This window comes from Eubalaena glacialis, chromosome 12 (genome assembly GCF_028564815.1).
Source record: "Eubalaena glacialis isolate mEubGla1 chromosome 12, mEubGla1.1.hap2.+ XY, whole genome shotgun sequence".
In the NCBI taxonomy this organism is placed as follows: Eukaryota; Metazoa; Chordata; class Mammalia; order Artiodactyla; family Balaenidae; genus Eubalaena; species Eubalaena glacialis.
This window is the reverse complement of record NC_083727.1, coordinates 70649104-70721192: the sequence shown is the minus strand read 5'-3', so window position 1 is coordinate 70721192 and position 72089 is coordinate 70649104. Positions and strand designations below refer to the sequence as shown.

The following is a 72089-nucleotide window of genomic DNA, read 5'->3' as shown; positions in this document are numbered from 1 at the left end:
ATTATATGAGTTTAATTTGCCCAAGCTTGGGATCAAATTTCATTACTCTTTTCCTGAACATCTAGTTATTCTAATTAATTTTCTCCTCCATATCAGCAAATTTAATGATTCACTTCCATGCCCTTCTTTTGCCAAGTGTGTCAGAGCGGTGTTGTTGGCCAGAGGTGTATCCATGGTTGTTAAGAAGGTCTGACTCTGGGAGAAGAGCCAGGAGCAGGGCGCTGAGCAGGAGAGGAGGGATGAGGTCATTCCATTGAGCAGTGACTATCACCTTCATTTTGCCTGTGGGCTTTGTAATGTCCACGTGTGCACATGCAAATGGACATGGGCACACAGAGATATGCATCGTTGCATGTATCCTGATATCAGAAATGGGTGGCAAGTGAAGATGAGGGCATATTCCACATTTTTTAACCTAGGGACGTCCCTGGCAGTCTAGTGGTTAAGACTCTGCGCTTCCAATGCAGGGGGTGCGGGTTCGATCCCTGGTCGGGGAACTAAGATCCCACATGCCGTGCAGTGCTGCCAAAAAAAAAAAAAACCTAGTCTAAATTCAAGTCCTTTGCAGAGCTCATCTGAATAAGCCCTTTTAAATCTGAGCCCTTTAATTACTCCAGATTCCCTTAACACGTGGCTACTTCTGTACCTTGACTGTCATAGCAAAGTCACAGGTTGACATGCACAGCAGGGAAGATCAGTAACAAATGCATGAACTTGTGGCACGACATCAGGCTCCAGGCATCCATGCTCAAGACTGGCATTGAGAGGAATGTCAGACCTGCTAAATAGTTAAGAATGTGATGTGAGTGCCTGGAATTAAGAGTGGAGACAAATTAAATCTGAAATGGTATGTGTGGCCCCATCCATGGAAGGTGTGAAAATGTCCCTGGTCTACCGCAGCCCTCGGTAGGTTTATTAACTCCTTCCCGAAGGGAACACGGCTCAGCTCCAGACTCTGAGCATCTGCAAACACTGAACAATGTGCAGGGAAACAGATGCATGAACATGAATACATCCATGGGGAAGAGTAGTATCAGCACCAAAGACTACTGAGGCTGACGTCAGTCACACAGAAACAATAAATCGACAATCCATGCCTTGTGCTTCTGTTTCGCCTTTAATTCCCAAGGCTAATCTTCAAGGTAAGAACTGCCTTCCTGAGAGCATGTTTTCATGTACCTTTTACTAGTTCACAGAGTGGGCAAAGAAGATGTGAACACAAAGCAGGTGAGATTTTGTTTGCACATGAAGGAGAATTTCTTGGTGATGAAAAATTGGAACAGTTTATAAAATGTGGCGTGTGGTTTTCCAACCCTGGAGCAGGTTAAAGAAAAAAATCAAAAACCATTTGCCTGAAGTTGCTTGGGTCCGAAATGGCAGGGATTGAACGTACATCATTTTAAGCAGCTGTGAAACTGGTCAGACATAGATATAGAGACATTAATATCATCATTTGTCCTGTAAATACTTGCCGAGTACCTAGTATACACCAAACACTATGTCTGGCTTTGGAAATACAATGAACAAACTCTCTTTCCAAGGCCTTCACAGTCTTAGGGGTAGGACAAATAGACAAGTAAAAATTGCTGTACAAATCAGGACATAATTCTAGAAAACTCTAGAAGAGGAGTTGCACTGGGTGCTATGGAGTACAGAAGAAAGGCACCTTACCTGGGGCAATGCATGCTAAGGAAGGCTTCCTGACAATAACCAGTCCTCCAGTTCTGAAAACTAAATCACGTGATTATAGAGAAAGCTCATCTGTAGGAATAACATAATATGCATTGGAATCGTATCATGTGGTGTGGGGTGGTTGTATTATTAGCCCGCAAGACAAAAATCAAGTATATTTACAATTATTCGCAAACTTCCTGCATGTTGCCCCTAAAGTACAGTGTACATAAATATTTGCAGTTTTATGTTATAACTGTATTCAGTAATAAATATGCATAAATATGTGGTCTAAGCAATAAACACAAAGATCACAATCAGCATAGCAAGATGCTCTCAATGTGAGAGACACGAGAAAATGCGATACACTCATTTAGTAATAGAGCAGAATCGTTTGCAGTATTTAAATTGTTTCTTCCTTCCTCTGCCTTTGTATTTTTCTTCAAGCATGGGTAGTCAGATTTGACTAAGTTAAATGAGGACATGGTGGGATTACACTGTATTACTTTGACTTCTCTTTACAACAGTGATAAATTACAGTTGGAACAAAAGGCTTCAAAGTGTCTTAAATTCTCTTAAAATAATGATTCACAGTACTGAAGAACTAAATGAAAACTTCAGCAAAAGAAACCTTTACAAATAATAAATATTTATTAATTTTGGTATCCCTATATTTTTTAATGCTCTGTGATTAGGAAGAATTATTTCATTTATAAGAATGACGACTTTCTCATTAAAATTATAACTGATCATTTAAAATTAACAAATGAAACAATATAGTACCATTAAAAGAAATGAAAAGGAACATCATTAGAAACATATTCTCCAGATTTACTGTGTTCCATCCACCCCTGGACTGTGTTGCCCCGGCTGTTGCTTCAGAGCCAAATCTGCTCAATTAATATCACCTTCTGCCTCATTTCCATTGCATCTGTAAGTCAAGTTCCCCATCACTGCCCCGCTCCGTGCCCCATATGAAGCCCTCCAGACCAGTCTTGCCTTGAGGGACTCAGCATCCTGGGCTTCCTACCTCTGTCAGGGGAGCTGTCCGAGGTGCTCCTCCTTCAATCCTGGGACATGCTCACTGCTGCTCTGGCCCAGCGTGGGACCAGAGCTGGCTGACCTGTGATGCTAGGCAGTTCTGAGTCTCCTCACCTTCTACGTAAAGCTCCCTGTCTGATAATGAGGCTCTCATTCCTGGCATGGAGTCTATCCCACTCCTCCATCTTCTATGAGTCCCACTCCAGGGAGTCTCAATGATACGCAACTGAAAGCATTTGAATTCCTTAGTGCAGTAGTTCTCAAACTTGACTGCATATTTTATTCATCTGGGAAATTTTTTTTTTTTAATATCAGTGTCTGGCCCTACCCCCATAGATTCTGACTTAGGAGTTCTGGGATGGGTTATAGTCATTAGCATTTTGTACAAGTTTCCCAGATGGTTCTAATGTACATGCAGCCAGAGTTGAGGACCACTGGCCTAGCAGGCATCACGCTTAATCCCAGGCTCACCTTCCCAGGCAATGCCAACAGCCAGGTCAGTCCATCTAGGGGTCCCTAGCGTGTGTACACACACACACACACACATACAAACCAGGCTAGGTATAAGTAAATAATTCAAGGAATGATTACAAATAGGAGCAGAGACAAAGTACACCCAGCATGCTGTGTCTGAATTCTTGACCCACAGAATCCAGGAGCGTGATAAAACAGTTGTTGTTATATACCATTCTGTTTGGGAGGTTTTGTTACACAGCAATAGATAATTGGAACAGCAAGTTACATAACTTTTCCAAGGTTTGGTTTGATCGTTTTCTAAGGTTTTGAAAAGTGTTGAAAATTAAAATTAATGTATATAATTTACCTGGCACAAAATAAGTGCTCAATAAATGATATCCATTCATGACAGTGATTATCATTTATTTTCATTAACTGTTGTCTCTTTGAGACCTGGCTGCTGCCACTGCTTCATAGGTGCCCTTCACATTTGAAGATGCATAAAAATGTGAACAAAAAATTCTATATAACGAATGCTCTTTCAAAGCTAACCATGCAAAAGGACCAGCCCCTTGGTTTGAGGTGACACCAGTCATTTGCCCAACAATTTAATCATGTTACTTTTTCGATTCATGTTTTTCTGAGCAATTTAACAAATATTTATGAAACAGTGTGCTATGTACAGTGACACAGAAGATAGAATCCCTGCCCAAAGGAGTTAATAGTCTTAATAATAATTAAGAAAACAAAATCATCAAATAGGCCTAAGAGAGCTTCTAAAATATCCCTTCATTTTATACTTGAGGAAATCGAAGTCTGGAAAAGTTAATCAAGCTGCTCAGGACCACACATTATTGGCAGCAGACCTGAGACTAGAACCCAGGACTTATTACTTCCAATAATTTATTCATTCCTTCTTTCAAGATACATTTGTTGAGCACTTCCTATGCTCCAGTCACTGGGGACTCCAAGATGAATAGGAAACACTCTTGCTGACAAGGAGTCCACAGTCTGATGGGAGGTACAGGCACAAAAGCAGATAAGTACAGAGCTCAAGAGAAGAGCTGCAGCGTTGAAAGGTGGCCTGGGAGCAGAGAGGGGGCTGCCCATCTTTGCTGGGGAAAGATTCAGAAAGGAGATGACATTTGGGCTGAGTTTTGAAGGTTGAGTAGGAGTTTGCCAGGCAGAGAAAAGGCATGCTAGGTAAGAATGACCAATTTTGTGATGCCTTAGAGATATGACTATGCATTTTTATTAAACCAGAGTTTCAGAAACTCAGCTCCATGGACATATTCTTAAAGGACCTAGAGAATTTTTATCCTTTTAAAGGGTTAATATTTTATTCAAGTTTATTAAACGGACATAATTCTTCGCAAACAAAAACAATACAAGACACATAAAATATACATCTTTTCTAAAGGAACATGTAGTGTCTGAATTGAAGAGACCTTCAGAGATCATTTATCTCAGCCCCCATGGACTCATGGGCCATAGCAGAGGAGGGATATAGCTTAATGAGCAGGAAGACTGTGAAACCAGAGACATAGTTAAACAGCAAGGACAATTAAAGGTTAAAATTAGATTATTATTCCCTTTGATGCCCTTCCCCCATGGCATATCACAAAATATAAAAGCAAAGGGGAGGAAAAAAAAACAGCAACTGAGAAGATTACCCTTGAGCCAGCCTATCACAATTATAATATGGTATTTGATAAAAGAAAAGACATTTCCAAAGGCCACCATTATTAATGCCACCAAGAAAGAATTGGAAAGTTGCAGTTTAAATCATTGGTTCTGTGCCAGTTCTCTTTTTTATATAAATACCAATTCTCACTGTGAGTTATTGCACCTTAATTTAGTTAGGAATACATTTTAAAAATGGCTTGCTAGAAGGTGTGACTCAATGGAGGGAAAGGATTATCAGGTAGGGCAATGATCCATAAATAGCTGTTATTATTATTTAACATTTGTTAAACACCCACAGTGAGCTAAGCACCGTACTAAACCTCGGGAAGTTGTGGTTCTTTCTCTGACAAGGAAAGGCTAAATACACAGAAGAGAGGAACGCTTAAATCTACTTAAGATCAGGGAAATATATTTTTCTACTCCAACTTTTCCTTGCTTTGCTTGTCAATTTAATACAATTCAAGATATTAGACTAGTATTGATAATAGTTATTCCTTACCCGTATTCAGTGTTTTATACTTTACAAAGGGTCTTATATAAAGATCTCATTAGATAACAGGGCACATAGTCTTTGGAAGATGTGAGCATTAAGGAGAGATAGTTTCATTTCAGGAGAAGACGAAAAAAGTAAGAGGGGTCAGCTGACCTTCAGAGCATCACAGGGCAGTTGTACTTGGGGAAGGAGAGAGATTTTTAGGATGGGTAATATATGCACAAAGCAACTGTCCCTCCCACCTCTGTCTTTCAGCCACCAGTTTCTCTCCCTAGAGGCAGTCAACAAAATCAATTTCTTGTGTATTCTACCAGAGCTATCAAATGCATGTCCTAGCATAAAGTTTACACGTGTGGTATCATACTGTATGCACTGTTCTACACCCCACTTCTTTCTCCTATATTTTGGAGATTATTTCATGCTGCATTATTATTTGTAATGGCTGCATCATATTTCAGGTATACATGTGCCATAATTTATTTAATTAGTGTGGTAATAAAGGATATTTAGGAGGGTTGCGTTTTTTGTTTGTTTCTGCAAACTTCTGCTGTTACAATGATTCAATACATATCCTTGTAGAAACAACTTTCCTATAAGTGGATTTGCTGGTCAAAAGTGTACATGAATTGGTAATTTTGATAGCTGTTGCCAGATTCTTCTCTGGAACATCTTGAAATTCTCAACAGCAGTGTATAGGAGTGCCTATTTTCCCCACTGTCACAGGCACAGTGTGTTATCAAAATTGATGATTTTTGATAATCAGATAAGTAAAAAATAGAATCTCATGGTAGTTTCATTTGCCTTCCTTCCAATTATAAGACTTTTTTTTTCACAGTTTAAAAAACATTAGCATTCCTTTCTGTGAACTCTGTTTATATTCTCTGTAAGATTTTCCTTTTGGGGTGGTTCTCTTTTTTCTGATTGATTTTGGGAACTCTTTTAATACTAATGAAATACATAATCTGAATAGCATATATTTTTTGTAGTATGGCACTTCTCTTTTGACTTTAAGGATAATTTTTGCCTTACAGAATTGTCTCATTTTAATAAATTAGTGAATTAATCAATCTTAGGTTTTGTTTCATATTTATAAGTCACTATTAATACAAGATTGTTTTTAAAAGAAACTCCCTAGTTTTCATCTAGTATTATGATTTTTGTATGTAAGTGATTAATCCATTTGGTATTTATTTGGTGTGAGGTAAGGATCTAATATTTTGTTTTTCTCGATGGCTACTAAGTGGTCCCAACTTCTTTCATGAATAAATCACCTTTAAATTTAAATGACACTTCTGTCAAATATTAAATTCCTCCATAGACAGTAATGTTTTGTTAAGACCATTATTCAGTTTAGGAATCTAGAAATTCCCCTGGGTCAATTCACCAGAGTTTATGCTAGAATGACCTCCTGAATCCAAGTAGATGTGTGTGGCAAGGAAAAAGTGATATGTAGGAAACAGAGTGCCAGCTGGCATTAAGATAGCAAATAGGAACAGAGAAAAGTTAAGATAAAAATATGAAGAAAAAGTAGGGAATATTCCAAAACAAATGCTTATGATGCAGAAGGTGATCTGCATTCCAGGTGCCCTACTGATAAAATAGGCAATCATCTATTCCAATTGCCCTCATGATAAAGTTTAAATTCCATCACGTGAACTCCAAGACCTGTCTGATCTGGCCTCTGCCTACCTCTCTAGCCCAGGATAGGTTGTTACCCCTACTTGTCTTTCAGGTTTCAGCTTAAGCACTATTTCCCCAGGTCTACTTCCCTGACCTGGCCAGTACTGAATCAGGTATTCCTCTTATGTGTCTCTGCAGGATCCTGTGCATTGTAGAGTCTGTCTAGTCTCTTAATGCTTTCACCTCTGTTGTAGACTTTTCCCCCACCCCCCAGCTTTTATAGACCTTTCTCCTGGCAAATAAATTTCTCTCTGGGAGACTGCCCTTTCTCTTACAATAAGCTCAGTGTTTCTGAGGGCGTTGACTCCGCCCAACACAGAGATCCCACACGCGATTTAGAGCAGAGCCATTTTAGCGCCAATCATGCTCCAAGCCCCAGTGCTTGGTTCAGGGATGGGCGTGTGCCCAAGGAGAGCTAATAGGACACAGTGAAACTTAGACTGGGGAGCCTGAATACAGACTCATACCAGAAGTCATCGCAAAACAGGAGGCTGAAGAATGAACCAAAAATAAAGTGGGACTAAGAAATGGGAAGACAGAGAACATCACTTGAAGCCCTAGGTCAATCTGAAACCAGTCTTGTCCCTGGACTGTTTAATGATATGTGAGTTAATACATTTCCTATTTGTCCTCAAGTCACATTGAGTTGGGTTTTTTGTCACTCCCAACTGCAACTTCTTAACCTAAAGGTTAAGCTTCTTAAGGGCAAAAACTGTCTTAATGCTATTGTATTCCTAGCACCATGCCGGGAGCACAGCAGCCTTCAATACAGATACAGGGGAAAAGTTGTCTGATAAAGTTCTTTCAAATTCTAAAGTGACAATTGCTTCCATGTATTGATATTCTACTTGCAAAAGATCACTGAGCCCGGGTTATATGGCAGAGCCTGGATTCTTTGCAGGGCTCCCTGGGTCAAAGTCCTTGGTTTTCTCATCTATAAAATGGCAACAGTAATACCTAAATTTGAGGCTTGACGTAAAAATGATGATAAAATAGGACCTGGGAGCGCGCCCCACTGCTGCTCCCGGCGAGCGGCCACAAGACCCGCCACACGCCCCGCAGGCCAAGTCCAAGGTCAGGTGCGTGGGGACCCATCCACGGTGGATCCTGTGGAGTTCTCCATGTGGACCCAGCATTACTCTCAGTACTGCCAGACCGTGTGGGTCCTCAGGCTGAAATTAGTGCCCACAGTGCAGAAGAAGGCAGACCAAGCCTGGGCTGGGTCCTGGCAGAGTGCAAGGTGCTGCAGGCCATCAGTGAGTGCCGGGAGCTGACGGCCTGGGAGTAGGCCAAGAACCAGGAGCAGGGGCAGCAGCAGGCCAAGGACAGGGCCGCCCAGGCTGGAGAGGCGCAGGCCTGGACATGACTCTAGGAGCTGGAAGTGCTACAGCTGCAGGAGAAGATGAAAAACTTCCTCACCCAAGAGAACCTGGAGATGCAGGTGCAAGACGCATTGGACTCCTGGAAGAGCTACAACTGGGCCATTTCTAGCACAGGGCTCCTAGGGGCCCAGCAAGGACAATGCCCACCCAGGGCCCAGAAACCATGTGTGCGTGTGTGGGGGGCGGGGGGGATTAGGAGAGTTGAGCCTGATCTGGAATAAAGCATCTGGTGCTTCTTATTAGGAAAGCTCAGCCTACTCCAGCACAGCCCTCACCTTCTGGCCTCTGCACCCACCACTTGGTTAGAAACTCTCCAACACAGTGCCCTGTGCCACCCACGTGCATAGCTCTAAGCACAGCACCAGCCCCTGGGACAGGTTCCATCTCACAGAGGAGCAGACCGGGCCACAGTCCCCTCAGGCAGCCAGGTCATCTCTGAGTATCTTTAAGGTTAGCAGTTAGCAAATTACAACCCATGGGTCACATCTGGGCTGCTGCCTACTTTTGTTAGTAAAGTCTTATCGGAATACAGGCACGCACACACGCACACACACACGATGATAATAACAGCACACATAAATACTTATTCTTAAACTGATTATTTCACCCTTTTTCTCCTGTAGGCTTAATCCTCTTCAGAATCTTTACAGATTATAAAAACCACGTAGGAACTCTCTAAACTCGGAAAGGAAGGTATCATGGCTATCTATGAGAGGTTACCCTGATTTTGCAAATAAAATTGTTTTCACTCAGCTTCCAGTTGTCTCTGCTGATGAGAGAATGCAAAGTAGTGGATAATCAAAAGTCATTTATACATGTTTGGGGACCTTGTTGTCTGATGAGTTCAGCAGTAAATTTTCCTTCCTAATTGCATTTTGCCTACAGTGGCACCAAAGTGAGTCTGGATTGTGTGAGCGTATGTTGACCGGGTGATAAAGAAGCTAATCATTGTGTCGGACAGGAACAGAAACAGAAACCATTTTTAAATGTTTTTAAATTTTACTTCATGGAATCCTCAAAGCAGATAATCCACACAGCAGAGCGATAATGTCAACGAAGTGTAAGAAATTTTTTTGTTCGACGCCATCATTATGATTTTTAACATAGCATTATAATTTTTTTATTTTGCAATAATTAAAGAAACATTTTACCTACTGTAGTTAGAGGAACTTTTATTAACTGTAAAATTTTACACTACTTGAATAATCTCAATGTTTCAATTATCATCTTCTTAAAATAGCACAAGTAATGGTTGAAGCATTATTCATTCTATTCATAAGTTAATGCTGTTTTAATTCTGTGAGTGAAATGGATTAAAAATTCTCTATGGAGTGCTGCTGATCCACAGATCACATATGAGCAGCTGGGCTTTGGAGAACAAAATGATTCCTCTGCGCATGTATGACTGGGGAGCCAGGATAGGAGGTATAAGAGCATGAATTGGTTTGCAGAGAAAATGTAGCAGTCTCAGCTGGACTGGGAACTATCGTCTTAGGTATGCCTCGTGAGATGTGCAGGTACAAGGCATTGCTAGAGGATTCCTTTCTTAAACGTCTGTAAAGAAACTTATTCCTGTAGTGACATCAGCATCATGGCTTCATGAGATGCTCCCATTGCCTCTCCCTTTCAATCTACAATTAAAATAAAACATCCATAACTCAACAAAGGCTCCTCTGCCCAACACACCAGGACGCCAGAGAGATCCACACGGCTGTAGATCTAAAGGTGAGTGGGTTGGAACATACACAGGAGACAGAACCGGGGGAACAATGGAGGTGGTGCCCACCATCCCCGCCGCAGCCCCAGAGAATGCAGAAGCAGCAGCAGAGGTGACACACACGACTCTGGCCGCCCAACACAGTAGCACCTGCAGCCACAGGGAACCAGGTGCAGTGGAGGTGGCACTCGCAAACCTGACAATCCCAGATGTGGCAGAGGCACCTGAAGCCCTGGCTCACCCACCTCCCCTCACCACAGCGGGGGTGCCCGCGACTCAGGCAACCCCAGACATGGCAGAGGCATCGACCATCCCCATGCCCCCGATGACAACACCAGCAACAGCAAGGACACTGGAAGCAACAAGGCTCCGGCGGCCCCAGAGGCACAGGCAATGATGACAAGGACACCGCAATACCTCTGGCAGAGGCAGTAGAGGATGCGAAGTGCCAATTCTCAAATACAGCCTGAGGAAGCGCAGGTAAGAGAAACCAAAAACTTGTGCTATAGCGCCACCTACTGAAAAACGAAAGAAAGGCCTCTAATTACCAACCTGTTGACTTGATAGAATCAAGTTCGCAAAAAAAGCTTTACCTAAAGAAGAAAGGCGTTTGCTACTTCACATGCACTGGCAAAGGAATAACTCATCAAGCACCACGAAAAACCTTGGTCACACAGAACCACAAGAAGAAAATGACAATTCTCCAGAAACCAAACTTAAAGTCATGAAAGACTGTGATCTAACTGATAGAGAATTCAAAATAGCTGTCGTGAAGAAACTTAACAAGTTACAAGAAAACTCAGAGAGGCAGATCAGTGGGCTCAGGAATAACACTAACAAACAGAAATAATATTTTACCAAAGAGATTGAAACTCTAAAAAAGAACGCAACTGAAATTCTGCAGCTTAAGAACTCAATAAATTAGATGAAGAATGCATTAGAAATCATTGGAAATAGAGCAGACTATATGGGAGAGAGAACTAGCGAACTCAAAGATAGAAATCTAGAAATGATTCAGGTAGAAGAGGAGAGAGAACTAAGTTTTTTTAATGAAGAAACTCTATGAGAACTACCTGACTCCATTAGAAAAGGCAACATAAAGATAAGCGTATCCCAGGGGCTTCCCTAGTGGTGCAGTGGTTAAGAATCCACCTGCCAGTGCAGGGGACACCGGTTCGAGCCCTGGTCCGGGAAGATCCCACATGCCACGGAGCAACTAAGCCCGTGCACCACAGCTGTGCCACAACTACTGAAGCTGGCGTGCCTGGAGCCCGTCTCTGTGACAAGAGAAGCCGCCACAATGAGAACCCCTTGCACCACACCGAAGAGTAGCCCCTGCTCGCTGCAGCTAGAGAAAGCCTGCGTGCAGCAATGAAGACCCAACACAGCCAAAAATTAAAATTAATTAATTAATTAATTTTTTTAAAAAAGATAAGCATATCCCAGAAGGAGGGAGCAGAGAGCTTATTAAAAGAAATAACAGCTGAGAACTTCCCAAACCTGGGGGAGGAACTGGATATACAAGTCCACAAGGCTAATAGAACACTTAATTATCTCAATGCAAACAAAGACCTTCTCCAAGACACATTATATTAAAACTATCAAAAGTCAATGATTAAAAAAAAGAATTTTAAAGGCAGCCAGGGGATAAAAAGACAGTAACCTACAAAGGAACTTCCATTAGGCTATCGGTATATTTCTCAGCAGAAACTCTACAGGCCAGGAGAGAGTGGAATGGTGTACTCAAAATATTGAAAGATAAAAACTGTCTGACAAGAATACTCTATCCAGCAAAGTTACCATTCAAATATGAAGGAGAAATAAAGACTTTCCAGACAAACAAAATCTGAGGGAGTTCATTACCACTAGACTTACCTTACAAGAGATGTTGAAAGGAACTCTTCTACCTGAAACACAAGGCAAAAGTAAATAAAACTTTGAGTAAGGTGATAAATAGACAATCAGAAAATTGCAACTCTATATCTGAATAGGTTGTTAAACACAATTATAGTATAAAGGTTAAAGGGGGGGAAATCATTGAAAATAACTATAGCTACTTCAATTTGAAATGAACCCACAAATAAAAAGGGATAATTTGTGGCAATAAAAACATAAAAAAGGAAGAGGAAAAGAATGGAACTTATATAGGCAAATGAAGATAAGATGCTATCAGCAGAAAACTGACATTTTATCTATGAGGCATGTATACAAACCTTAGGGTAACCACAAAACAAAAATCTAGAGCAGAGACACAAAATATAAAAAAGATGAAACTGACAAAAACATCATAGAAAACCATCAAACTAAAATAGAAGACAGAAACACAAAGAAAAAGAAATAATGAAGACATAGAGCAGCCAGAAAACAAAAGATAAAATGGTAGTACTAAGTCCTCATTTATCAATATTCACCCTAAATATAAATGGATTGAATTCACTGATCAAAAGACACAGAGTGGGTGGCTGGAATAAAAAACAAGACCCAACTATATGCTGCCTCCAGGACACTCATCTCAGCTCTAAAGACAAACATAGGCTCAAAGTGAAGGGTTGGGACATGATACTCCAAGCAAATGACAGCTAAAAGAAAGTGGGTGTAGCCATACTGATATCAGACAAAACAGACTTCAAGCTAAAAAAGTAACAAGAGATCAAAATTATCAGCATATAATAATAAAGGGGACAATCCATCAAGAAACAAATTTATTAATATATATGCACCTAATTTAGGAGCACCAAAATATATAAAACAATTACTAACACACCTAAAGGGAGAAATTGACAGCAACACAACAATAGCAGGGAAATTTTACACTGCACTTACATCAATGCATAGATCATCCAGACAGAAGCCAACAAGGAAACATTGGCCTTAAATGAAACATTAGAACAGATAGACTTAACAGATATATACAGACCATTCCATTCAAAAGCAGCAGAATACAAGTGCTCATGGAACATTCTCAGGGTTAGACCGTATGATGGGAAACAAAACAAGTCTCAATAAATTTTAAAAGATTAAAATAACAAGCATCTTTTCCAACCACAAAAATATAAAGCTAGAAATTGACTATAAGAAGCAAGCTGGGAAAATCACAAATATGTGGAGGCTAAACAACATGCTATCAAAGAACTATTGGGCCAATGAAGAAATCAAAAGAGAAATGTTTAAATACTTGAATACAAATGAAAATAAAAATACAACATACCAAAATCTATGGGATATAGCAAAAATAATACTAAGTGGAAATTTCACAGCAATACAGGTCTACTTCAAAAAACAAGGAAAAATTCAAAAACAATCTAAACTTACACCTAAAGTAAGTAGGAAACAAAGACTAAACAAAGATCAAAGTGGTAGAAGGAGGAAATAATATGGATTAGAGCAGAAATAAATGAAATACAAACTAAAAAGACAATAGAAAAGATCAATGAAACTAGGAGCTGGTTCTTTGAAAAAATGAACAAAATTGACAAATTTTTAGCTATACTCACTAAGAAAAAAAGAGAAAAGGCTCAGATAAATAAAATCAAAAATGAAAGAGGAGAAATTACAACAGCTACCACATAAATACAAAGGATTATTAGTAAGAGAATACTTTGAATAGCTATACAGCAACAATTTGGACAGTCTAGAAGAAATGGATTAATTATTCAGATCAATCATACAACTTTCCAAGATTGAATCATGAAGAAAGAGAAAATCTGAATAGACCAATCACTAGTAAAGAGGTTTGAAACAGTAATAAAAATCTCTCAAAAAGCAGATGTCCTGAACAGATGGCTTCACAGGTGAATTTTACCAAACATTCAAAGAAAACTTAATACTGATCCTTCTCAAACTCTTCAAAAAAATTAAAGAGATGAGAATGATTTCTAACTCATTTTACAAGACTAACATTACCCTGATACCAAAACCAGAAAAGGACAACACAAAAAAGAAATAAAAGGAATTCAAATTGGAAAGGAAGAAGTAAACTGTCACTATTTGCAGATGAGATGACTTTATATATAGACTCCACCAAAAAAACTATTATATTATAAATATATGCTCCACCAAAAAAAAAAAACTGTTAGAAATAATAAATGAACACAGAAAAGTTTCAGGGTACAAAATAAATATACGAAATAAATATATGAAAATCTGTTGCATTTCTATACACTAATAATGAACAAGCACAAAGAGAAATTAAGAAAGCACCCTTCATATTCTTAGTTATGCAGGGTTTAAAGACCAAGCAGGATATTTGAAGATATGCTTTGGGCATTCTTTAAAAAAAAAAAAAATAACCTAAACTCAGTGAAATAACCCACTTTTACAAGGAAGTCTCTGGTACCTTTCCCATTATGGCCGGTAGCTGTGTACATTGATATATTATTTCTGTAGTACAGTTTTCCAATTTGTATAAAAGGCCCTGAAATATTTAGCATTTGATTCAATTACACTTTGAGGAGCTATCTTAAGAAAATAATTAAAGACACAAAAAACATGTCATTGCAGCCCTATTGATTATAGGGTGAAAGGTCTAAATTTCTAACTATAATGACATATCTGTAATTTTAAAAATCATGTTTTCAAAGATTATTTCATAGCCAGATAAGATAATTACAATACAATTATTAAGCAAAATACACACACAGAGAAAATTATCCTGGATATCTCTATGAGTGTATAGGGGGAGTAGGGGAGTGTGGTAGAAAATTTGCCAGGTACTACTAGGGTTGTGCGATGATGGATAATTTTTACTTCTCATTTTCAACTTGCTGTCTCATCACAAATGTCCGTGATAAACATATACAGCTTTTATAAGTATGAGATCTGTGTGCTCCTTGTCTGGAGGCAGGAAGACCTGTTAGGAGGCTGTTGCAATCGTCTGGGTCAGAAATGATAAATATGAGCCAAGGCAGTAGCAATTGGGGGGGGGTGGCTAAGTGGGAGATTCAGTTAGCCCACCCAGCCCACGTGTATCCTCAGCCTAGAATGATCTTTATCTTTGCTCAGCCAGATCCTCTCATTCTTCATGCTTCCATTCAAATGCCTCCTGCATAAAATCCTTCATATTTTGTACTTTGAAACAATCACACTTACAGAAAAGTTGCAGGTACAGTACAAAGAGCTTTTTCTTAAACCATTTGAGAGTTAAGTTGCCAAGCTAATGCTCCATTACCCCTGAATACTTATGTGTGTATTTCCTACCAAAAAAAAAGATGTTCTCTACATTAGCACATTACAACCATCAAAATCAAAAAATTAATATTGAAACACTAATGGCGTCTATTTCTCACTCCAGTCATGTTTTTTCATAGCAAAAGGATCCTCTTCAGAATCAATGTCTCTTTAATTTCATTCAATCTGGAACACTGTCTGTCTTAACTTTCATGACCTTTACACTGTAGAAAATCACAGGCCAGTAGAATATCCATCAATTTGGGTTTGTCTGGTATTTCCTTATGACTAGATCCAGGTTATACATCTTAGTAAAAATAGCACAGAAGCTATACTGTAGTCCTATTAAATGGCACATGATTGCAATTTGTTCTATTATTGGTTATGTTCACTTTGGTCACTTGATTAGGATGATTTCTGCCAGTCTTCTCAACTCTGAAGTTAATCTATCCCCCTATGTAATTAATAATATTTTATAAGATGTACTTTCAAACTTTTAATTTATTCATTCATTTATTTCTTATCAGTGTGGACTCACCATTCATTTTATTCTATAGGCTATAATCCATTACTATCATAATTTATTTTGAAGCTCAAATTGACACAGATTTGGCCAATGGGAGCCCCTTCAAGGTGGCTTCTCTGTCCTTTAACATGTCCTCATTATTCTTTGAGCATTTCCTTGCTTTGTGGTATGTTCCAAGCTCATTTGTACCTTCCTTGTTCCAGACCTGTAATCATCCATTTCTATTGGGTTGGCCAAAAAGTTCATTCCGGTTTTTCCATGCAATCTTACGGAGACCCAACCCAATACAAAGATGCCTGGTTCCCTTAAGAATGGTATTTAGAAACCAAAGTCTGAATCCTAGGAGTGCTTATAGCTTTCAGAGTGTAACTGCTCCCAGGGCCACTCAGCGGACAGAGATTAGTAATCTTGGGAATACATGTATATGCAATGTGTATAAATCCACACACATTTACATCTACAGCTATTAAGACGTCTGTCTGTATATACTGAAAACCATGAGTTCACACTTAAATCTTTTAATTCCACTGAGTTTATTCAAGCTTTCTCCTTTTCCGTATTTGCAATTCCTTTTTCCAACAGTGAGAAATCTGGCTTCCATTAACCTTATTATAGTTACTTATTTAAACACTTCCCCTATATGTAACCAGTTTCCCATCTTCGAAACTACTACTTCTCTCCTGCATAGATGTCCTCCTTAATCCACGAAGGCTTTATATGACCACACATGGATGTCCTCTGTACCGTGTTCAGTCACTGAAACCCCACTCCATATGTATACCCTCTTCAACCAGTTCGTTCTGATACTTCCATGCCAGGCCACTGGCCCCATGTGGATGCCCCTGTCACCCTGCTTATGCTCTGATACCCCACTCCAGGCTATCCTACATGTGTGCCCTCCTCACTCCACCAGGCCACCTGATACATGGGCCTCCTCTTCACTCTGCTTACAAATAATAAAATCTTCAAGTTAAGAGAAAAGAGATACTGGTAGAATTTTTACTCTAGGGACACCCTTGACCAAACCCTGAAATTATTAAATACTTGAAACACACTCAAGGAAAAGTGATTCCTTCTTTTCTACCCCACAGGCCATTCATCAACATAATGATTGTTTAAAAGAGAAAATATATCAGTTTTTCCTTATTCAATATCACACACACTCACTCACTCACCGTGAGAGTCTCCTTCACTTTCACTCATTCCTCTGTGGATTGAAAGTTGGCAAAGGAAAATCAAATTATTAATATTTTTCATGGAAAGCACTGCTTATTACATTCTGTTGCTGGAAAGAGGCTCCTCTTGCAGATTCCTTCTGTTTAGACAACTTTAAAACTTCAATGTGAATTCATAATCCTTTCTTTTCTGGCATAGAGAAAATCAATAATACCAGCTTGGCCAAGGTTAAACTCATTGATTTGGGGACAAAGGAAATAACGCTATATAAATTCAACCCAAAAGAATCTTGGAAAATTTTGATGTTCTTTGACAACAACCCACCATTGAGTCACAGTTTTTAGCACCAGCTGCCATCAAAATAAAAATATCAAAATCAATTTAGTGCCCAAGATAACTTTCACATTGCTATGTCAACCTCTTTTTCAAGTTTAATATCAGAAGTCTTAATTTGGACAGAGTTAATGTTTACTTTTTAGGAGGGGTGGTTTTTTGGGGTTTTTTTCCACAAATTAGATTTATTTCAATTTTTCCAGAAAGGCACTATTAGGTTTTACATGATTTTGTCCATGAATAAATTATTCTGGTCAAAATCAATTTCCAGTTGAGTAAAATAAATTATACGCGAATTTGTTATATATATGTTTTAGGTACTATTCTTGGGAGAAAAATTATGTTTTCATCTGGTTTGCAAATGAATCATGACTCAAGAAAGTTACAACTATTGCTGGAGAATGAATAATAATTGTAGGTGGTCAGAAAAATTACCATGACAGGGGAAAAGACAAGAAGGAATAAAATAAGATGTATTTAAAGAGTTTTGACATGAACAGATATAAGAAAACTACCTCCTGGACATGGCAAAGTGGTTGCATATGTATTCAAATTTGTTACGGTGTAGTTGGGAAACTCAGCACGTACATAGAAGCCACTGGAGCCTTTAAGATATTTAATGACGATACACTGCAGTGCATGTATAAATTAGGTGCATGCCTATATCAGTGAAAGTTCCAGCAGGAAACTTAAGGCACAAACTAAAAGGGTATTTGAAGAGATTTTAATGAAGGGAATATTTACAAAAGAGTGGACAGGATTAAGGGAAGCCACAGGGGTGATGGAGGAGCCTAGGACTGACAGCAGTGAAAAACTATTACCACTCATTCCTAAGCCCAAAGAGGCGAGGAGGGAATTTTCTCAGAAGCTAGCCTGTCAGAGTCAACGCTAGGGGACCAGGATGCCTGGCAGGAACTTTGACCTTAGGAAGAGGGGTGCAGAAACTGCCAAACTGCAACCCAACAAGGAAGGAGCCAGGATCATACATGCACCAACCTCACTCTCTCCCCATCCTCCGACCTCTCACTGACCAAATCCACACAAAAGCTGAGGGTAGGGGAGCTGGCCCATCCTGTCTGAAGAAGTCAGTTTCTAAAGCCCGAATAGGTTCAAGGGTGGAGAAGGATCTGACAGGGCAGACACCACCCAACACAGATGCTGCCTGAATGAGTGCACGGGAGGGACTCATTAAGAAATGGAGATACTTGAAAAATAAATAAATAAATAAATAAAATAAAAAATAAAAAAAAAAGAAATGGAGATACTTGGTTCCACAACAGCATTGGTACACATTTTGGGCGAAAGTGTATATTTTAGAATCCTTCCCATTTTCTTAATGTTAGTTTTTAGTCTTCACACTTCACGGTGACAAGTTTCTGAGTATAAACAAATACGTATTTCATAATCATTAACTTTCTGACAGTAAATCCAATCCTTTTTCCGTCAGGCAGAATCACTCTCCTAGTTCCATAATCTTGGCAGTACTTTATTACTGTCAAAAGCAAAGTGTTTATGTAACTTGAGATCATTTGCTTTGATTCCACCTCCAAGTTATACTCATTCACATTTGATTCATATTTCTCTTCTGAGTCGTTATGAGTATAAATTGTGTCTGGGAGCGTGGGTAGGTGTATGCGGTTAATTTACTGAACTGATCAACGGGGAGGCCGTGTGTCCAGACGACCTGAGTGCCACCACTAGCTCATCATGTCTGTCTTTTCAGAAACTGGTTGTATAGGTTGTGTGGTGCAGTGGAAAACGTTCTGGACTTTGGGTCTGGAGGCACTGGTTATGATCTGTCTTTTCATTAACAAGCTGTAGGACTCTGCAAGTCCCTTTACCCCTCCAGCTTCTCCTTTATTTCCATAAAATTATACTCCAATAAAGATGTTAAAAAAAATAAAAAATAAAAGGGTTAAACTAATAAAAAAAATATGGAAGGCAGCAGAGGCTCTGATGTCACGCCTAGCTTTAAAATTCTGTATTTCAAACATAACTCTAAGTACCGTACCTAATAGGAACCATCAGTTTTGCTACTTATTGGTAGCTTTAGTTTGAAAGGGCTTTTTTTTAAAATTGAAGTATAGTTGATTTACAATGTTGTGTTAGTTTCAGGTGTATAGCAGAGTGATTCAGTTATATATACATATATATATTCTTTTTTAGATTCTTTTCCATTATAGGTTATTACAAGATATTGAATATACTTCCCTGTGCTATACAGTAGATCCCTGATGTTTACCTATTTCATATATAGTAGTGTGTATCTGTTAATCCCAAACTCCTAATTTATCCCTCCCCCGACTTTCCCCTTTGGTAGCGATAAGTTTATTCTCTATGTCTGTGAGTCTATTTCTATTTTGTAAATAAGTTCATTTGTATCACTTTTTTAGATTCCACATATAAATGATATAAAATGATGTTTTTCTTTCTCTGTCTCATATCATACTTCACTTAGTATGATAATCTCTAGGTCCATCCATGTTGCTTCAAATGTCATTATTTCATTCTTTTTTATGGCTGAGTAATATTCCATTGAGTGTGTGTGTGTGTGTGTGTGTGTGTGTGTGTGTGTGTGTCTGTGTGTGTGTGTGTGTGTCTGTGTCTGTGTATACCACATCTTCTTTATCCATTCATCTGTCAGCAGGTATTTAGGTTGCTTCCATGTCTTGGCTATTGTAAATAGTACTGCTATAAACACTGGGGTGCACATATCTTTTCAAATTAGACTTTTCTTCTTTTCCAGATATATGCCCAGGAGAGGGACTGCTGGATCATATGGTAACTCTATTTTTAGTTTTTCAAGGAACCTCCATCCTGTTTTTCATAATGGCTGCACAATTTACATTCCTACCAACAGTGTAGGAGGGCTCTGAAAAGGCTTCTTTTAAACTAATATAGAGAATGCTAAATACTCTAAATTAAAATTTAGATAAAGAAACCAGTGGATGACATTAAAATCCTCAGTGAGTTTCTGAGAGTCTAACAGTTCTAGCCTCCCATGAACCTTGGCATTTTCCTGAATTGCATAAATTATGTTTACCATTTCATAGGTAAATATTTACATGCCTGAGTAATGACTCCACAAAGCTATGAGGAATGACAGGATAATTTATGCCCTAGAGTAGATCCATACTTTGTAATTCAGCTCCATTGAAGAAACTCTCCTTACTATCCTTTATATCTTCTTCAATGTCCTAGAACAGAGGAAAGAGCTATTCAGCCCCTGCTGAGGCTGAAGTATTCCCTACAAACTGGTACTATTTACATAGGTAAATAAGTAATTACCTTCATATTTAATACCTACTACACATACCTATGTTACATACACTATTTAATTCTCACAACTGTACTTTGATATTAAGTCCAATTTGCTGGTCTCAGAGAAGTCAAGTAACTTAACCAAAGACAACCTAGTAAGCAATAGGACCAGGATTTGAACCTAACAGTCTAGAGCTGATGCCTTCATTCTTTTACCCCAGTGTCTCCAGCAATACTGGTCAGACATATCCACTATATCTCAAACACTTCATTTGCTTTTCATAGAAAATGAAGCTTTGCTTCCTCCCTTGAGGGATGCCTCTGCACCCTGAGCCCCTCTACATGTCCCTCTAGCAATATCCATCACTCCTTCAGGAATGAGAACCAGGCCTCAAACTTGGCCTCGAATTACAGTGTTCTCCAGCTCTGTATCAGAGGCAACTGACACATCAAGGAGGCTTGTCTTTAGGCATTAAAAGCCCTATCTCTTTTCATTCTTCTTAATTACAGACCACTTTTTTCCCATAAGTATCTACCTCCTCTGTACTTCTACCATAGTTACCCAAGTGTCCAAATAACCTACTCCCTACCTCAGTTCTCTCTAGAAAACACCTACCTTCTAAATGTGCTTTAGAAAATTTTACACCTTTACTGGTCTTTGAGGAATAAAGAAAGATTGAAGACACTGTCCTAGACCGCTCCCCTTCTGTCTTAGATTCTGTCTCCTCAGGACAGACTGAGATGGAGAATTGTGTGCAGAAGTTTGGCTGGGGAGTCCTCTGAGGAGATTCACCTGCAAGGAAGTGAAGAAAGAAGGACTGATGGAGGGAGGACCCAGGGGTGGGTCAGCCCTGGAGAGGGGTCTGGGATGAGCCCCACAGTGTACGCTACATCCCATCAGACTGGTGAATCGAATTTGTGTCTTCAGTATAATTACCTGTTCTTCTTCCCAGCAACAAAGGGTTTTTAAGGTTCTAAAGACCAGTCTGGAATCTGTGCAGAACTTAAAAGATACTGAGCTTTCTCTCTTGGGAAAATAAATGGAACAAAGATTATAAAATATGAAAGTTCTAAAGATAATAGAATGAAACTGGGTAATCTGAATGAAAGCCAGTCAAATCTATGTGGAATATAGCATATTACTGATTATCAGGCCACATAGTTTAATTATATTCTATTTACCATGCAATTTTCACACCCTGAAACTTCCCCTGTGAAGTCCACTTTATCTGATTAGAGAAAACAGAGAGAGAGAGAGAGAGAGAGAGAGAGACAGGGTGGGGCAGGGGACATGTAAAAAAGCTTAGTTAAGGATGGCAGAATGCATTGCAAATTCAGAAACATCTTTAACATGTAAAAGAAATGATGCAGATTCATGTTTTGGTTTCTATAAATAAGCAGGGTTTATCTTAAACTATTAGTAAGAATATCCTTCCCTTTCATCTTTCCTGAACTTGAGTCATTTACAGTTTGTAACAGAGAACCATTTTTTAGATCTAACTTAAAATGTAACTCCGTTGTTTCAACTGAATTTAGCAAAACCCAGAAAGAAAATCCTTTCCTAAGACATAAGTAATTTCTACAAAGTGTTGATTTAGGAGCTGCTGTATTAGGAACATACATTTCATGATTGCTAGGTTCTTCTGGTCAAACTTTAAAGATATGCTTTCAAAATATATATATATACCTCAAGTTCTGGGATCAGGAATTTTTAGTGACTGAAAGATGATGAGGAAAATGTAAAGCTCTTACTTAAAAGTATCAAGTCAAACACATTGGTGGTATTATCTTTGCTGAAGACAATTACTTACTTTTGTCCTAATAAGAGATAATATAGTAAATATGCAAATAATGCTGTTAGGTTAATCTGATCAAATACATTAATAACTTAATAACCACTCTCAAGTTTTGAGGAGTGTTTGCATATGAAGAATAAAGAGGTATGTATGTATGTGTGTATATACTTAAAACATTCTCCATAATTTTTATTGTCCTAGGAATTATATTAAATGTACTTTTAAGTCTGTTTCTAAAGGAGCCATAATTAACATTTTATTTTAAATAAATTAGGCTAGGAATAGGATATAAATTTGTGGAAGGCAAAGTTTTTTATCTGTTTTATTTACACCATATCCCCAACAAGTGGAAGAGTAACTGACATAGAGTAGGTGCTCAGTAAATACATGTTGAATTAATAAATTAGGACAAGTTTAGTGAGGACTATAAGACAATACTAAGAACAAGAAACGGCCCTGGCCATTCAGTGACCATACTTTGTCTTAGAAAGAGAACTAGCAGGCATTTAAAGCAAAGGGGTTCAATCCAGGTTTGGATTAACACTAAAACACGCTATTGACATCTGTCCAAATTCTTTCCACAATCTTGGATTTTTACGTAAATGTTCTGAAATCTTTTAAAATAGCACAACAGGCATAAGCCCAGAACCACGACAGCTTTGTTTCAATATAGAATTAAGAGGAGGCCTATTGATGAAATATCTTTAAGATGAATTATTCATGCTGGGAGATGAACAAATTACTTACTAATTCAGTTGTAAAGCTTAACTGTGTTATCTGACCAAGAGATTGAAATGGTCCTGAAAAACTCAGTAGAGGCAAGAGAACTTGGCAAGGAATTGCACCCCATGGAATCACATAAAGACCCTAAATGCTACATTATCATCACTATTATATAATGTGCATTGTAGTTACCAAAGCTCATTGATATTTATTATCTAAATTGATGCTCAGGACAACTTTGTGAATTAGGTAATAGTACTGAATCATGCAGGAATTTGGGAGTACTAGTTACAACTTTTTGCAGTCTAACCAATTGAAAATAATAATAGTAACAACAATCATAATAATTATAGCTAACACCTAAATAGTGTTTATTTATGTGCTAAGTACTATCCATGTGCTTTTACATCTGTCAACTCACTTACAGCAATCATAATGTTCCAAATAGGAATCAAGGCATCTGCTATATTAAAGTTAGTTGGCAAATTCAGTTTCCACCTGATGCAAAAACTACAGTGTTTGTCCCTCTCTCCTGAGTTGAAGATAATCAGGGAATGACCACCCTGACTTTTCCACCCAGTGTCCTGCTGTACAGCTGAAACAGACAGAACTGAGGTCTGGATACAACAGGTTCATGTGTCCGGGGCTCTTTTTACTGACAGAGCCTGCATGTGTAAGCTTTAGGCTTTCCCCAATTTCACCAATCTCTCACAAGGTTTTCCAGTGGGTGGAAAATGGTTACTGAAAATGCTGCTGCTCTCTCTGCCCTCTCCTGCAAAGTCAAGCAGATATCCCCCAGGCCTCCATGGGAAACTGCAGCGGAGAAAATGAGTGCTCCAGTCCATCCTATACCCAGCACCTCCAGCAGCCAAATGAGGAAAACAGAGGACCACGCAGGTTTAGGAGCTTCCTCCAAGTCAAAGAACTGGCAAGGAGCAAAGCCAGGTCTTGAGTCCTAGCACTCTGAGGGCTGTCCACGTCATATTCACTCTACACGACACTGGAGACCTTCCACTCAGACAAGTTTGATGAAAGCTGAAAGGCAAAACTCCTAAACACTCTTCCAGAAATGCTCTCATGCCTTTACCAGATTCTCTTTTTCCCATAATTTTTTGCCACATGCTCTGAAAACACACCATTCAAACCACTTCTTTCTGAGCCAAGTTAAGGGATGAAGTGAACAACAAAAAAGAAAAGAGAAGGACACTGTCATTGTATTTTATCTCACATCAGCATATTTAAAATTTGACTCAGTTTTGACCTTGCTACAGTTCCATTACTCAATAAGTACTCACTATATTGAATAACACAGTAAAAATCTTCAGTTTAGAGAGTTACCAATTGTGCCAAAACTACTAATAGTTCACTTTGTCGACCATCAGACTCAGGAGCAGATGCTACACTATTCTCTTACTTGTATTTTTTCGTCAGTCTTCATTCAACAAGTATCCCAATATGAAGCTGCTTGTTGGTTTACTTTCCACTGAATACATACACATAATTAATATGTGCTAGTTCATGTAGTATTTACCTTACTGTTTATTAACATGCTTAAACTGCAGAGTATGAATAAATTTGACATGTTACCACCAAGAAAAAGTCTTATCAGTCTAATGTCATTAGCAAAGGTCTTTCCTCTAATTTTTTTTTTGTGGGTTTTTTTAATAACCAGTTTGAATGATTCATTGTATTTCTAAAGTTCTTTTTAAGAATTCCACTATGGGAATTCAGAGTTTAATATCTCTCATTTAGCCTCTGATCTCTTAAACTATTCTTCCACTGATAAGCTCTCCAATTGCAATTATAGTAACAGATTCTATAACTTGATTAGAGTAGAATTTGAGATGTGGGGTGGAAAGGGAATTATAAAGATCCATTCTTCTTCCCAAGAAGTCCTGGCAATATTGGACCCTGTTAGCGTGTCTATGGGAGCTGAGTACTTTTTGTTTCTGCTGTAATTCTTCCTGATCAAGTAAAAAATTAAAAAGGTTAAGTAACTTCAAGACCTCATAAAATCATGACAAAAATCATTTCAGTTTTGAATACGACAGTAATTACTTCAGATAATGACATCCAGCTCATCTGTCTTATACTTCCTATGGACAAATTTTCCTGGGTACCATTTGAAATGCTATTTTTTTTGCTTGATCATTTGTTTTTAAGGTTATTGTTCAGACACCCAATATAGTATGTAATATTTGGTTTTATTTTATTTTATTTTTTTACTATTCATTTCTTGAATTTTATTTTATTTATTTATTTTTTATACAGCAGGTTCTTATTAGTTATCTATTTTATACATATTAGTGTATATGTGTCAATCCCAATCTCCCAATTCATCACACCACCACCATCCCCCCCCGACCGCTTTCCCCCCTTGGTGTCCATACGTTTGTTCTCTACATCTGTGTCTCTAATTCTGCCTTGCAAACAGGTTCATCTGTACCATTTTTCTAGATTCCACCTATGTGTGTTAATATACTATATTTGTTTTTCTCCTTCTGACTTACTTCACTCTGTATGACAGTCTCTAGGTCCATCCACATCTCTACAAATGACCTAATTTCATTCCTTTTTATGGCTGAGTAATATTCCATTGTATATATGTACCACATCTTCTTTATCCATTCGTCTGTCAGTGGGCATTTAGGTTGTTTCCATGACCTAGCTATTGTAAATAGTGCCGCAATGAACATTGGGGTGCATGTGTCTTTTTGAATTATGGTTTTCTCTGGGTACATGCCCAGTAGTGGGATTGCTGGGTCATATAGTAATTCTATTTTTAGTTATTTAAGGAACCTCCATACTGTTCTCCATGGTGGCTGTATCAATTTACATTCCCACCAACAGTGCAAGAGGGTTCCCTTTTCTCCACACCCTCTCCAGCATTTGTTGTTTGTAGATTTTCTGATGATGCCCATTCTAACTGGTGTGAGGTGATACCTCACTGTAGTTTTGATTTGCATTTCTCTAATAATTAGTGATGTTGAACAGCTTTTCATGTGTCTCTTGGCCATCTGTATGTCTTCTTTGGAGAAATGTCTATTTAGGTCTTCTGCCTATTTTTTATTGGGTTGTTTGATTTTTTAATATTGAGCTGCGTGAGCTGTTTATATATTTTGGAAATTAATCCTTTGTCTGTTGATTCATTTGCAAATATTTTCTCCCATTCTGAGAGCTGTCTTTTCGTCTTGTTTATAGTTTCCTTTGCTGTGCAAAAGCTTTTAAGTTTCATTAGGTCCCATTTTTATTTCCATTTCTCTAGGAGGTGGGTCAAAAAAGATCTTGCTGTGATTTATGTCAAAGAGTGTTCTTCCTATGTTTTCCTCTAAGAGTTTTACAGTGTCCAGTCTTAAATTTAGGTCTTTAATCCATTTTGAGTTTATTTTTGTGTATGGTGTTAGGGAGTGTTCTAATTTCATTCTTTTACATGTAGCTGTCCAGTTTTCCCAGCACCACTTATTGAAGAGACTGTCTTTTCTGCATTATATATCCTTGCCTCCTTTGTCATAGATAAGGTGACCATAGGTGTGTGGGTTTGTCTCTGGGCTTTCTATCCTGTTCCATTGATCTATATTTCTGTTTTTGTGCCAGTACCATATTGTCTTGATTACTGTAGCTTTGTAGTACAGTCTGAAGTCTGGGAGCCTGATTCCTCCAGCTCTGTTTTTTTTCCCTCAAGATTGCTTTGGCTATTTGGGGTCTTCTGTGTCTCCCCACAAATTTTAAGATTTTTTTGTTCTAGTTCTACAAAAAATGCCATTGGTAATTTGAGAGGGATTGCATTGAATCTGTAGATTGCTTTGGGTAGTAGAGTCATTTTCACAATATTGCTTCTTCCAATCCAAGAACATGGTATATCTCTCCATCTGTTTGTGTCATCTTTGATTTCTTTCATCAGTGTCTTATAGTTTTCTGAGTACAGGTCTTTTACCTCCTTAGGTAGGTTTATTCCTAGGTATTTTATTCTTTTGGTTGCAATGGTGAATGGGATTGTTTCTTTAATTTCTCTTTCTGATCTTTTGTTGATAGTGTATAGGAATGCAAGAGATTTCTGTGCATTAATTTTGTATCCTGCAACTTTACCAAATTCATTGATTAACTCTAGTAGCTTTCTGGTGGCATCTTTAGGATTCTCTATGTATAGTATCATGTCATCTGCAAACAGTGACAGTTTTACTTCTTCTTTTCCAATGGCCGTGGCTAGGACTTCCAAAAACTATGTTGAATAATAGTGGTAAGGGTGGACATCCTTGTCTTGTTCCTGATCTTAGAGGAAATGCTTTCAGTTTTTCACCATTGAGAATGATGCTTGCTGTGGGTCTGTCGTATATGGCCTTTATTATGTTGAGGTAGGTTCCCTCTATGCCCACTTTCTGGAGAGTTATTATCATAAATGGGTGTTAAATTTTGTCAAAAACTTTTTCTGCATCTATTGAGATGATCATATGGTTTTTCTCCTTCAATTTGTTAATATGGTGAATCACATTGATTGATTTGTGTATATTGAAGAATGCTTGCATCCCTGGGATAAATCCCACTTGATCATGGTGCAGGATCCTTTTAATGTGCTGTTGGATTCTGTTTGCTAGTATTTTGTTGAGGATTTTTGTATCTATATTCATCAGTAGTACTGGTCTGTAATTTTCTTTTTTTGTAGTATCTTTGTCTGGTTTTGGTATCAGGGTGATAGTGGCCTCGTAGAATGAGTTCCTTCCTCTGCAATATTTTGGAAGAGTTTGAGAAGGATAGGTGTTAGCTCTTCTCTAAATGTTTGATAGAATTCACCTCTGAAGCCATCTGGTCCTGGGCTTTTGTTTATTGGAAGATTTTTAATCACAGTTTCAATTTCATTACTTGTGATAGGTCTGTTCATATTTTCTATTTCTTCCTGGTTCAGTCTTGAAAGGTTATACCTTTTTAAGAATTTGTCCATTTCTTCCAGGTTGTCCATTTTATTGGCATAGAGTTGCTTGTAGTAGTCTCTTAGGATGCTTTGTATTTCTGTGGTGTCCGTTGTAACTTCTCCTTTTTCATTTCTAATTTTATTGATTTGAGTCCTCTCCCTCTTTTTCTTGATGAGTCTGGCTAAAGGTTTATCAATTTTGTTTATCTTCTCAAAGAACCAGCTTTTAGTTTTATTGATCTTTGCTACTGTTTTCTTTGTTTCTATTTCATTTATTTCTGCTCTGATCTTTATGATTTCTTTCCATCTACTAACTTTGGGTTTTGTTTGTTCTCCTTTCTCTAGTTCCTCTAGGTATAAGGTTAGATTGTTTACTTGAGATTTTTCTTGTTTCTTGAGGTAGGATTGTATTGCTATAAACTTCCCTCTTAGAACTGCTTTTGCTTCATCCCATAGGTTTTGGATCATCGTGGTTTCATTGTCCTTTGTCTGTAGGTATTTTTTGATTTCTTCTTTGATTTCTTCAGTGATCTCTTAGTTATTTAGTTACGTATTGTTTAACCTCCATGTGTTTGGTTTTTTTACGTGTTTTTCCCTGTAATTTATTTCTAATATCATAGCGTTGTGGTTGGAAAAAATGCTTGATATGATTTCAATTTTCTTAAATTTACCGAGGCTTGATCTGTGACCCAAGATGTGACCTACTCTGGAGAATGTTCCGTGTGCACTTGAGAAGAAAGTGTAATCTGCTGTTTTCGGATGGAATGTCCTATAAATATCAATTAAATCTATCTGGTCTAGTGTGTCATTTAAAGCTTGTGTTTCCTTATTAATTTTCTGTCTGGATAATCTGTCCATTGGTGTAAGTGAGGTGTTAAAGTCCCCCACTATTACTGTGTTACCATTGATTTCCTCTTTTATAGCTATTAGCATTTGCCTTATGTATTGAGGTGCTCCTATGTTGGGTGCATAAACATTTATAATTGTTATATCTGCTTGGATTGATCCCTTGATCAATATGTAGTGTCCTTCCTTGTCTCTTGTAACATTCTTTATTTTAAAGTCTATTTTATCTGATATGAGTATTGCTACTCCAGCTTTCTTTTGATTTCCATTTGCATGGAATATATTTTTCCATCCCCTCACTTTCAGTCTGTATGTGTCCCTAGGTCTGAAGTGGGTCTCTTGTAGACAGCATATAGATGGGTCTTGTTTTTGTATCCATTCAGCAAGCCTGTTTTTTTGGTTGGAGCATTTGATCCATTCACATTTAAGGTAATTATCGATATGTATGTTCCTATTCCCATTTTATTAATTGTTTTGGGTTTGTTTTTGAAGGTCCTTTTCTTCTCTTGTGTTTCCCACTTAGAGAAGTTCCTTTAGCATTTTTTTGTAGAGCTGGTTTGGTGGTACTGAATTCTCTTGGCTTTTGCTTGTCTGTAAAGCTTTTGATTTCTCCATCGAATCTGAATGAGATCCTTTCTGGATAGAGTAATCTTGGTTGTAGGTTCTTCCCTTTCATCACTTTAAATATACTGTGCCACGCCCTTCTGGCTTGTAGAGTTTCTGCTGAGAAATCAGCTGTTAACCTTATGGGAGTTCCCTTGTATGTTATTTGTCATTTTTACCTTGTTGCTTTTAATAATTTTTCTTTGTCTTTAATTTTTGTCACTTTGATTACTATGTGTCTCAGCGTGTTTCTCCTTGGGTTTATCCTGCCTGGGATTCTCTGTGCTTCCTGGACTTGGGTGGCTATTTCCTTTCCCATGTTAGGGAAGTTTTCAACTATAATCTCTTCAAATATTTTCTCAGGTCCTTTCTCTCTCTCTTCTCCTTCTGGGACCCCTACAATGCGAATGTTGGTGCATTTAATGTTGTCCCAGAGGTCTGTTAGGCTGTCTTCATTTCTTTTCATTCTTTTTTCTTTATTCTGTTCCATGGCAGTGAATTCCACCTTTCTGTCCTCCAGGTCACTTATCTGGTCTTCTCCCTCAGTTATTCTGCTATTGATTCCTTCTAGTGTATTTTTCATTTCAGTTATTGTATTGTTCATCTCTGTCTCTTTGTTCTTTAATTCTTCTAGGTGTTTGTTCTTTAATTCTTCTAGCTCTTTGTTAAACACTTCTTGCATCTTCTCGATCTTTGCCTGCATTCTTTTTCCGAGGTCCTGGATCATCTTCACTATCATTATTCTGAATTCTTTTTATGGAAGGTTGCCTATCTCCACTTCATTTAATTGTTTTTCTGGGGTTTTATCTTGTTCCTTCATCTGGTACATAGCCCTCTGCCTTTTCATTTTGTCTATCTTTCTGTGAATGTGGTTTTCATTCCACAGGCTGCAGGATTGTAGTTCTTCTTGCTTCTGCTGTCTGCCCTCTCAATATTTCGTTTTAAAATCAACAAAAGTTGTTGCCACTAACCCTTCTAGAGCCAAAGAATCCTTTCTGCTCAGCCATCTTAATTTTGTTTTTCAGTGAGTTTCATTAGCTTTAGAGTTGTATCCATTATTGGAGTCATATAGTTCTGAATCATCTCATTGCCCATGAAAATATAACCAGAGTATAGTAAAAGCTTAAAAATCATCAAAGAAATGCATTTCAGTAGTCTGAAAATGTTTCAAATCAAATCTTTTCTCTATTTCTAATTGAATAAACCTATTCATCTCACTAGGAAATTAGCTTTCAAAAATAACCAATAGGGGCTTCCCTGGTGGCGCAGTGGTTGAGAATCTGCCTGCCAATGCAGGGGACACGGGTTCGAGCCCTGGTCTGGGAAGATCCCACATGCTGCAGAGCAACTGCGCCCGTGAGCCACAATTACTGAGCCTGCGCATCTGGAGCCTGTGCTCCGCAACAAGAGAGGCCGCGATAGTGAAAGGCCCACGCACCGCAATGAAGAGTGGCCCCCACTTGCCACAACTAGAGAAAGCCCTCACACAGAAACGAAGACCCAACACAGCCATTAAAAAAAAAAAACCAATAGATAAAACTTTTAAAAAGTCAGAGATCATATCTTGAATTGCAATGAAATGATAGTTATTTAAATAGGTATATACTTCTAGAGTTATTTGACTTTTACTTAACTAATGTTTTTCCTGATCAATCCCCCTGATTAAATTCAACCTTATTTTGGCCTATACTCACATTTTTTTGGAAGTACTATAAAATATTTTCCAAATTGGGCTGATTAACATAGTTCATCCTTCCTATTGTTGCAAGAAATTCCAATATGATCCATTTCCTGGAGGTATTTTGATCTTAGTTGCTGTGGCCTTTGCTGCAATGGCTTTGATTTTTAAGGTAAAGCCTCACTTCCCTAATACATTCTATGTCTGGGCACATGTATTTAGGCCTCAATAGGCCACATCTTTAGACTTAAGAAACAAAAGCAGTGGTGGTTTCATATACATGTGTGTTAAATATAAAATTGTCTTCCAAGGTAGAGGGGTCTATAATTTTGCTCTCACTAGGAAGTCCAGTACTCTGAGATGTTTTTCATAAAGTGGATAAATGAATTTGATCAATCCACAGTCTCTCAATCAGCCTTCCTTAAAACTAAAGCACAGCCCTCTGAGCTTCAGTGTTTAAAGCAACTCTCTGGCCTTCACAAGGAGCCCATCCATGACTTGGATTTTAATACTGTGCCCTTAACCAATGGCAAGAGTAAGCCACCAAAAAGAAAAGACAGGGACACTAATTTTAAGTACTTAATTACAATTCTCTATAGGTTAGAGTAACCCCAAGTATTATAGCACATAATCCCTGAAATGTCAGTACCTTGACACAGCAGAAATTGATTTCTTGCTCAGATAATGGTCCAACACAGGAACTCCTGATTGAAAGGTAGCTCTCCTCTATGTGGTGATTTCAGACAGCCTCCTTTGTCTTTTGGTCCTGCCATTCAAGGCCTCATAATCTTCTGAATTCACCCAATGAAAAAAGAAAGCATGGAGAAACACCCCTGCTTTTTTAAAGCATGGCCCAGAAATAACACACATCACTTTTGCTCACATATCATTGATGAGAAATTATCACAAAATCAAACCCAGGTGCAAGGGAAGGGGGAGAGGAGGGTACAAAATATAGTTCTTCATTGGATGGCAACTTGACAGTGATAAACCTAAAGTAAGGAACAAGAAGCACAAGTTTGATGTATAGCTCACCACAAGCATCATCAAACAACAATTTACTAACACCTATTTTGTTCTGGATACCACATTAATAATCAACATATGTGAAGTGACAATAATTAACTACAGTTTACTCACTCAGTCATTCATCAAATGCTTACTGAACTTCTACTTTTTTTTAGGAGGATGAATTAGGAGGTTGGGATTAACATATACACACTACTATATATAAAATAGATAATCAACAAGGACCTACTGTATACCACAGGGAAGTCTACTTAATACTCTGTAATAACCTATATGGGAGAAGAATCTGAAAAAAAATAGATATATGTATATGTATAACTGTATCAATTTGCTGTATACCTGAAAATAACACAACACTGTAAATCAACTATACTCCAATGTAAAATAAAAATAAAATAAATAAAAGCATAAAAAAGGGAAAAATGAACTTCTACTCTGTGCCACTTGCTAGGCTGTGAACTAAGGAAACAAGGACAGTGTTCTCAATTCAGGGCTGAATAGCGCTATATTACCCCCAAAGGAAATCAAGTACATTTTTAAGGTTCCATTGCAGGAGCACCAAAAATAGAGACTTCTCTGCTACCTTTTTCCCTAAAAGAAAGCTTTTGAGACAATTTCATCCTTGATATGTCCTTAAAAGGCATTAAAATGGTCATCAAAAGTAAGAACTTGTGGTTTTCCCTTATACTTAAATTGTTCAGCATTTTAAAATTAGACGTAGAAGGAACATAAAAATATCTTTATAATGCCTGAGCCCTCTAAAATCTCAACTTGGTCTTGGATATTTAAAGAAATAACTTTAGGAATGTTAGAAAAGACCTCATAAATGGAATAAGATTTGGGTCCTTGGAAAAAAGTAGGATTCAAATGAGGAGAGGACATGAAGGAAGGTGTTCCAGGCCAAAGGAACGTGAATAGTGCTGGTCAGTAGACAGCGTTGAGGTACCATTATCGCTAGGAACGATCAATTAACATGAGGGGAGGGGAGGTCCTCTATCAGTCTAGCTTCACCTGATTTAGAGAAACCAGGTCTATCTTTCCTGGTGAACTGTGAGCACCTCAAGGCAAGGACCATAGTCAACCTTTAGCTCCAACAGTATCTGTCCAATTGTGTCTACCCAGGTTTGGAGAACTGAATAAAATTGAATGTGTGCATCCATTCATATACAGTATATGTGACATATCTATACCTATCTACGGTATACATTACAACAAGCGGAAACTTTTTAATCATATCTTGACTTCAAAAACCATGTATTGTCAGACTGAGATGGGAGGAAGGTGAATGCTCTTATCTGTCTAGGATTGGAATGCTTCTCACTTGTATCACAAATTAAATTTACTGGAATCTTTTCTTCTCTGTACATTTCTCCTCCTGTCATTGCCTCTTACTTTGTGTGGTAAATATATGTTTCTCCACATAATCTTCACCCCAGAAAACTGCCATTATCTATTCTATTAGCCCTACACATCTGAAGTATTGGAAAAAATGTTAGTTAAAAATTCATGGTGGCATCCTTCACATGTTGTAGAACAAATTCTGGTAATGTTTATTATTTCCAACATCTAGAAGGCTGTTATTTACTATCTGTGCAGTTGTAGAAGGGGAAAAAGTTATATCACTACCTTGCTGTATTTCTTATAAACAATAAAAAAGTAGCATGGAGGGTCACAATTCTATCACTTTTCTCATAAAAGCTGGAATTCATGAACATGGTGATTAGAAGAATTTATTTTTCTCTAGGTAGAACTCGATTGAAATTAGATTGAATCAAAATGACGGTCCTCAAGACATTTGCTGCCATTTGGAAGGACACTGACTTTTTTTTTAATTCTAGGGAAATAAAAAAATCTTAGCTTTTCAGATACCAATCCAGACTAGTTACTAGTGATTGATCACTAATCAGTCATAACACTCTTGCTTAGTCTGGTTACCACCTCTGAATCCTCAGTCCAGCACTCCAGCAGCCAGGACCCATGAGCTGGGGTTTATATGAGGTGAAACTATTTCCTTTTCTGAAGAACCTCACCTGTAACAGTTTAAAAAGCAAAATATATAATCCTATAATATTTGCAGAGATATCAGTGCCCTTTTAAGTTCTGATTAGTGCTACTAATCCCTATAAACAATTTCAGCACTTTGCTGGAAAATAGTGAAATCTAATTAACTGTATTCTAGAAGGGACTGTGGCTCTTAATAGCTTAGCAACTCAGAGGATTCATCAGGAGTAAAAAGAAACATACAAAGTTCCCTTGGCCCCCTTAATAAGCATAATATTGATGAAGGAAAAAGGAAATGAGGCAAAAATTGACAAAGTAAATATTGTGAGTTTGGGAGTCAGATAATATAACTATGGGAAAGTCAAAACACATTTACTTTTTGAGGCAAGACAGTCAAATGCAAAGTAAACAAACAAATATAGGACCAAGAAAAGGCAAATATATAGGGTGCATGCTCTCCAGCCCCTGCCCACACCCATAGCAAATAACACTTGCCATTCACAGCACTGTCATGCTGAGCTCAGATGCAACCTTAGAAAGTCCAACACAGCAGTCCATGCAGCCAGTGATACAACTGGTACATGAGATGAGGCTTATCTCTGTTGCCAAACTCCAGACTTTATTTGGATCTGACCAGTTTTTCCATTAATGCCCTCTTTCTGTTTCAATCCAGGACATACATTGTATTTAGTTGTCGCATTTCCCATCTCCTCTGGCCTGTGACAATTTCTCACTCTTTGCTTCTCTTTCATGACCTTGATGGTCTTGAGGAGTGTTGGCCAGGTATCCTGCAGAATGACTCCTGATCTTGGTCTGTCTGGTGCTTTTCTCATGTTTAAACTGGGGCTATGGGTTTTTGGAAAGAATACCATGGAGAAGTGCCCTTCTCATTACATCATATCAGAGTATATCATATCCACATGACATCACTGGGGATGTAAACCTTCATCACTTGGTTAAGGTAGTGCTTGCCGGGATTCTCCTCTACAAAGGTACTATTTTTTCCTTTCTCTACTCTATTTTTTACAATGGTGAGTCATTAAGTCTAGCCTACCCTCAAGTGTGGGGAATTAAGCTCCAATTCCTGGAGGGGGGAATATGTACTTATATTTTTTGGAATTCTTCTTTAAGGAAGATTTGTGTCTTCAGCACTTACTTATTCAACAATTTATATGTGTATACACTTATGACTCAGTCCTGAGAGGACAGTAGCCTCTTGTTTTGGGGAAGTTACCTTTATAAAAGTGCAGCTCATGCTTATTTATTTTTTTAATTAATTTTTATTGGAGTATTGTTGCTTTACAATGTTATGTTAGTTTCTGCTGTACAGCAAAATGAATCAACTATACATATACATATAACTCCTCTTTTTTGGATTTCCTTCCCACTTAGGTCACCACAGAGCACTGAGTAGAGTTCCCTGGGCTATGCAGGGGGTTCTCATTAGTTATCTGTTTTATACATAGTACTGTATATATGTCAATCCCAATCTCCCAATTCATCCCACCCACCCCCTTACCCCCTTGGTATCCATAAGTTTGTTCTCTATGTCTGTGTCTCTATTTCTGCTTTGCAAATAAGTTCATCTGTATCATTTTTCTAGATTCCACATATAAGCGATATTATACAGTAGTTATTTTTGCTGATGCTTATTTATATTATTTATTTATGTCAGTATGGACTCATGGATATTTATTTTATTTTCTGGGTTATAATCCAATACTATGTTATTTGTTTCACTGCTCAGATTGTCCCAGCTTTTGCAGTCATTGTCATTGGGAGCTCTTTCAGTTAGCGTCTCTTTTATCAGACTGCTTTCCTTTCTCCTGTATGGACTGGATACATCTCTTTGAAAGGTGATGGGGAAATACAATCTGTCTTTTGAAGTATAGATAAGGTTTTAGTCAATAAACAGTCTCTACTGCGGGCAAATAAAGCCTTTTAATATGAAGGGCACCCGTAGAAGTGTTATTTACTTTTCAGCTGAGAATAATAAAAATGAACTTTATGAAGTGCCTGTCATTTAAGCTAGCTGGTGCTTGAGGTTGTATTAGCAAATTTTTTTAAGTGAAATGACTCTCTTTTGATCCAGCTTAATGACACAACTGAAGTACTCAATTCATCAGAGAAGATCTGGGCTCCTTCCTGTGCTGTGCACACATTTTTCTTTTAAATCTTCTGCAGTGCAGTGTGCCTTTGTACCAGACTCAAGGAAATGAGCATTTAAGCTGCCTGCAGAGCTAAGGTTTCCTACTGAGCTTCCACCTTGGAAAGTATTGCTGTCTTAGACCACTTGGCTCTGCTCCAACCGCCTCCAAGGGCATGTTTATAAGAGGGAGGTTTGCAGGTACATATTTTGGGGGGTTTTTGCTCAACCTACTTTAGGTTGAGAAGCAAGAAATAGTGTGTTGCGGGGCTTCCCTGATGGTGCAGTGGTTAAGAATCCGCCTGCCAATGCAGAGGACACGGGTTCGAGCCCTGGTCCGGGAAGATCCCACATGCCGTGGAGCAACTAAGCCCGTGCGCCACAACTACTGAGCCCACACTCTACAGCCCGTGAGCCACAACTACTGAGCCCACGTGCTACAACTACTGAAGCCCGTGCGCCTAGAGCCTGTGCTCCACAACATGAGAAGCCACCGCAATGAGAAGCCCGCGCAACGCAATGAAGAGTTGCCCCCGCTCGCTGCAACTAGAGAAAGCACGTGTGCAGCAACAAAGACCCAATGCAGCCAAAAATAAATAAAATAAATAAATTTATTAAAAAAAAGAAAAAAGAAATAGTGTGTTGCATAGCTCCTGTCAATGCGTATATCTGGAGTCCCCATCTCCTTCATGGCAAATTTCAGGATTTCTTTGAGTGCCCGAGGGGCACACTTCTTGAAACCGACTCCACGGATGCCTTGTGAATGTTAATAGTGTATTCTCTGGTCACCACCTTGTTGATGGTGGACCGACCCTTGTTCTCGGCACCCTTCTTTGCAGGAGCCATCCTGCTGGTCTGGGGTTGGAGAAGAAGGGCACAAGGGATTGTGGGAGAAGGAAAGCAACATCCTAACCTACCCCTTGATAGGAAGGGAAGTTCTTACCATATATGCTGAGAGGTTCTACCTGGAGGAATGTGTATATTGCTAGGAGCTCTTGCTCTATGGGGCTATATCGGGTTTCTGCCCCCTTTTAGAGCTGGGACAAATATCTTAGGGGTATTCTGTTGTCTTTGCCACAGTGCCCAACCCATACCTTCCAGGGCTACAGGCACATCTAACACCAGTGGTAGCCCTGCTTGAGAGATGCCCAGAGCTTTAATCAGCTTCACTAGTATTTTTGCCTTCTCAAAGGTGGCTTGCTGCTCTGATCCATGTCCCATGCACGCCCTTTCTTTACCAGGCAGTATAGGGATGGCGGCACTGTGCCAGGTGGGGAGTTAAAACCTCCAAAACCACCAAATCCCTATAAAAACTTGAATTCCTTTCATGTTCTTAGGGGTTGGATAGGTTTGTACATTATCAGTCAAAGCTTCTGGGACAATATACATCTTACCCAAACAAATGGCTCCCAAAAACTTGATGGCAGTGCCTGGGTCTTGAATTTTCTGTGGATTCATTGTCCATCACATCCACAGAGGTTCCAGCAAAGTCTGCAGAATGTCTTGCAGCAAAGGCAAGTCTTCATGTGTTAACATTATATCATCAATGTAATGGGCCCATTCTGTTGATGTGGGGAGAACGCCCAATTTGCAACGTCGAAGGGAACTTTCTGACTATAATGGTTTGCCCTCTGTAACCATCGGTGGGATCAGACAGCAGGGGCATTTCATCCATTTCAATGTCAATCACCATAACATCCTCTTCTTCATTCAAATCCCTTTCCCAGGGATTCCACCTCTTAGCATCCCAGTCAGGCTTTGTCCCATGCTTAGACCTTAATCCTAAGCAGCTTGTGCCCTCCTAGCTTTGCAAACCAGCGCACTAAAGTCTCTAACTTCTTACTCTGCTCTCCCACTTTCTCTGCCAGCCCGGAAGCTAGCAGACTAGTGGACACTGCACACCCTTCTCCAACCTCAGCTCTTCTTCCAACTTCTACTTGAGCTTCCGTCTCTAGCTGGGCATAGTGGCCAGTGAACTGCCCACAGTAGAGACTAGCCCACTGTCAGCCCTTCATTTCCCTTCTTTGCTGCAGTGCACCATGCAGAGTTCCTCAAACAAGCTCACTAAGCTAGCCAGGGTTCCAGGGTGTCCTCGGATTCACGTGGAGGACCACGAGCATCTAACATACAGGTCACCCTTCCCCACGTAGAGGTCAATGGCCAATTCGGGGTTTCCCCCACAGATGCCTCTTTCCCAAAACCCACTTCTCTAGTCTCCTGACTGGCTTACCAATTGTTGGTTTGCAAATTCAGGAATTTCCGGAGTGAAATCTGAAATTGGCCTCCATACACAGAGGGCAAGGAGAGGCCAAAGATAGAGGCAGACCACTCCAGATGGGTAGGTGGGAGGTTTACTAAGCAAGGGAACTTACATATGAGGCTGGTCTCAAGTGTTCACAAGATGAATAGATCTCCACACCTGTCTACCAGAATCTTTAAAGTTTATATGGAGGCCTTAACTGGATGCAGTCACGTATACCGTCCAGATGGTCTCAATAACACCTTAATCTCTCAAGGCTGCATCCTTGAAAACAGCTCCCACTGTGGGAACTGTGAGCAGAACATGCATTCCAAGGATGGGGGACGGAGTGAGGAGCCTCCCATTGCTCTGGTCCAGCTCACGGGCAGTCATGTCCTCTGGATGACCTCTCCCAAGATGAACATAAAACCTAAAACTATTAAGCGTCTAAGGAAAATACAAAAAAAAGATCTTTGTGACTTTGAGGTTAGAAAAACCTTCTTTGGACACAGGAAGCTCTAATCGTAAAGAAAACATGGACCACTTAGACTTCATCAAAATTAAAGTTTTCTGCTTTATCAAAAGGCTACATAGAAAAATACAAAGGCAAACCACAGAGCGGAAGAAAATTTTCACAAAACATTGTTCTGACAAAAGAATTGTGTCCAGAATATATAAACATCTCCTGAAACTACGTACTCTGTTTCACTTGAATTTTTACAATGATAATGTTTTCCTGTTATGAGTATAGTAACCTCATAATAACCACATGTCATGTCCCAGTCGTAATTAAAATAAATAAATAAGAAAAAGAGAATAAAGCACACCACACTCTGGAATCTCCTCTCCCTCTTCCTTTGCGCCCACTAAAGGTCAAATTGAGAAACGTACTACTATCCACCCTTCCTTTCCCCTGGACAGGCAAAGAAAAGTCTTTACGAAGGCTGAGGAAGTGGATTTAACAAACAATTAGGGAGATAAAATTAGTAATATGAAGGCAAGTTGTCACTCCTGAAATAACAAAAAGAAATTGGCGCATACTGAGGGTTTTTTTCATGATTTGAAGAAATTGGGGCAAAATGAAAACAATCAAAGAAGAGATGAAAGAATATTTACAGCAAGTTATCTAAAACCAATAGAAGACTAGATAAGAAGGTAAAATTCAAAAGGAGTTGAGTGTGCTCATAACTCTGGTGACTGGTGCTCTGACCATCACTGGGATAATATAAATCAGAGGCTCTGAAGCATCTCGGTAAATGGAAGCAGCATACACTGAGCTGTTTGGTTTAGAGTGATTCTCTCCTATTCATAATTCTAATGAAAAACTATTTAAATATGGCTTTGGACTGCACTGGTATTTTCCATGTCATAATTAGAGCAGAAACTGAAAGTTACAAACCCCCCAAGATGTTCCTGCATCAACTCCTGATAGGATATGTCTGGTTTTAGCTACGATTACTGCAGTTAATTTTCCATTCCAGGGGACTAATGAAATTTGGTGTGTTGCTATCAGTATTTGCCTTGGTTCTGCAGAATGTGTTTTGACTGAAGTGTTATTAGAGTCCCTCCCCCAGCACTACGTCAGAAGCTAAAGATGCTTAAGAGATTTTCAGGTGCTATGTAACAAGCTCTGTTCTAATTAGAAATCATACTACCTCCTAAGGAGTTGGTAGTGATTATCAACTGTGTTATTTTCTTAAAAAGGTAAAAGGAAGCCAAGACAATTGAGGTTGGGTCATTTCCTGAGTATGGCTGTATCTCTGGCCCCTTCACCGCCCCCAACATGATCCCTTAAATTGCTCAGGGAATTCTACTTACCTGGTGTCCCAAGGCCCCACTGACTGACTCGAGCCTCCTCCTTACAGCTTTCCTGCTTCCTCTTTTACATTTCACCCACTCCACAAATGCTCCCCATCCCAATACAAAGGATATTGAATGTAGCAGTAAAGAAAACTATGAACAGCCTGGTTTAAAAAGACAACCTCTCATCTTAAAAAGAAAACAACCCTGACTCCACATTTCCCTCCACATCCACCAACTTATTTTTCTGCTCCCCTTTTCAGTAAACTCCACCACGGCACCAGATGACTCTTGTCAAGGTCATGGATGTCACCCGAATTGCCCATCCCATCCACAGTCTGTCAGCAGTGTTTACACAATGGATCACGCTCTCTTACTTAACACGCTTCCTTCACATGGTCGTGGCATGGAATTCTCTCTCCTCGTTCTCCTCCACCTCAGGAGCTCTTCTTGTCCTCTGATCTGCAGGTTCCTCCTTACCTACCTGATTTTTTTAAACAGTGAAGAGCTCCAAAGCCCAGTTCTCCACACTTGTTCAATTTATCATCACCCCCCAGGGGATCTTACCCAGCCATCTGAAAGAATGTGTTACAGGTGTTGCTATGGAACAAACTTCAAGATATATTGTTAAATGAAAACAGATGAAAGATGGCAAGTTGGATGTGTGCAGGAGTTTAGGGTGGCTGACGATACAAGGATAGAAAACGTCTACTCAGAAAGGCTCAGGCACAAATAAACCAGGAAGTCACATTAAAGAGCTGACAATGCAGTCCCCTCAAACCGTAATGTTTTTACTAATTTAACTAGAAATTTAATTTAATTTAAAGCTAAAAAGATGAATCAGGCATACATCCTCCCCTCCAGAAATGTATAGTCTGCTGAGGGGAATGAAAAATAAATAGTTACAAAATAAGGAGCAAAATGGTGTCACCCGAGAAATGACAAGTAGGAGTTATGGGAGCTCAGCTAAATAGAGCAGCTTTTAAAAGCTCTATGAAGCTGAAATGATTCTGATTTTTTTTTTACTGCACACTTTCAAAATTAATGCATTTCCTAATTGCCTCTATAATCAAATTGAAATTTCTAAAGTTATCTGTCCCTTATTCATGCTACTATATGCTCTTAATCTTACAATCAGAGTGGAAAAGCCTTTTTACTGAGAACTACTCTATCCCACAAACCTCAAGAACCCGAGAAACACATAGCTAAGGATTAATATTTGGAGAAAAAAACAACTTTATTTCATTTTATTAAACAGAAAGGGGTCAAAATGGAGAGATAAAGACATAAGACACCGGGAAAAATGTAGAGAAGTTGCCCCAAGCAGCTAGTAGATGGCTTAGCTGGGATCTGAACCCATGTCTGTCTGATTCCAGAGCCCATATTCTTTCAGTTTTATAGCCTGGTCTCAAATATACATGCACATTTAAACTGATTATAAAAGGAGGGAAAGGTACCAGCGGAGAAAAAAATATTCCATTTACAAGAAAGAAGGAGTTGTTGATGGTACAAGTCCCCTGAAAGAACTAGAGAAACACAAGACATTCAAAAGTGCACTTTTGAAGTACATCCAGGGACTTCCCTGGCCATCCAGTGGTTAAGACTCCGTGCTCCCACTGCAGGGGGCATGGGTTCGATTCCTGGTTGGGGAAACTAAGATCCCACATGCAGTGCCATGCAGCCAAAAAAAGGAGGAAAAAAAGTAGGTACATCCACAGAAACAATGTAAAACATCATAGAAACAGAGAGGCAGAAGAAAGATACAGACTATCTTAAAAATAATTGCCTCATTTCTGATCTTTAGGGAAATCATCATTATTTTCTTTCATTTTCTGTGTCTAAAAGATAAATGATCCTCATTTACCCTCTTCTTGGTTTTTGCCCTATAAACAGGAGAAATTAAATTTAGAGCTAAATCTCATCCAGGCTGGAGATTTTGTTTCCTGCCCACTGCCTTCCAGTTTCCACTTCATCCAAAGACCTCTACCAACCTTCACTCCCATTTCACACATGTCTCAGCTGCTCTTGCCCTCATCCTCTGCTGAAGTCATTATGTCTGTTGGGCCTAATCCACAACAATCTATGTCCCTTCTTAAAACTGCTGAAACACCAGTATTTCTTTGAAGCTTTCCTGGACCTAATGTCATAGAGTCAAATCAGAGGATTTGATCTGTGTTCTAACCAATAGTCATTAGCCATGAATATTCCTATGCAGATTTTGATTGACTTATTCTCATGAATATACACTTGTATTTGACTTTACTTTTTAAAAATTCCTTACAGCTATGCATTCAGTAAATGTCACTGACTATCTCATTGACTGCCCAGCTCAATGACAGTGTTCCAGTAGACAGGTGACAAGACAGGTAGGTAGTTAGAAAGATGATAGATAGATAGATGGATAGATAAACACAAATGTTAACCAAAACTAAACACATTTTTAAAAATATAGAGATCTTTGAGCTTGGTGATAATTCTGTTTCACAGTCAATTTACTGTATTACTCTGAGAACAATTTGCCATAAACATCAAAGTAACGTTATATGCTTTTTTCTCTCTTTTCTCCAGAGAAATGCACAGTGGGATATGTAAAATGTCAGAAATAATTAGACGAAATTGCACAATCCCATTGTGACACTAAAATATCTCTGAAGTTAAATATTTGCTGTGAAACTTTAAAATCTGGTTTGAAGACTTCTTATTATAAACAATATAATTTTTCCTTTAATGTAATGGTCCCAGAATTTTTAAAGCGTGATATTATGTGAATATGTGTCTCCAAGTGTAAAAAGCCTTATAAATGTAAATGAGACAGTAATTTGGGTGGCAAGATAGACTTAAAATTTGATAATGTCTTCCTCATAAAGAGTTTGGGAACTTTAAAAAAAAAGTAGCATCTGAATAATAATGTAAAGATGAAGTTTATTAGTGAATATAACAAAAAAGAAACAGACTCACAGATATAGAGAACAAACTAGTGGTTACCAGTGGGGAGAGGGAAGGGAGGAGGGGCTGTATAGGGGTAGAGGATTAAGAAGTATACATAATAGATTGTATTATGTATAGAATCTATTATGTATAAAATAAGCTACAAAGATATATTGTACAGCACAGGGACTATAGTCAATACTTTATAGTAACTATAAATAGAGTATAACCTTTAAAAATTGTGAATCACGGGACTTCCCTGGAGGTCCAGTGGTTAAGACGCCACGCTTCCACTACAACGGGCACGGGTTCAATCCCTGGTCAGGGAAAAAAGATCCCACATGCCGCACTAACAAAAAAAAAAAATTGTGAATCACTATATTGTACACCTCTATCTTATATGATATTGTACATCAACTATACTTCAATTTTTAAAAAAGATGAAGATTACATTCAAAGAAGAAAATAATTATATCAAAACTATGTAAAGATTTTATGAATACCAAAATACTGTCATTTTGTCTTCCAGGTAAAAGAATATGGCTTTTTTAAAAAAATATCTTTATTGGAGTATAATTTCTTTACAATGGTGTATTAGTTTCTGCTGTATAACAAAGTGAATCAGTTATACATATACATATATCCCCATATCTCCTCCTTCTCGCATCTCCCTCCCACCCTCCCTATCCCACCCCTCTAGGTGGTCACAAAGTACCGAGCTGATCTCCCTGTGCTATGTGGCTGCTTCCCACTAGCTATCTATTTTACATTTGGTAGTGTATATATGTCCATGAAGAATATGGCTTTTTCATTCATTAACCAGTAGCATACTATTTTCCAGGAACCCTCCATTCAGAAGAAATGCTGTGGTGCTTCCCTTTACCCACACGAAATGGAACCCAAGACACTATGCAGCTGAAGAAAAAATTACCGCCTCCTTACAAATGAGAGATTTTCAAGTCTACATAGTTTCCAACTGCAGGAAAATAACCATCAGCTTCTCCACAGTGTAGATTAGAACAGGGGAAAATGAACATTACTAACTGTACCCCAGAAGCCAGTGTGGCTGTGAGACCCAAGACCATCACTGAGAAGATGCTCATTTCCATGACTCTGGTGCTCATCACCACCCTGACCATGCTGCTAAACTCGGCCGTGATCATGGCCATCTGCACCACCAAGAAGCTCCACCAGCCTGCCAACTACCTGATCTGTTCTCTGGCTGTGACGGACCTCCTGGTGGCTGTGCTCGTCATGCCCTTGAGCATCATGTACATCGTCATGGACAGCTGGAAGCTGGGGTACTTCATCTGCGAGGTGTGGCTGAGTGTGGACATGACCTGCTGCACCTGCTCCATCCTTCATCTCTGTGTGATTGCCCTGGACAGGTACTGGGCCATCACCAACGCTATTGAGTATGCCAGGAAGAGGACCGCCAAGAGGGCCGGGCTGATGATCCTCACGGTCTGGACCATCTCCATCTTCATCTCCATGCCCCCTCTGTTCTGGAGGAGCCACCGCCAACTCAGCCTGCCCCCTAGTCAGTGCACCATCCAGCACGACCACATCATCTACACCATTTACTCGACACTTGGGGCATTTTACATCCCCTTGACTTTGATACTGATTCTCTATTACCGGATTTACCGTGCAGCCAAGAGCCTTTACCAGAAAAGAGGATCAAGCCGGCACTTAAGCAACAGAAGCACGGATAGCCAAAATTCGTTCGCCAGTTGTAAACTGACACAGACTTTCTGTGTGTCTGACTTCTCCACCTCAGACCCTCCCACAGAGTTTGAAAAGATCCACACCTCCATCAGGATCCCTCCCTTTGCCCATGACCTAGATAACCCGGGAGAACGCCAGCAAATCTCCAGTACCAGGGAGCGCAAGGCAGCACGCATCCTCGGACTGATTTTGGGTGCATTCATCTTGTCCTGGCTGCCATTCTTCATCAAAGAGCTGATTGTAGGTCTGAGCATCTACACCGTGTCCTCTGAAGTGGCCGATTTTTTGACATGGCTTGGTTATGTTAATTCTCTGATCAACCCTCTGCTCTACACAAGTTTTAATGAAGACTTTAAGCTGGCTTTTAAAAAGCTTATTCGGTGCCGAGAACATACTTAGATTGTAAAAAGCCAGAAGGCATGACTTTTACCAGCCTCGTGAGTGCACGGGGGTAAGGGGTGCAACTTATTAATTCTTGAACATAGTTGGTTCAGGAGGTTTGTAAGTATGTGTGGTCTTGGTTTTTGTTTGTTTGTTTGTTTTCTGTTTTGTTTGAGGCTTGTTATTGGGTGTGCTGTTTTCTACCTCTGGTCTTATTTGTGGTACCTAATTGCAAATAAACACTATCATACAAAAACAGAAATTTCACAGCAGTAATAATAAGGTAAAATAGTAAATACTTTTTACTTTTTTAGCCATTTCAGTTAACCCTGCAATTAAAGAATACCAAAATAAATCTTCATTTGGAGAATTTCTTACTTATACTTACTTATTACTTATAAATCAAATATCTGATAACTTGCCCTGGTGTGTGGCATTAATTCTGAGCATATGGATCCAAACACTTACCAATTCCAGTGCAAACTGCATGACCACATAAAGCATTAAAAGAAAAAAGAGTGGTGTGCTGTCATCTACTGCTTGCAGACCTGATCTAAAGCCACTTATTATGATTACATGGCCCACTCCTTTCCAGCACAAATAGTACAGCTGGCATGTCTTCTTAGTTCACGATTAAATACGCATCCTCATTCTCTAAAAAGAACTTGGAATGAATGTACTGGCACTTTCCTAGGTCTTTGACTATGAATGTGAAACATAAGCAAATAATATTATAAAACAATCATGGAAATTGGTAATTTTCTTGCTATTTAACCTGACAGACACATTGGGCCTCCTCCAGTTCTAAGAAGTGTCCCAGCTAAGCCTCGAGTACACTCTCCCATTCTAGCAGGATTAAGGTGTGAGTACAAGTCAAATTTGGAGAACTTTTAAAGCAGCATTAAGCTGCTGAACCCATTAAGGGGTGCAGGGATCAAACGAGAGAATATATTACCTGAAGAACTTTGTTGGAGACTGTTGCTCATTAAGTTACCAGTTGTGCACTTGGAAAAAAAATTAAAAATTGAAAATCTGTGTTTACAGCAAAGGCCACCCACTAGCAAATGAGTATGAAATTGTGTCTCCTGGAATCCCTATAGCTTCCATACTGGACTGCAGACTGGGGCCAGGAGGCTGCAGGCGGGACCCAAGGCCACACAGTGCATGGCCAACTTGGACTGATGGCTCTGGTCATATGGTGGAGCTCGTCACTAAGTCAAGAGTGATGACAGAAGGGACTGAAAGTGTGTAAGTTCTTGGACACTCCTCAGTAAGTGACTGTTCTAGACCTCTGCTCCTCACCTCTCATCCACAGCCTCTCCCACCTCTTCACTCCCCCCAGATCATGTCTCTTCTTTGTTGAGAAGACATTGCTTTGCCCCCTGCCCACTTCCACCTCCATGTTTTACCCCTTAATTCTATCCCCTCTCAAATTTTCTGTAATCTTGCTACTTTCCTCTCTCTCTCTTTCTCTCTCTCTTTCTCTCCCTCCCTCCCACCATCCCTTCCTCTCCCCACTCTTCTTTAATCTCACCCATCAGTTTGCTCAAGTCTCTTAGACGTTAGAACCAATGTCCTCTGGCCCTACTTCCCCTTCCGGCTCCTGCTCCATCTCTCTCCACACTCTCCCATCTGAGTCTCCCCAGTCATCAACCTGCTCACTCTACCTCCACTTCTCCCCTTCCACTAACTTTTCTCTCCTTTGCCATCTGGGTATGCCCCTCCCAGTTCCCCCAAAACTGATCTCCCAAAGGATATCGGCGACTTGCCAATGGGCAAATCCAGTGTCCTTTCCTCTGTCCTTATCTACTTCCCACTCTCATCAGTTAAAACAGCTAACCACCCCTTTCTTGTTTAAGCCCATGCCTTCCAGGATCCCTTTACTAACCTGGTTCTCCAGCTACCTTCTCATTCTTTGCCTCCTTTTCTTCATCCTAGGGGTTTATCCTCAGCTCTCACCTCCTGTATATTCATACTCCACCCCAACCTCCATCATTTCCACAAATAGTTCCATGCCTGAGGCTCTAAAATGTGTGTCTTTAATTCTGATCTCTCTCTTTCTCAAACCCTAGACCCATGAATTATGTCTGGTGAACATCTCCCTGCTAACACTCTATTGGTGCCTCAAACACAGCCTTTCTAAACTGAACTCATGATCATTTCCCACACTCATACCTTCTCCTTTTCCACCTTCTCAATCTCAGATAACAGGATTACTATGCTTTTTATCATTCACATTAGGTAAATGAGGTTCTCTCTCTTTGTGGCTTGTCTCTCACATCCAGATAGTATAAAAGTCTTATCCATTTACCTCTGTAGCAATGTTTGTATATGCACCCCTCTTCTCCAATAACTTGGTCCTCTGCCCTGGACCAATCTTCTTATCTGATCCACCTACCTCTGGACCCCTCACCTGCAACTCTGCCCCTGCACACCTGCCAGATACATTTTCCTAGAACAGTGGTTCTCAAAGCAACATCTCCAGACCAGCAGCGTCAGTATCACCTGGGAACTTGTTAGAAGTGCAAAGTCTAGGGCCCCACTGAAGACCTACCACGTCAGAAATTCTAAGTTGGGGGGGCATCCATCTCTATCTTAACAAGCCCTCCAGGAGATTCTGGTGCATGCTAAAGCCTGAGATTCAGTCTCCTAGAATGTCCTGTTGATTTCTAACTTCAGTGCTCAAAATCCCTTAGTATTTTCCCACCAGTACAAAATAAATTAAAATTCCTAAATATAACATTCAAGGCTTCTTCACTATGTGGCCTCACACCACATTTCCAGAATTAAGTCTCAGCACTTCTTCTCACCCACCTCATATTCCAGAAAAGTCTGGAGATTTCCTGTTTTCTGAGCTCCCCTAACAAACATTTGTCCCCACTGCTCCAGAAACCTGACCTCCTGGCTTCCCATCTTTCTTCTCCCTGTCCTTCATTATGGAGTGCAAATGCAATCTCTTCTGCGAAGCCTTCCTGAGGCCCTCCTTCCTTCTCCGTCATGTGAAAGTCCTCTCTCCCAGCTCTATGCTCCCACAGAACCTCACTGGGATCTCTATTATTATATGCATCCTATCTTGTAGTGCATTTGTTTGTATATTTCTTCTGTCTGCTATAGTAGATTGTGAGCTCCTTGAGGGCAGAAACTGTGTCTGTTTCATCTCTGTATCCCCAGGGCCTCCTAGAGTGTTTTACACACAGTAGGCACTCAATAAATGTTCCCAGAAAAGAAATGTAAATGTGCAATGTTCTCTCAGTGAGAAAACCAAACTTTTAAAATCCCATGATGTAATAACACACTTCCTTTTTCTTTAAAACTTACCCTATCATTCCCATCTTTGTTCAAAAACTGCTAGGAATGCTTCCACATGGAAAGAAAATGGATTTCTCTCTCCACTGAATATATGAATGTCCTTTACTGGTTAGGATTCAAGCTAGGCTGCTCTCAAAGAAGAGACCCCCAAGTATAGTAGTTCAAACAAGATAGTTTCTTTCTCTCTCACATGACAGTCAAGAGGTAGGAGGACAGCCCAGAGTGAGCAGGAGACACTGCTCCACGATGTTCTCCAGGGACTCAGGTCTTTCCATTTTGTGGCTCTGCCGTCCCCTCAAGGCTTGTCCTCATCTGCATGCCAAAGCTGACTCACCATCACATCCACGTTCCAGTCCACAGAACAGAGGAGAGAGAAATGGAGAGCAATTTCCTTTTAAGGAAGTCATGTGTTAATTGTACACATTTACCTCTCCTTATAGTCCATTGACAATAACTTGGTCACATGGCCACACCAAGCTATAAAAGAGAATAAGAGGGTGAATCTCTAGTTGGGCAACCATGTGCCCTGCTAAAAGTGAGAACCTTATAATAAAAGGAAGCAGGAGAGAATGGATACAAGGGGCTAATGAGCAGTCTTTTCCACAAGGGGATATTGGTTTCTGTATGTGCAGCTCAAATATTACAAGCCAAGTCAGATAGATGTCCAGCTAATGGTGATCTATGTACCAGGATGTTGAGATTTAAATTACAGGTGATTTAACTGAGATTGTGCCTATGCTGAAAATCTAGTATTTATCATGACTGTAATATCTATAATATCTAAAAACTATATGGGCAACTCGCTTGCTTTCTTATCACCCCCCATATGTCATCATTGAAAATTCTTGGCGATTATAAGAGTTAAAAATTTTTAAGAGGGCTTCCCTGGTGGCGCAGTGGTTGAGAGTCTGCCTGCTAATGCAGGGGACACGGGTTCGAGCCCTGGTCTGGGAAGATCCCACATGCCGTGGAGTAACTAGGCCCGTGAGCCACAACTACTGAGCCTGCGCGTCTGGAGCCTGTGCTCCGCAATAAGAGAGGCCACAATAGTGAGAGGCCCGCGCACCGCGATGAAGAGTGGCCCCCGCTCGCCGCAACTAGAGAAAGCCCTCGCACAGAAACGAAGACCCAACACAGCCAAAAATAAAAATAAATAAATAAATTAATTAATTAAAAAAAAAAAAAAAAATTTTTAAGAGTCTAAAAAAACAAAAACAAAGAAGCAGAAGCATAACTAATTTTCACTTACTCATTTTCACTAACTAGGTAAATTTCATTTCTAATTTACTAGATAAATCCTAATTAAATATATTTTCTCATACCTACCCACCTCTGCCCTCAGCAAAGAATCTGTATCTGTTTCCTAGTATAAATCAAACCTGTTGAAAAAAATTCTGTTGTTTGGTTTACTCATTTAACTGATAGGGCTAGCTGCTATTGACCACTATTGCCCCTTTAAATTAAAGCTTTAGTGAAGTAACAGTACCTTCTGACATGGTCGGTGTTTCTAGGGTAAACATTAGCAGATTAAAAGTAAAACCCAGGGGTGACATTTCAATCACCTCCATTAACTAATAAATTAGGACTTCCTGGTTTGTGTACTTGGTAAAAGAATTCTTGGACATGTCACTCCCTTGGAGACCTGGTAGATGCTTTGGTTGTAACTGGTGTCAGTAAGTACCCCTAGTAGCATTGCTACTACTATCTGCTTTGAGTAACTGTATAGGCCTTCCACACTTATGAACTTCAGTTTGCAAACTCTGATAATTGTGTACAAGGTCAGCCACAGAGCAACATCCAGCAACTAACTCTGCTGGTTTCCTGCACAAGTCATTTTAGTTTCGACCATCACGTTGGTCTTAGTCTACTCATGTGTGTTTGCTTATTTGCTGTGTTTGCTTAATTTTTAAGGCCTTCTACACATAACTTCATTATGTACAGTATTTACAAAAACAGTGAGAACATTAGAAAAAAACAGCAAAAAAGGAGTATATGACTACAATAGAAATACAAATAAAGGTAATTTTTAAATTAAAAGTGATGAGACAGTGACAACCATTGCATATGAGAATGGGATGAAATCTTTTTCGGTTTACAAGGGCCACCAAGAGCAACATGTGAAAAGGCACTGTGCCTAAAATTATCAACTATAATCAATAGGAAATAAGGAAAAGTGATTAATGAGATGGGAACATGTCTGAGCATCACACAGTGGTTCTAAGAGGTATTTGGGAATGTGTGTGAGCACATTTAGTTATCTCAGTAGAGAACACCAGTGGCATTTTGTAGTAGGAGACAAGGAGGCTAAATCCTGCAATTAAAAAAAAGCCAGGACTTCCCTGGTGGTCCAGCGGTTAAGTCTCCACGCCCTCAGTGCAGGGGGCCTCGGTTCGATCCCTGGTCAGGGAGCTAGATCCTGCATGCTGCAACTAAAGATCCTGTGTGCTACAACTAAGACCCGGCACAGCCAAATAAATAAATAAATATTTTTTAAAAATAAAAGCCAGTCCCACTCAATAAAGAATTGCCCCACCCAGAATACCATTACCACCATTATCACCACCTGCTGAAAACCCCAGGTGTATCAGCATCAGCGTGGGGCTGCTCAGGAGCCTAATGTTAATTCCGGTGTTGGCTTGGGGATATTTGAGAACTTAAAGACTACGCATGGTGAAAGTGCTGCCTATGAACTTTTATTGTAAGCCATGGAGGGTTTCAAAGGTTCGAGACTAATTTGAATCTGCCAATATCAAAATGAGGGTCAGGCCAACACATACAGACACCACATTGGTTAAAGAGTTTCCCGTGACACTGGCAGAGATCATTAAGAAAAGGGACCCAATAAAATGTCTATCATCAAAGAGGAGATATTGATGCTTCAAAGGACTAACTCATATCCTTACCTGCTGGAAATGTTTTTGAAAACTGAAGTCTCACCTAAGTCACCTCAGGCTTAGAATTAAAAGACAATCTCAGACACCTGTCAGTAGGAAGAATAGCTATTTCAAATGGTAGAAAGGAAGATACTGGATGTTCCTGGGACCCTTAAATCATCCAGGATCCTTAAATTATCCTCCTTTCGCCCCATAAACCCTGGGGAATTCACAGCAGGCTTCAGCCTTGCCATAGAAAAGGGTTGAAATTATTCCCTTCATAATAGAAGGGAATCACTCTGAGGGGAGAATTGCTTCAGGAAAGTAATCTGTTGGCTCCCTGGAAGCTCCCAGCACCCAGCACAGAGGGTGGTACGTAGTAGCATTCAATTTATGTAATTTATATGTCTGTTGAATTTAATTGAAATGAACACATTGATTACAGACTTTAAGAAATTCAGAAGCAGAAGTATGTCCTGGGTAAGGACGGTCCCTTCTCATGCAGAAGCGGAATTGTCAAATATTTATAAAGAAAAGAAGGCATCAGGACAGTGATGATACAAAAGAAACAGCAACAAGAGGAGCTGGAAAATAAGATCAGCAACGTCTTAGGTACTCAAAGAATATTGACTGACCATCTGCTATGAGTGTGGGTAGATTATGGAAACTTTTAATTGAAAAAGAAAAAGGTATAACAGCAATGATATGAAGAAAGCAAGAATAAAGCAATGGAAAGAGTAGAGGTCAGAAGATAATATTGGTGATGGTTTTGGGTCCACAAACACCAAGTGAGAATCTGGCATGAGTTTGACATCTACCTAAGCACTGGGATCTCTGTAAGGGGAAAATAAAAGGGAAAAGAGGGCAGAAATCTAGGTGGAAGACTATGAGACCCTGGTCTTCAGGGCAGATTTGTAGAAAGCTGATTATATTTATTTTCTATTTGGATAAAATAGAATTTTAGAGGGATTTATAAACATTGCCTTTGCTAAGAGGATGAGGGAAAAATGAGGCAGAGGAGAGCATTTTGCAGATCTGATTCTTATGGAAAGTGAAGGTGATACCAGAAGCTCTGAAGAATGGGGAAGAATGAATGGTTCTTCAAAGAAAATGTATGAACATACAACATACATACAACATACACACAACAACATACAACAAGAAATAAGGTCATATGGACATGTTTTTCCAGTTCGTGTGGTATCAAGTAGTCATATGTCAAGGGATGATTTAGGAAATGCCAATTTATGAAGACATCCAAAGGAATGGCGATGCAAACAGTTCTCTGAGGAAAATTTAGACTTGTAAGCAGCCTAATAATAAACAGACCAGTGACCCCAAGTGTTTCTGGTTCATGGTTAAGCACTCAATAAGAAATTGTCAAATGAATAAATCAATTACTCAGTTAAGCAATCAAGCCTGAGTTGGAATTTGGATAACAAAGGAGAACAAGTCCGGCAATATAACAAAAGTATTTATGCAGGTCAGTAAAAAAAAAAAGGATGCTGATAAAATACACATTCAGAGGCATGAAGCAGTGATATAAAAAAGCTAAGGCTGCAAGCTGAACCATCAGCCATCCTTTCTAGCTGTACTTTGCGGGTGGGGGAAAAAGAGGTGTTTTATAGAGAACAAGAAGAACAGCCAGGGACTTCCCTGGTGGCGCAGTCGTTAAGAACCCACCTGCCAATGCAGGGGACACGGGTTCGAGCCCCGGTCCAGGAAGATCCCACATGCCGCGGAGCAACTAAGCCCGTGCGCCACAACTACTGAGACTGCGCTCTAGAGCCCACAAGCCACAACTACTGAGCCTGCATGCCACAACTACTGAAGCCCGTATGCCACAACTACTGAAGCCCACGCGCCTAGAGCCTGTGCTCCGCAGCAAGAGAAGCCACTGCAGTGAGAAGCCCGCACACTGCAACGGAGAGTAACCCCCGCTCACCGCAACTAGAGAAAGCCCGCGCACAGCAACAAAGACCCAATGCAGACAATAAATAAATAAATAAAAAAAAATTTATTAAAAAAAGAACATCCATAAGGTAAATGGTGTTGACATAGACTATAAAACTTTTGAGGCAGCATGCGTCTTCTTACCTGACAACTTTACTTGAATACTTCTTATCAGTTTCTCACTAATGAAGAACTAAGGCCTGACTTCCCTTTCTAATCACACACACACACATACCCGTAGAAACAAAAACAATGTCCTTTCCTTTCCACAGTAAGGAAAGCAAAGGTACGTTTGATACAGGCAAGTGTCCTTGATTGAATGAGTCCAATTAGAAATGCAACGTCAGGTGTACCATGTATGCACATGTCATTTCATGTATGATTGTTGGATACAGTACAAACTGGAACAGGAGCCTATGAGGATCTCAGCCTCACTGGGAACACCTAGGAGAAATCATGATCAGAGTTTCCAAAATATGTCTATACCCAAGACATCTTGCCTTAGAACACCTGACCTGCCCACAAACTCCTTTTAAATGTGTTAGGAGACACAGGCCCAGCTGAGTAAAGCAGCTCTAGGTGGTTCTTGAACCACAGTCCACCATGTGGTACCATGTGACACCCTCTCCCCTATCATCCGTCAGCTGATTGGTCAGGGCAGCAGGCACCGGCCCCAAGAACAACTGTGTCTACAGGCTGGCTGTGTGCTATGGGGTAGCCTGGTACAAAAGCTCCCCCCAAACAGAAAGTGATCAGTTGCAACGATGACATTCTTACCTCTCAAAAATTTGAACAAAAAATATATGAAGAGACATTCCGCTGTCAAGGGAAGCAGGAGTAGAAAGATAAGCAAAGGGAAGTTGAAAAAAAAGAGTAGCCACCTCACATCCATGGCAAAGGGGTAGAATGAAGCTCAGTTAATTCCTGCTGCCAAGGAACTAACAGTGTCACCTGTCATCAAGAGCTGCCTCTTAACAATTCCTGACAGCCTTCCGGTCCCCAAACTATGCTCCAGATCCTTGAGGTTTAGCTGTAAGAATGTTCCAGAGACTCCTCTCTCTCTTTTAACAGCAGTTACCATCACAGTCAATCACCACCATCTGCCATAACCTGCACTGTTCTCTCTTCCAACCACAGGAGCCCTGTCACACAGAGCTCCCAGGCCTCTGAGCCGAGAGCTTTTGGAACAGGCACGCTGGCTCCATTTGGACAGTAAGTGCCGTTGGACCAGGTTCAAGTCTTTTCTTTCCAGTGACCTTTCTAGGCTGAAAATGTACACTGTTTCCATTACTCCCTGATACCCTTCAGTTACCCTCACAAAACTAATTAGTTTTTACTCCATGGATTTCAATTCTATCCATTATAGGTTTTTTTCAATTGTTGTTGTTATTTGTCTTTTGTTTTGGTTCATAGGATAAAGTGAGCTACTCTTTGCCCAAGGAGCAAGTGATGTTGATTTCCTTAAGTCTTAGCCTTGGGAATGGAAAGTAGTAAGGAAGGGCAGGGTGGGAGGGCCAGTGGGCAGAGAGATCAAAGTAATGTCTTAGTTCATCGGGGCTGCTACAACAGAAATGCCATAGAAACAACAGAACTGGTTGACTTATAAACCACAGAAATTTACAGTTCTGGAGGATGGAAGTCTGGGATCAGCTGACTGCCAGCATGGTCAGTTCTGGTGAGAGCCCTCTTCTGAGTTACAGACCGCAGACTTTTCCTTGAATCTTCGTATGGCAGAGAGCAGAGAGGGAGACAGGAAGCAAGCTCTCTCATGACTCTCATAAGGGCACTAATCCCATTCGTGTGTGATCCATCCACCCTCCGATCTTCATCTAATCCAAATTACCTCCCAAAAGCCCCACCTCCCAATACCATTGCATTGTGGGGGAGAGGGTTTTGATATATGAATTTTGGGGAGATGCAATATTCAGTCCATGACAAGTACTAACAGGCATCTTTAAAGGGTTTGTGGACCAGGCTTCACTGATTCCACTTGTATCCTCTCCGAGTGTTTTGAGGGCTTTGGGGAGCAGAGTTATGACATTAACAACCACTACGTACTCAGCCAGGCTTAACAGTCACAACCATCCTAGGGGAATAGAATCACCTGCTTTCAACTTAAAAAATGTTGAAAGTCTGAATATACTCCAGCAAATGGGCATATTTCCAGTGAGATGAGCCCTTTCTTAATAAAAATAACCAGGAGAAATTACTAAAGTCCAGCAAGGGTGGGTAAGGGTTTAGTCTACTAAAAAAAATAATTTGAAGATTAAGTTTATTCAATCAACTAACTTTTATTAACATCTCTGTGTCAAGCTTTGCATCACATTGTGTTGTGAACAAGACACAGTCCAGCCATTAAGGAAAATATGATATATTGGAAGAGGAAGTGAAGTAAACAAGTGATTACAACAGAGCGTGATGCGTCGCATAATAGATACATGTACAGTGTGGTATGTGAGCAGAGAAAAGAAATAAACCATTCTGTGGGAGATAGGGGAGGGGAGCCTTCCCTCCAGATTTGAACCGGAACATGATATGAGCTCACTAGGCTGACAATTTATTCAGAGAAGCAGCATGAACAAAAGCATGGAGATACAGAGATGCACACGGTGTTTGGGGAATGAGATGTGGTGTGTGGTGGCCAGAGTGTGGGTTAGGAAGGAGAGTGACAGGAGAGGAGGCTGGCCGGGCAGCCAGGTCCATGAAGGGCCTCAAATCCCTCTCTGAGGACACTGGATCTCATCCTGCAAGCAGCAGAAAAATGCCTGAGGATTTTAACCAAAGGAGAACATGACCAGACCTGCAGTTTGGAAAGCATCTTTGAATGAAAGGGGTTGGAAGAATGAAGACTAGGTAGACAGGTGTTGGAATAGCCAGAGAGTGGTAAGGGGGAGTCTGTACCAAAGAAGAAAAGAAAGTGAGGGGGAAGAGAGGGTGGGGAGATTTTCAATTTCAGAGATAAAATTGGAGGACAGACAAATCAGTAGATTTAACTGGAATATGACCTTTTTCAATCAAAAGAGAGCAAAGTTTCAGACTGCCAAGAGGCAGATCATCAATCTCACAATTTGAGGATACAGTAGTAGGAGAGAACAAGGGTCACCCTCTTTGCCAAATGGGCCAATCCTTTTCACACTTTGGAGGTTGTCTACCTTCGCTTAATCACAGTCAACTGGGCAGAAAATCTCTTCTGGGAAATAGCAATAGGATCAGAGGTGCTAATTACACACCTCATTTGTCTGCACTGTTAGCATTACTCCTCAATTGAGCCCTTCTAAACACATTGGTTACTTAACAACTAGGTTAAGCAAACAACCATTACTCTGCAGATATCCATTCATTTATCATTCAGCAAACATTTACTGAGAACCTACTATCTGCCAAGAACTATGCTAGGTCCTAGATATTCAGCGGTGAGCTAGACAATACAGATTCCTTCCCTAACTGAAATTTAAGTCTAATGGAAGAGAGAGACTTTAAGTAGCATTTTCAATACCGTGTGTTAAAATGCAGTAAAAGGCCGTTTTTCTCATATTTCTGATTTGGCAGGTCTGGAGTGAGTCCTGAGATTGTGCATTGCTAACAAATTCCCAGGTGATACTGATGTCACTGGTCTAGGGACCACCCTCTGCATAATACAGAATCATGTAACTCAGTCCAGAACATTCTCAACCAAAACCATTTGAAGAGAAACTGGCAGGAGGATGAAATCTCCTGCATTTCATACTTTGAGCAACAGCAAATAATAACATAGAAAAGAAATAACAAGCACAGTACAAGCATACTTGCAGAACTCTGATGACACTGAAGCAGAAAATCTGAGCTCATCCTCGAGCAAGTTGGAATAGAAAGACAGTGGAGATGAGTGTCCACACTTGGGACCTCAAGCAGATGTGGAACCAGTGCCATGAAAGTTTAGAGAACAAGGGCCAGGACAGAGCACTCACCTCATCTCTCAGGCTCTCTCTGTCTTTTTTGTTTGGTTGGTTTTTGTTTTTTGCCCACAGCACAGTGTAGAGGGATTAGATGGCCCCAAATTGTTACAACAGTATTTTCAAAATAATTTCTCTGTGTGTAGTTATGCTTGAGTTAACTCTTCTATCAATAGATGCACTTTATCCCATGGGTTCATATCTTTTCAACTAATCCTTTTGTTGTCCTAATAAAATCTGTAGATCTTAAAGATCCTCCTCAGGCAACAGTAAAGAGAGTACCTGAGCATGGAGAATTTAACTAACCTGGATCCTGACACCATGTAAACCATTGGGCCCTTTGTCTTTTCTTGTTTGTTTGTTCTTTTTGTTTTGTTTTTGGCCGTGCGACATGTGGGATCTTAGTTCCCTGACCAGGGATCGAACCCATGCCCCCCGCATTGGAAGCGCAGAGTGTTAACCACTGGATGGCCGGGGAAGTCCAGGCATTTGTCTTTTTAAAGGAAATGAAAAGGACAAGAGAAATGGAAAGGAAATGGGAAAAGGCAGAAAGTTGCTCCTGTTAATTTAGTCAGCTTCTTTCCCACCTGCCTGCACTGGACATTGCAAACCCAGAGTCCAACAGCAAGACACAGAAACATAAAGCAGGCCATAAGGGGACATTGAGAAAAGAGGATTTCCCAAGGAAATGCTTTTTACTTTGCATTTTAATCTACAAAACGTGCTTAAGTTCCAAAACTGACACCATCATTAACACAAGAGATTTAAATGTGTGCCTAAGTCATCATTCTGAGAAACGGCTCACCTGGCTCCCTGAGCACCACCAGACCATGTTCTGTGAGTTTGGTACCCTCCAGGAAGCTGTGATTCCCAGCCCTGTGTGTCCTGTAAAAGCCTCAATACAGGGAGTAAGCCCCAGATGCGGAGGCACATCATCCCTCCTCACTGAGAGTACTGGCCCTACACTGTCAAGAAAAGCCAAGAATCTTAGTTTTGCTTGGTTTTGTTACATTGGTAGCCAAAAAGTATCTGATGGGATATTTCTGCAGTTCTACCCTTAACACGCCTAGACTCTTTGGGTCTTTCCTATACTTGCTCTTCGTTACATTCATTGGCTGGCCCCAGGAAACGAGTTAGATAAGTGAAGTTTGTTTTCTGTGTTCCTCACTCCTTTGATAACCATCAGACACCCAGGTCCTCCTGTTGTTCCCGGGCTGCCCACAGACCTTCCCTGAGGCACCCACCCTGGGCCAGCAGCCCGTGCTCAGAAACCATTTTACTTCTCTTTTCTTCTGGAAACAGTTCCCTCAGTAGCATGGAGAATTTCCCCTGGAACCCACTTCCTGTGGCTCCAGGGAGGCTTTCAACTACAGCAAGCACTGTAATACCACCCCCAGAGAGCAGCAGGCACGTGACCAGGGCCTGGCCAAAGTCCTTCCCTGGGATTCATGCATGGTCCCTGGGGACTGTAAAAAGAGGAAGCCGGTGACCATATGCTCTGCTATTTGAAGGAGCCTGAGCCAATGAGATCAACACAGGAGATGAGATGAAATAAAAGCTGGAAAGATGGAAAAAGCCCTAAGTGTTTTTGTTAATGAGGAATTAGAACAGCTAATTCCTCCCACCTCTAAAGGCTTATGATTCTTGAAAATATATCCATGAATAATTACAGCTTAATAAATTACTCCTCTCAAGTAACATACCGGGAACTGAGTCAAGACTTACTCTGGTGGACTGAAAAGAGAATGTGGAGTAACAACCTAGATTTAAATTCCCACTCCAAAATTACTGCATGACATCGGGAAAAGCTGCTTAGTCTCTCAGAGCCTCAGTTTCTTCATCCATAAAAAAAAAAATATATATATATATATATATATATTTACTCCCCAGGTTGTTGTCAGACTTAAATGACATAAAACTCAAAAAGGTGCCTTGGTAAACTACAAAGCCAGAGAAAGAAAGAGATTGGAGCGGGTAGGAAGTGAAATTAGAAAAATCTCTAAAACTGTGTAAGATAATGCAATGCAAATAAGGGTTCTATTTCGATAAATAATGCTAAGAAATCAGTTATGCAAGGTCCAGAAACTGCATGGTACGTTTAATCCAAGTTCTGTTTTGATCGAGGGAGCCCTCCAGTGGCTGACAGATAGGACGCCTCTAAATTCTCTTCGAGGTGGTGTTCCCAGATGAAGACTCATTGTCACATTATGATACTGTGTAACTAGAAAAGACCTTGGAGAGCATTTCCTCAATCTTCTACATTTGAGATGAGGAGACAGAGATGCTAGGAAGCTGTATATACATATTTCAAAAGTTAGAAATCATACCATTTTTAAAAATATTTAACCCTTTATATTTTTCCTAAGAATGTCAAAATTCAACAATTTCCATTTCAACATAAGAGCTACTCTTATTTTCAAAATGTATACCTAAGGCATGTCTATAGTGACTAAAACACAAAATGATCACTCGGTAATGTAACCATGGTGCTTTAAACACATTTACATCATGGAATTATTTCAGTACAGATGCTTTGGCTGAAATTGTCCTGCAGTTAGAACACCAATATTTCTCTCTCTTCAAAACCTGTACTTGTGACCATTACTTGATGCACTCTACTGGCCATAATGTTATTATCCAAGGTTCAATACAAATTATTTCTGCATGCTCTACTAATCTACTTCATAATATGCCAGAACATTAGAAAAGTTAACTTTGGGGATAAACAAGTAAATAAAGGAACAAGGGAATATACACGTTACAAGAATATATCAAAAAAATAGGTAATGAAATAAACCCAAAACAAATTATTACTGGAGTAAATTTTTGGAATGTTAAACAATTATGACATCAACTAGTTTCACCTAATGTTTGAGCTTCAAAATATAAGTAGGCTGTCAATTTTGTTCTCAGTGCAAAATTTTCCTATTCTGCCATTTTCTATAAGGATGTTCTATTGAACGATTTATTACTGAATTTGACACAGAACAACAGAATTGTTAAAATTCAGTTGTTAACTGTTGAGAGATGCCATATTTAGAAGTGCAGGCAGGTCTTTTGTCTCCTTAGGTAGGTTTATTCCTAGGTATTTTATTCTTTTTGTTGCAATGGTAAATGGGAGTATTTTCTTAATTTCACTTTCAGATTTTTCATCATTAGTGTATAGGAAAGCAAGATATTTCTGTGCATGAATTTTGTATCCTGCTACTTTACCAAATTCATTGATTAGCTCTAGTAGTTTTCTGGTAACATCTTTAGGAGACAAAAGACCTGTATGCAGAAAATTATAAGACACTGATGAAAGAAATTAAAGATGATACAAACAGATGGAGAGATATACCATTTTCTTGGATTGGAAGAATCAACATTGTGAAAATGACTATACTACCCAAAGCAATCTACAGATTCAATGCAATCCCTATCAAACTACCAGTGGCATTTTTCACAGAACTAGAACAAAAAATTTCACAATCTGTATGGAAACACAAAAGACCTCGAATAGCCAAGGAAATCTTGAGAAAGAGAAACGGAGCTGGAGGAATCAGGCTCCCTGACTTCAGACTATACTACAAATCTACAGTAATCAAGACAGTATGGTACTGGCACAAAAACAGAAATATAGATCAATGGAACAGGATAGAAAGCCCAGAGATAAACCCATGCACCTATGGTCACCTTATCTTTGATAAAGGAGGCAAGAATATACTATGGAGAAAAGACAGCCTCTTCAATAAGTGGTGCTGGGAAAACTGGACAGCTACATGTAAAAGAAGGAAATTAGAACACTCCCTAACACCATACACAAAAATAAACTCAAAATGGATTAAAGACCTAAACGTAAGGCCAGACACTATCAAACTCTTAGAGGAAAACATAGGCAGAACACTCTATGACATAAATCACAGCAAGATCCCTTTTGACCCACCTCCTAGAGAAATGGAAATAAAAACAAAAATAAACAAATGGGACCTAATGAAACTTAAAAGCTTTTGCACAGCAAAGGAAACCATAAACAAGACAAAAAGACAACCCTCAGAATGGGAGAAAGTATTTGCAAATGAAGCAACTGACAAAGGATTAATCTCCAAAATATACAAACAGCTCATGGAGCTCAATATCAAAAATACAAACAATCCAGTTAAAAAATGGGTGGAAAACCTACATAGACATTTCACCAAGGAAGACATACAGATGGCCAAGAGGCACATGAAAAGATGCTCAACATCACTAATTATTAGAGAAATGCAAATCAAAACTACAATGAGATATCACCTCACGCTGGTCAGAATGGCCATTATCAAAAAATCTAGAAACAAGAAATGCTGGAGAGGGTGTGGAGAAAAGGGAACCCTCTTGCACTGTTGGTGGGAATGTAAATTGATACAACCACTATGGAAAACAGTATGGAGGTTCCTTAAAAAACTAAAAATAGAACTACCATACAACCCAGCAATCCCGCTACTGGGCATATACCCTGAGAAAACCATAATTCAAAAAGAGACATGCACCACAATGTTCATTTCAGCACTATTTACAATAGCAAGGACATGGAAGCAACCTAAGTGTCCATCGACAGGTGAATGGATAAAGATGTGGCACATATATACAATGGAATATTACTCAGCCATAAAAAGGAACGAAACTGAGTTATTTGTAGTGAGGTGGATGGCCCTAGAGTCTGTCATACAGAGTGAAGTAAGTCAGAAAGAGAAAAACAAATACTGTATGCTATCACATATATATGGAATCTAAAAAAAAAAAAAAATGGTCATGAAGAACCTAGGGGCAAGACAGGAATAAAGACGCAGACCTACTAGAGAATGGACTTGAGGACATGGGGAGGGGAAGGGTAAGCTGGGACAAAGTGGGAGAGTGGCATGGACATATATACACTACCAAATGTAAAATAGATAGCTAGTGGGAAGCAGCCGCATAGCACAGGAAGATAAGCTTGGTGCTTTGTGACCACCTAGAGGGGTGGGATAGGGAGGGTGGGAGGGAGACGCAAGAGGGAGGAGATATGGGGACATATGTATATGTATAGCTGATTCACTTTGTTATAAAGCAGAAACTAACACACCATTGTAAAGCAATTATACTCCAATAAAGATGTTTAAAAAAAAAAGTGCAGGCAACAGAAAAACATGAGTGAATGCCCTATCTACTCAGATAGCCTTAAGACTACAATAAACTTAACTAAAATATATTCCTTAAAGATACAGTTTTATGCACACTCCACACAGCATAAAATCATACTTTGACCCAAAGAAAAATCACAACCCCTAATAATAAACCAAATTATGCCATAAGCAGTTAAATCACTGATGATCCACTCCTACCTTCACCACCTCATCATCTATGGGGTCTCTGCCTTCCTTCTCCAGTGCCTCAGAGGTGAATCTATCAATACATTTCCCACATAGAGGCGCACCGGGCTCTACTTCTACCTCCTAAATAACTATTTTTGACCCCTCCCCAGTCCTGTTGCATATCCTAAGGGGGGCTGTGTTGCTCCCTGGGTCATCTTTGCTGCCTATGCTCCCAGCTCTTCTTGGCCCTGTGCACCCCAACTCCTAGCCCAGCCTCTTCTTTGGTTCTTACCTGCCAACCTTATTCTACTGTCCCCCTATCCCAGCTCAATGTCTGTATTTGTTTCCAGGGCTGCCGTAACAAAGTGCCAAAGACTGGGTGGCTTAAACTACAGAAATTTATCTTCTCACAATTCTGGAGGCTGGAAATCCAAGATCAAAGTGTCAGCAGACTTGGTTTCTCCTGCGGCCCCCAACCTTGGCTTGCAGATGGACACCTTATTGCTGTGTCCTCACATGGTCTTTCCCCTGGTGTCCCTGTGTGTGTTCAAATTTCCTCTTCTTGTAAGGACACAGTCAAATTGAACTAGGGCCCATCCCAATTGCCTCATTTTAAGTTAATCTTCTCTTCAAAGGCCCTATCACCAAATACAGTCACATTCTGGGGTACTGGGAGTTAGGGCTTCAACATATGAATATTAAGAATGTACTGTATAGCACAGGGAACTCTACTCAATACTCTGTAATGCCTATATGGGAAGAGAGTCTAAAAAAGAGTAGATATATGTATATGTATAACTGATTCACCTTGCTGTACACCTGAAACTAACACAACATTGTAAATCAACTATACTCCAATAAAATTTTTTTAAAATTATAAATCTTGGAGGTGGGACACAATTTAGCCCATAACACAGATGGATGCTTAATAAGCCACAGGGAGCAAGATCTCATGCCCATGTGTGATTGAGGATCCCCAGCTCTGATGCTCTGCCCATAGACTGAGCCCTTCCTATCTGCCCACAGAAGCCAAGGTTCGGACTCTTGTTTGACTCTACCCAAGGAGTCTTATCAACCTTGGGAACATCTCCACAGTTCTGTTGACCATTATCTCAGTTACTCTAAACTACTGTGTGGGTCTCAGACGAATCACAGGTTCATCTACCTCCTCATCTATATCATGTTGCCAGAGTATTACTACTACCACTTATAATAATAGTAGTTAAAACATTTATTGAGTTCTAGCCATGTTCCAGGCACTTCTCATGCTTAATTCTCACTATAATCCTGTAAATTTGGTACAGAATACATGGGAACTAACTGTATTATCTTTGCAACTCTTTTGTGAATCTAAAGCTACTCTAAAATAAAAATTTATTTTAAGAGAATAAAAAGAATAACTGCTAACGGTTCTACCAAATTTTCACTGTTATTTACAAAGTTTTGGTGCATTTCCTTCACTCACTTATATATATACATATTTAAAGGTAAACTCAATTAAAAATCTCATTATCTTAGATGTGACACAATAAACTCAAGAATCAAATGCTACTTGATGGATGTGAATGCTTTGCTAAGCTGTACTCTTTAATATGTTCCCTGTAGTTTGTCACTTCATGTACATGTCCTATAAAAAGCTCTCAAAATAGGGGCCTAGGTAGCATATGGTGTATTTATTATCTATGCTTAGCTGTCCCTAGTATCATGCATTGCAATGCTCACAATTATAAAACATATTTTTCTGTCCTGCTTTTCTACCTTGATTATAAGTTGCTGATGGCTTATATTTAGATTTCATCGTAATTAATCTTATGTCAATTCCCTCCCCTTCTCAATTCCACTCATTAAATGGGACTTTTCCTAATCTCAGCTGAAATGAATAGGTGTCATATGTCCCTACATTCTAAAGAGAAGTGCCAAATACACATTCAGGACTGGCTAAGAAGCATCCAAAAAACTGAAAACTATAATCCTTTACACCTCACCAATCGCCAGGATATTGGAAAGAAAACTAAGAAATTACTTGAGGTTATTGGTGAGGTAATTGAACAGAATTGTCAGTGTTATATTCCCACCCCAACCTGTTAGAGGAGTCCCCACTCCCACCCCCAGCCAAAGGACAGGGCTTCCAGAGAACTACTCAGACAGAATGGAGGATGAAGGGTGGACCTCAGAGGAGGGCGCCCCAAGGGGATGTTTGCTGAGAGGCAGGTGTGTGTTAGTCTGCCTGGCGCCTGGGAAAGAGTTTAACTCATGTCCTCTGGGGATGGAGAGTGCAGACACTGGGGCCTGCTCTTATCTGGAAGACCTTACAGAGAGAAGCTGGCTGGAATGCCTTTGGACTGCAGGGCAAGAAGAGAAGGCTGGGATGAAGAAACCTGTGCTTGCACCCACAGTGGGTGGAGGAGACATGTTTCCTAAGGGCCAGAGTGGGCACAGCAGAAGATAGGCTTGAGTGACCTCTGAGGGACCCTGTCCCAGGGGATGGCTGGAGAGATGGGGTGAGCCATGCAGAAACAGGCTGAAAGGGGTCAGCCAGGGCACACATAGCCAACTTCAGGAAATGTTGAAGCCTCTCAGCCAGGGAGCAGGAAGGCTGTCTGAAAAATCCATAAAATGCGCCATGAGATAAAGAACCAGCATTTAGGCATAATCTGGTTATGACAGAGAACACCAATTCCAGGCTGCAATCACACTGGGTGAGGCAGAATTGCTTCGGTTCCAAATGACCAGAACTGATCTTGAAACTACAGTAAGTATCCTACTAAAACAACATTTTTTATTTATTTATATGTGGCTGTGTTGGGTCTTCGTTGCTGCGCACAGGCTTTCTCTAGTTGCCGTGAACGGGGGCTACTCTTCGTTGTGGTGCGCGGGCTTCTCATTGCGGTGGCTTCTCTTGTTGCAGAGCACAGGCTCTAGGTGTGCGGGCTTCAGTAGTTGTGGCACGAAGGCTCAGTAGTTGTGGCGCACGGGCTTAGTTGCTCCGTGGCATGTGGGATCTTCCCAGTCCAGGGCTCGAACCTGTGTCCCCTGCATTGGCAGGCGGATTCTTAACTACTGCGCCACCCGGGAAGCCCCTAAAACAACATTTTTTTAAAACCTGAAAACAAGACATCTTAATAGGTTCTGCTTGAATTAATAGATTTTTTTCTATTACCAAGAGATTAAAACAGGTAGCAGTTTGAAAGGGAGGGAGGGAGGCAATATTATTATTATGCCTCCTGTGGCACAAATAGTTTCTGGCAGAAAAGCTTTAACCTTAGAATCGCACAAATTGAATTTTTAAGGGAATGGAAAACCTGAAAGACTGCTAGGAAATGTAGGTGAGAATCACCTTTCAAAATCATATTGATTCTCCCTGGAAACCAACTATTATACAAAATGCAAACTGCAACGCAGGTCTGTTCAGGAGAAAGGGCTTGTTGGCATAGTATCAAATAACGCCCATCAGCCAAATGGCAATCTACTCACTACACAAATAGATGTGTCAGTCCTGTATTGTCAAGAGATAAGTCACTCACCAACTTAAATTAGAACACTTGAATCAATACTCTGTTTTAGGAAACATAACTACTCTCATCTGCACAAAAGTGCCGGCTTCCTCAGAGAAATTTTCTCATGAATTTCTCACCCATGATCAAAATTTACAATAGCCCTTGCTAAGGTTTTGTCAAGAAATGATCCCCTGACACTTGAGAACTGTATGTACACGAGGATGACAAAGTCAAGATCTGGAACCTCACATTCTTTAAAGTAATTCTAATAGAAATCTGCAACTCCAGATGCTTACTATGCCTAGAAATCGGTTATGGACAACAAGGCATATTAAGCAGCTGTCAGCCCCAGCACACGTGCCTAATGTCCTTCATTTTGAGGGTTACTGTCTGTATTAGTCTGCTCAGGGTTCCATAACAAAGAACCACAGACTGGGTGGCTTAAACAACCGAAATTTATTTTCCCACAGTTCTGGAGGCTAGAGATCCAAGACCAGGCATTGGAAAATTCAGTTTCTGGTGAGATCTCTCTCCCCAACCTGTAGATGGCCCCCTTCTCACCGTGTCCTCAATGGCTTTCCTCTCTGCTCACACAGAGAGAGTTCTTAGGTGTCTCTTTCTCTTCTTATAAAGACATCGATGCTATCGGATCACGGTCCCACCCCTATGACCTCTTTTAACTTTAATTATCTCCCAAAAAGCCCTCCAAAATACAGTCACTTTAAGGGTTAGGGCTTCAACACATGAATTTGGGGGAGAGGAAAACACAGTTCTGTCTATAACACTACCTTTTCGGTAATAACAGCACATTGATTAATGTTAAGACAGCCTGAGATCAAAATGCATAATTTCTATTGTCTAGCTCTTCAGAGTTCTAAGATAACCATTCAACATATGTAACACTTTATTGAGTTAGATACCACTAATTTGAAGTTGGCGTTGTTTGAACTGGGGAATCTGAAGCTTCCAGTGGTACCATATATGCAAAAAGTATTACTGAGGCAATTGCAAGTATTAACAAGATTGCAGAATTGGGGAACCAATACAGAAAAAATTTCAACTGCTGTCATTGATATATAAATAATGAGCTGGTTACTAATTACCGTTATCTGGTCGTAAAAGCAGTTTGTGGGCTCCCCCTTCAGGTACTCCTTGCCCATCTTCAGTCAAATAACTATAAGTTCAGTGCTCTAATACTAAATATATATTTAACATTAAATATATGTATATATATTTCTTTTCAAACATTTCTGAGTCTCTAATGTATACAAATCACACTCAAGATCCTCATGGATAATCAAGGCCCTCCTTAATCCAGCTCTATTTATGTACCCAGCACTGGCTCCAATTATTCCCCAGTATAACCTCTTCTTCAGTCATGCTACTCTTCTTTTGGCCCTTGGACATCCCATGCTAGTTTGACCCTGGCTTGCAGGGCTGGTTTGCCCCTTCTGTCCTTGGTGCTTCAGGACCTTGGAATGAATTCTAAAAGCAGAATCTAGGAAACAGAGATGCTTCCCAACCTTAGGGCTCCAACAGCTATGATTTAGGGACTCAATTCCTCAGTCACTTTCATTTTGAGAATTTCCACTTCCTATAAGTTTCAATCAAGTCCCACTTCCTTGAAGAAAGACTAATTTTCCTAGTAATTTTTATGGAGTTGCTCATCTCTGAATTTCAAGATCCATTCCACCCACTCTAGCTATGCAGTACAGCTTTTCTTCCCAGTCTCTTTTTTTTTGTTTTCATAAGCAGGTCTTGAAATGGAGTGTCAATTCCTTCAAGTCAGGTACCGCTGACTTTCACTGTTTTTTTAAACATCCAAAGAGCTCAACAGAGTGTGGAAACATCATTCGATAAATTTTTTTTTCTTCAGAGTAGCTTGAGTTCGAACCTTTCACTGCTTCAAATCAATCCTCCGAAGTAATGCTAATTACTGAAGCTGTGCTGCATCTAGCATTCTATTCATGCTTGACATCACAAACCAATTCTGGAGCAACAGGTATGTGACAGCAAGAGAGAAACATAAAAAAAAAAAGAGAGAAACATAAAAAGAGGGTTGAAAATTGACAAATTCCTTAAAAGAGATGGAAAGAGTCACTGGGCAGTAGTCAAAGAGAGAGTCACTTAGGGAAGTTTTAATGCAGAAAAGAAAGCTCTTATTTGACACACTAAGTGGGAAAAAAATTTAAGTTTAGTTTATGTACATTGGTGCTAATTATTTAGATGATAAGAACTAAATTAGTTTCTTTTCTTAAAACCAAATAAATTCAAACCTCTTGAACTTCCTGAAATACTAAAGCAAAGTTTTGGGTAGAGTGGGCTAGAATAGATGGGGTGGGGAATATAATTGTATTTTATTTTTTAGATGAATCCTATCACCTAGGAGCAGTTTCTGCCCCTTTCCAAAAGTGAGTGATAGGGGTCACACTCTGGCCTCACCCTAATATTAGGCAGTGATGGAAAAATGCCTCTTTCAGCTCTCTGAATCAATAATTCTCAACCCTTTAGAACTGCAATATTGTATTCTAACTTGCCTTTACGACTACCGCTTCACTATAAGTCATCCGTGCTATAATTATACACACGTTAAGCATATAAGCTAAAAATACATACTTTTACTAAAATTCTAGACACAAAAGGATAGGATGGGTTGCACTGAATTATCTAAGATAGCCATTCTAGAACCCAAGCAACAATTCTCAGCATTTTCTAATACAGACTACAGTGACCCTGAGCAGAGAGAGCTCATAACCCCTTCTGACTGAATTTCATGATGTCTGATCAGCCAAACGACGTTCCCAAAAGTTTTTGGACAAAGTATTAATTTTAGCTGAACATATCCTGTCTTTGACCAAATCTCCAAAATATTTTTTTACATGACAGATTTTGAGTTGTGCCAAAATTATACAATCAGGATTCCCCACGTAATTCAATGGTTGATCTTACTCAATAAACCATATGCGGTAGGTTGGGAAAAGTGGCCACACATGCTTCATCTCTTTGTATTCATACCCCCTTTGTCATGGAAGTTTGAGCGCCCTCAAACTTGACTCTGAACTTGGCCATGGGACATGTTTAACCAATGGGATGCTAGCAAACATGATGCAAGGACTGAAAAACACTTGTGCTTTGGGGCTTCCCTCAGACCACCACCACCACCACCACCACCACCCTATGAGGAAGCCCAAACGAGCCTATTGATGATGAAAGGCATGTGGTCCAGCCAGCCTTGCCACCCAAGCCAGGAGCTACCCCCACCCCCGGAAGCAGAGCTGACCAACAGCTAACTGCAGTCTTTTATCTGCCGGTAAATGAGAGCCAGCCTAAACCAGAAGAATCACCCTGTGCATTCCAACTCCCGATGCAAAGAAACAAGAATCAAATAAATGGCTGTTGTCTTAAACCACTAAGTTTTGGGATGATTTGTTATTCAGTAAGAGCTAACTGACACACCATGAGATTTCAAATAATAGCCTACCATTTTCCTCACCCCTTGCCTTCAACTCCAATGATCCCTTTTTTAAATTGGCCATTGCTAGATCTTTCATTTTTTCCTAAACACAATGGGATTATGGGATTGCAGTCTGGAAACCAATTCAGAGATTTAAGAGATTGTCTCATAAATGGGAGAATGGGAGTGCAATAATTTTCACCAGCTGGGTTTTACTAATATTCAGCTGTCCTATCTCTGCAATGTATTCCAAATGGCTGAAATACACTGATGGCTGAAATACAAGCACCAAACTCCAGCATCTTTTACTCGCAAAGTTACTTGAAATGTAGTGAAACAATGAAAGCTTTCAAGCAGAACAACAGTTTTTCTCTCTTTTTTTTTTAATACACCAAGCAGGTGGCATACTATAGCCACAAAACCGGTATTCAAATTTCAATCCATCTCAACAGAAATTGGGCAGTTATTTGGCTTCATCATGGATCAAAGCCCCCAGATATCTGTAGTTTTTGTACTAGAGATTCCAAAATAGAACAAGGGAGAACCATAAAACTAAGTTGTAGCCCATCCAAAATAAACCGTTGGTTTATGTCACTGATAAAAATCATTGTTTTAATGCTATTATAGCTACAATTATTATGGCATCTATTTTTTTCTGATTCCTATCACATGATATTTTTATTTTTGCATATTTAATGACTATTCTTGCTTAACTTTAGGACATTTGGATAGACTTCCCCATAAATTTCCAGACTGAAATCCACCTTCATACCAAAACTCGTACTGAATTATTTTTCTCATCAATCAGTGAGGAGGCAAAAACTGACAACTGATAAATTATACTTCAATTTAAAAAATGGTTAAAACCAAAAAAAAAACGGTTAAAATTTTTAAAAAAACAATAAGATTCTTGGATGTTAAAAACACTGACAACTTAAGTGGAGACTCATTGCAAACAAACAGGCTGGGGGAGGAATCCTTTTAACATTTTCAGAGTAAAACCTTCAGATGGTGTTATTTCTAAGTTTTCTTTCCTGCCGTTTTCATGCTTGTTGCATTTGGGGCAATTAAAAGACAAAAGAGCTTTAAGAGACTAGGCTTGGAGACCCTTTAGAGGCTTTCCCAGTGTTCAAGAAACATGATGGGCATGGGTTAAATGTCTTCATTGAATGTAAGCGAATGTCTGGCCTGGAGCCAGTCACTGTTTGGGCCTTCGACCTGACCAACATGTAAACCATGTATGAGCGACGCGACTGGGGCTGCAAGGACCGAGAGAAACACGAGGAAATGATGGATTACCTCTCATCGCTTGGGAAAAACAGTTCGGTCCATGTCGCCTTTCCTCTCTTCCGGTTTGACGTGGTGTGCAGGGACGAAGTCCTGTACCACTACGAAGTCCAGATGGAGAGCAAGGTGCGGCGGAAAGGCCTGGGCAAGCTCCTCATACAATCCAGCAGATCACGGCCAGCAGCACAGAGGAAGAGAGTTATGTTAGCTGTATGTAAGCACAATCGTGGCGCCTACAGGTTCTTCAGAGAAGCGCTGCAATGTGAAATCGACGACTCTCCCCCAAGCGTGTCCGGATGCTGCTCCAATGGGGTCCTGAGCCGGAGGACGAAGTTTGGGGACAGCCAGCACTCCCACGCGGGCGGTCACTCTGGTGGCTGCTGTCCCTGCACTCCCAAGCCAGAACACTTCTCTCAGGCCTGTCCTCTCCCTGGTCTCACGCCGCTTACCAGGTGCCCTCAGAGCTGTGGCCTCCTCAGCCCTCCCCGTGCCAGGCTGCACCCTGAGAGCACAGAATCTTGGGGAGGAGAGGGCCACGCTGCCCCTCCCGCTCTCTCCTAGAAGAGCAGGAGGCCAGGACGGAGCAGCGGGAAGAAGATGCTGTGGGAAGACCCGGCGGATGCCTGGGTACAAGGCGCATGCTCTCATAGTTGCCGCCCGCTCACTCGGCTCTCGGCTCTCGCGAGAGTGAGAATCCTTCCGCGTAGGGTTCCTCGAGTTTCCTCCAGCGGAATGCCAGAGGCGCCCACCGGCACCACCATCACCACCACATGGTCACAGTTGGACAATGGAGTGTTTATACCCACCTTTCTGAAAGTTCTGGAGCCCTGGGTCAGGGTCTGGCTGCTTCCCAAAGAGGAATGGACTCAGTGTAGATTTGGGCTCTTGGGCGTAGAGACAGGCTTCGGAAAGCCTCCCGTTACATGGATGGGATGCTCGGATGGAGACCTTGGGAAGGTCTTTGGTGCCGCGACACAAAGAAGCGAGGGAGCTCCTTATGGCTGTGCTTTCATGGATCCACAGTTAGAGCAGAGCTGTGCCAGGGGACCAGACGACTCTGCGAGGAAGGCTGTCTCCCTCTCT

General features: G+C 40.0%; 1 protein-coding gene and 1 pseudogene across 1 annotated transcript; both read left to right on the top strand.

Moving 5' to 3' along the window:
* Positions 1–44312: 44312 nt before the first annotated feature.
* Positions 44313–45410, top strand: HTR1E (5-hydroxytryptamine receptor 1E). Its single transcript, XM_061207496.1, has one exon. It carries the CDS (start codon positions 44313–44315, stop codon positions 45408–45410), a length of 1098 nt encoding a protein of 365 aa, XP_061063479.1.
* A 23816-nt stretch (positions 45411–69226) lies between these two features.
* Positions 69227–71567, top strand: LOC133102250 (N-alpha-acetyltransferase 40-like; annotated as a pseudogene).
* The last annotated feature ends 522 nt before the right edge of the window (positions 71568–72089 follow it).

Excerpts from the sequence above, each read along its gene's own strand:
- HTR1E (XM_061207496.1), top strand. The coding sequence starts at position 44,313 with ATGAACATTACTAACTGTACCCCAGAAGCCAGTGTGGCTGTGAGACCC.